Source organism: Bombina bombina, chromosome 3 (genome assembly GCF_027579735.1).
Source record: "Bombina bombina isolate aBomBom1 chromosome 3, aBomBom1.pri, whole genome shotgun sequence".
Taxonomy (NCBI): Eukaryota; Metazoa; Chordata; class Amphibia; order Anura; family Bombinatoridae; genus Bombina; species Bombina bombina.
Genome location: NC_069501.1, coordinates 64,356,309 through 64,428,397, shown reverse-complemented (window position 1 = coordinate 64,428,397; position 72,089 = coordinate 64,356,309).

The following is a 72,089-nucleotide window of genomic DNA, read 5'->3' as shown; positions in this document are numbered from 1 at the left end:
CTCGGCTTGTCTGACTACCAGCTCTGGTTTTGATTCCTGGCTTTTTTGACTTGTGGACTTTTTTTTATTATTTTTTGCTATTAATACAGGTGTGATTATTTTTGCACTTCTCATCTCAGTCTGATTCCTGGTACCCTGACATTACGCAAGGGCCATGAATCCTGATGGTGCTAATAATCCACCTTTACCGGCCATAATTTCCAGGATGGATGAACAGGATCACCACTTGGATCAATTTGCACTAGCCCTGCAAACCCTGTTGACTCGCACTGTACATTTGGACCAAAGTCTCCCGCAAGTTATAGCTGCTCCTGTTTCCGCTGCTGCACCTAGTCCTGCCAGGAGCATGTCCGGTTCTGCACCTCTACCTCAGCATTATGGAGGCGATCCTAATCAGTGCAGAGGGTTTTTGAACCAGGTGGGCATTTACTTTGAGATGTTACCTCAGGCGTTTCCCTCTGACAGAGCTAAGGTGGGATTTCTCATCTCGTTACTCTCTGACACAGCTCTTGCCTGGGCTAATCCCTTGTGGGAGACTAATGAACCTGTGATTTCAAATTACCCTGAATTTGTGGCCTCCTTTCAAAGGGTATTTGATGTTCCGGCTCTCTCCTCCTCTGCTGCTAAACGACTCATGTCCATTCAGCAAGGTACAAGATCTGTTGCTCAGTATGCCATTGAGTTCCGTACGCTTGCTGCAGAGGTAGGTTGGAACAATGAAGCCCTTGTTGCCGCCTTCTTTCATGGGCTCTCTGATGTGATTAAAGATGAAGTTGCTGCCAGAGATTTACCAGAAGATCTCGAGGCATTGGTGTCTTTTTTTATCCTAATTGACATCAGACTAAATGAAGGCCCTCTTTCAAGGAGCGCTTGCGGAAGCCTCCTGTTCCATTGTCTCTACGTGTTTTTCCCACCATGCCTCCCTCTCCTCCCATGCCTCCTAGTCCCGAGTCACCAGGTACTGCTGAGCCGTTGGGATTCACGTGTCTCTCCACGGCAGAGAGGGCCTTTAGGAGGAGGGAGGGGCTCTGCCTCTATTGTGGGTTACAGGGCCACCTTTTGAAGTCTTGTCCTACATGGCCGGGAAACGCTCACACCTAAGGTCCTGTTGGGGGCAGACCTTGGGTGGTTTATCCTTGTCCCCAGAACCGCTAAAGGAGAAACCTTTGGTCACGGTTATGCTTTCCTGGGTGGACTCCTCCATAGTCACCTAGGCTCTTGTTGACTCCGGTGCTGCGGGCTATTTCATTGACAGTGCTTTTGTTTCAAAGCACTCCATTCCTGTTTTGCCTTGGTCCGTTCTGCTTGCTATTGAGGCCATTGATGGCAGGCCCCTTCAGCCCACTCGTTACTCACGAAACTGCTCCGTTTCCATGGCTGTTGGGCTCTCCATTTTGAAACCCTCCTCCAGTTCCAGGTGATAACTCTCCGCATTTTCTGGTTGTTCTGGGTTATCCTGGTCCAAAAGACAATCCCAGTCTCGACTGGCGCAGGTCCGAAATTTTGTTGTGGTCTCCACAATGTATTTCCACTTGTCTTCGGAAACCAGTTAAAGTCTTGCACTTCTTCGGTATCTCAATTGCCAGAGGAGTACCGAGAGTTCCTAGACGTTTTTGACAAGGTGCGTGCCGGTACGTTGCCTCCTCACCGGTCTTACGATTGTGCCATAGACCTGCAACCCGGAGCCATTCCTCCTCGGGGCCAGGTTTACCCTTTGTCTGTTGCGGAGAATTGTGCTATGGAGGAGTACATTGCCGATGCTCTGTCGCGGGGGATCATCCGCAAATCCTGCTCTCCTGCAGGGGCTGGCTTCTTCTTTGTGAAGAAAAAGGGTGGCGAGTTAAGACCATGCATCGATTATAGGGGCCTTAATCATCTTACCATTAAGAATGCTTACCCTATTCCGCTCATTACGCAACTCTTTGACTGCCTCAAGGGAGCTACGGTCTTTACTAAACTTGATTTGAGAGGAGCGTACAATCTCGTTAGGATCAAGGAGGGCCACGAGTGGAAAACAGCATTTAACACCAGGAGAGGGCATTATCTTGTAATGCCCTTTGGCCTATGTAATGCTCCTGCTGTTTTCCAGGAATTTATTAATGATGTCCTACGAGATATGTTGCAATAGTGTGTTGTGGTGTACTTGGACGACATCCTCATACACTCACCCACACTTGAGGCTCATCGTTCTGATGTTACACGGGTTCTTCAGAGACTATGTGAGAACGGCCTGTTTTGTAAACTCGAGAAAGGTGAGTTCCATCAGACTCAAGTAACCTTCCTAGGTTATGTTATCTCCATTGCAGGGTTCTCCATGGATCCTGACAAGTTATCTGCAGTTCTGCAGTGGCCTCGCCCAGTTGGTCTTCGGTCTATTCAACATTTTTTGGGGTTTGCCAATTACTATAGAAAGTTTATTAAAAACGTTTCTTCCTTGGTCAAACCTATCACAGACATGACCCGTAAAGAGAATGATCCACTCCATTGGTCACCTACTGCCATTAAGGCCTTTGATATTCTTAAGACTGCCTTTGCTGCCGCTCCAGTTCTGGCTCATCCTAACCCTGTCCTGCCTTTCGTTCTTGAGGTCAATGCGTCTGAGACTGGAGTAGGCCCTCTTGTCTCAACGTCCTATGCCTGACGGTTCCTTGCATCCGTGTGGTTTCTTCTCTAAGAAATTGTCTCCAGCGGAGTGCAATTATGAAATTGGCGACAGGGAATTACTGGCCATAATTTTGGCACTCAAGGAGGCATCTTCTCGAGGGTACTAGCGTGCCAGTGCTCATTCTTACTGACCACAAAATTTAACTTATCTATCTGAAGCAAGGTTTTTTTTTTTTTTTTTTTTTTTTTTTTTTTTTTTTTTTTTTATCGTTTGTCGCCCCGAAGGCCAGATGGGCGCTATTTTTGTCTCGGTTTAATTATGTGGTCTCCTACCTGCCTGGTAGTAAGAATGTTAGGGCTGATGCCCTCTCTTGACAATTTTCCCCTCTGTCCAAGGAGGAGTCTGTACCTACTCCAGTTATACCTCCTGATCATATTTTGGCTACCATACGTACTAATTTGACCTCTCCCTTGGGGGTGGAGATCCTGGCTGCACAAACCAATGCACCTCCTGAGAAACCTAGTGGTAAGAGTTTTTTTTCCTGAGAATCTTCAAACTAAACTTTTGCACATTTACCACTATCCTAAAGCCACAGGTCACCCAGGCAAGAACCAAATGATTTGGTCTGTCACTCGACAATTCTAGTGGCCAGGTCTTTGTTCTGATGTTGCTGCATATGTTGCCTCCTGCTCAGTTTGTGCACAGAATAAGACTCCTCGACATCTTCCTGTGGGTCTTCTTCAACCTATTGCTAATGGTGAGTGTCCTTGGACACATTTTTCCATGGACTTCATTGTCGAGCTCCCTGTTTCCAATGTCAATACTGTTATCCTTATGGTGGTTGACTCAGGAGTTTGCTTCAATTTTTGCCCGGGAGGTCTTCCATTTACATGGGTTACCCAAGGAGATAGTCTCGGACTGGGGTAGCCAGTTTGTCTCCAGATTTTGGCGTTCCTTTTGTGCTCAAATGGGGATCCAGCTTTCCTTCTCCTCTGCATATCACCCTCAATCCAATGGGGCTGCGGAATGGTCTAATCAAGCTCTGGAACAGTTCCTCCATTGCTATGTCTCAGATCACCACAATAATTGGTCTGAACTGTTACCTTGGGCAGAGTTTGCTCGTAATAGTGCTATTAATGCCTCCTCCAAGTTATCCCCGTTTATGGCGAATTATGGGTTTCAACCATCCTTGTTGCCCAATTCATTCATGTCTTAGGGTATTCCAGCTTTGGAGGAGCATCTCCGGCAACTCCGTTCCACGTGGATTCAGGATTGCCTTCATCGTTCTATGCAGCGCCAAAAGTTCCAGGCTGATCGTAGGCGTCTGCCAGCGCCTTCCTACCAGGTTGGTGAGAGAGTTTGGCTGTCGTCCCACAACTTGAATCTTCATGTGCCTTCCAATAAACTGGCTCCCAGTTATGTTGGTCCTTTTCGAATACTCCGACGGGTCAATCCTGTGGCCTACGCTCTTGACCCTTCTCCTGCAATGCGCATCTCCAATGTTTTTCATGTCTTCCTCTTGAAACCAATGTTTTGTAATCTGTTTACCACTGTGTTGCCTCGTCCCCGTCCTATCTTTGTTGACAACCATGAGGAGTATGAGGTCAGCGGCATTATTGGCTCCCGTATGTCTAGGGGCCGCGTACAGTATTTGCTTCACTGGAGGGGCTACGGTCCTGAGGAGAGTTCATGGGTTCCCTCCTCGGATGTTCATGCTCCCGCCCTCCTCCGTGCCTTCCATGCCGTTTCCCCAATAAGCCTTTTGTCCTCCCGTGGGGGAGGGGTTGTTGAGGGGAGGGTAGTGTCAGGGTTTTTCCCTGTTTTGCTTGCCATGTGCTGCTGGCAGCCATTTTACTCACCTCTCTTGCTGATTCTGGTGCATACTGTGTGATGCTGCTCATTTCCTGCACTTCCTTTTATGACCAGACTGGTGTAAATCATCCGTGTGAGACAGGATGCAGTCTCAGAATTGTGATGTCATCACTTATTATTTAAAGGGCCTCTGTTCAGTATGCTTTGCCCTTGCGTTTTCTCAGACCTGTTTGTAAGAGCTCCTGTGTATTACCTGGCTGTCTGACGTCCCTCCTGGTTCCTGATCCCTGGATTGTTCCTGACTCTGATGTTCTCCTTGTTCCTGATTCCGGCTCGTCTGACTACTTGCTTTGGCTCCTGACTCGGCTCGTCTGACTACCAGCTCTGGTTTTGATTACTGGCTTGTAATTTGACTTGTGGACTTTTTATTATTTTTTGCTATTAATATAGGTGTGATTATTTTTGCACTTCTCATCTCAGTCTGATTCATGGCACCCTGACACTCATATTGCATGGCAGCAATCTCAGATACTCTGTGCTCAGAAGCGATAGCCAGTAGAAAAAGAACCTTCCAGGACAAAAATGTAATGTCAACTTCATACATAGGCTCAAACGGAGCACGTTGTAAAACCTTAAAAACAAGATTTAGACTCCAAGGAGGAGCCTTAGCTCTAAACACAGGTCTGATCCTAGTCAGAGCCTTAACAAAGGACTGTATATCTGGAATCTCCATGAGCCTCTGTTCAGTAAAACAGACAGGGCCGAAATCTGTCCCCTCAGGAAACTGGCAGAAAGGCCCTTCTCCAGTCCATCCTGGAGAAACGATAGGATCCTAGCAACCTTAACTTTATGCCAGGAAAATCCACACTCTTTACACCAGAATAAATAGATTCTCCACACCTTATGATAGAAGCAATGAGTAACCGGTTTACGAGCTTGAATGAGAGTATCAATAGCTCTCTCAGAAAAACCTCTCTTGACTAGGACTAAGCGTTCAATCTCCACACAGTCAGCCTCAGAGAATCTAGATTTTGATGAGCAAAAGATCCTTGTTCCAGCAGATCCCTGCAACAAGGTAACTTCTACGGAGGAGATGATGACATCCCCACCAGATCCGCAAACCACATCCTTCATGACCACGATGGAGCAATCAGTATCACTGAGTGGTAACGCGGGAAAAGGTAAATTAGACTGAACCTCCAAGGCACTGCTAATGCATCTATTAGTTCCGCATGAGGATCCCTGGACCTTGACCCATATCTGGGTAGCTTGGTATTGAGATGGGATGCCATGAGATCTATCTCCGGCATCCCCCACCTGTTGCATATCTCTGCAAACACTTCGGGAAGGATTGTCTGCTGAGAAAATCCACTTCCCAGTTGTCTCTGCCCACTCCAAAATCTGAGATACTACCCTCATTGCTAGGGAGCTTCTCATTCCACCACCGAGGTTATATTGTCTGACTGGAATCTGATAAACTGGGACGAATGTTGTTCAGGAGGGAGCATTCCTCCTAAGTCCACAGACCTTGCACCTTCTTGGCACTTGTGAGATACAGCTAGGATTTAGACTACCAAAGGTCAGTGTGATATTACCTAGAACCTATCTAGGTTGTGAAGTGGAGCTAAGTGGCCATGCTAAGTTTAAATAAACAAAAAGGAAAACGTGGAGTGAATGGTCTTCTAAGAGTTAAAACAAATTAATATATAAGGATAAATATAAAATAAAATGGTGTTAAAAAAAACTTGGTGTAAATAAATAAATAAAGTGGTGTTAAAAAATTGGTGTAAATAAATGATGTGAATAATGGATGATTGCAAAAAACGAATTGTTTAAACAAAAATTTAATTTAATAAATACAGAGCCTGATTTAGGTAGGTATAAGGACAAGAAATAAATATGTGAAAATTGATAAAATATTGAATCCATATATATAAATAACATCCTATAAAAACAACAATCATATATATATATATATATATATATATATATATATATATAAAAAAAATATTGATTAAAAATAGGGACGTCTCCCTCACTGAGATCTGCTAATAATATGTTTAGCCAGCTTAGGTATACTTATCAATATCAGTTCGATGTAGGTGATGAGAACGGCGCTCCCAAAGCAACAAAGTTAACAGTCAAGGGTAAATTGTAAGGTACCTTACTAGTATCTGTCTGGATATGGGGGCCTCCAGGCTGATCTGTAGCTCCTTAAAATTTAGGCGTCTGTCTGTATGTATCGGGGTCGTCCGTAACTTAATGCACACCGCACACCTCTGATTCTATTGACAGTCAGATGGCACACCCCTCTTCCTTCCTTCTTGGCACCCAAACAGCTCCCCATCCTGATAGACTTGCGTCCATAGTCACAATCTCCCAGGATGGTCTTAAGAAGGATGTCCCTCGAGACAGAGGATCTGGACAGAGCCACCAAGAGAGTGATTCTCTCGACCGGTTGTCCAGAGAAATCTGTTGAGACAGATCCGAATGATCACCATTCCACTGCCTCAGCATGCACAGTTGCACCGGTCTGAGATGGAACCTGGTAAAGGGAATGACGTTTATGCTGGACACCATGAGACCAATCACCTCCATACACTGAGCCACAGAGGGCATTAAGGAGGTCCGGAGGGCAAGACATGCCGAAGCTAGCTTGCAATGTTTCTGGTCTGTTAGAAATATCCTCATGTATATGGAGTCTATTATAGTACCCAGGAATTCCACCCTGGTGCTTGGTATAAGAGAATTCTTTTCTAGGTTTATCTTCCATCCATGAGATCGAAGAAGAGAGAGGAGAGATTCCAAATGGTCTTCCGCCAGATAAAAAGATGGTGCTTGTACCAGAATATTGTCTGACAATGGCTAGAAGAGCCCCTAGAACCTTCGTAAAAATTATTGGAGCAGTAGCTAGACAAAATAGAAATGCAATGAACTGGAAGTGGTGGTCCAGGAATGCAAACCTTAGGAACTGGAAGTGGTCCTTGCGGATTGGAACGTGAAGGTAAGCATCCTTCAGATCTATAGTGATCATGAACTGTCCTTCCTGAACTAAGGGAAGGATGGAACTTATCGTCTCCATCTTGAACGAGGGGACATTTAGAAATTTGTTTAAGCATTTTAGGTCTATAATCGAGCGGAAAGATCCCTTCTTCTTTGGGACCACAAAGGCTCTTTCTGCGATAGGCACCGGGACAATGACTCCTAAGGAGGACAGATCCCGCACGCACCCCAGAAAGGCTTCCCTCTTTTCTGGTCTGGAAGACAGGATTGAAAGGAGAAATTTGCCCTTGGGTGGATGAGACTTGAAACCAATCTTGCATCCCTGAGCTATGACCTCCAGGACTCATGGATCCTGCACGTCTCTGAACCAAGCATCTGAAAAGAGCGACAGTCTGCCCCCTACACAATCCAGAGCCGGATCAGGGGCCGCCCCTTCATGCTGATTTAGTCTAGTTTAGTGAGCTTCTTGCTCTGCTTGGACTTATTCCAGTACTGAGCCGGCATGCAAGTACTCCTTGGTTTGCTCGGGTCTTAGCGGAGGACTGCTGTCGTTTGGATTTCATCAGAACGATAGGAACGAAAATTAGAAACTTGTCCCTTAGACTTGCTCTTTTTATCTTGCGGTAGGAAGGCACCCTTGCCCCCTGTAACCATGAAATAAATGGAGTCCAGGCCTGGACCAAATCACAACTTTCCCTTAAAGGGGAGACAAAAGAAGTCTGGACTTAGAAGTCATATCCCGCAGACCAAGACTTCAGCCAGAGCGCTTGACGGACCTGAACCGAAAAGCCAGAAGCCTTACCATTTAGGCGAATAATCTGCATGTTTGCATCACAGATAAAAGAATTAGCAATTCTCAAGGCCTTAATTCTTTCCTGGATAACGTTGAGGGGACTCTCCACCTCAATTAAATCCAATAAGGAGTTGCACCAGTAGTAATGTCAGGATGCCAGGACTCAGACTGAGACGAGAAGTGCAAAAATATAACACCTTTATTAATAGCAAAAAATAATAAAAAGTCCAACAAGTCAAATAACACGCCAGAAATCAAAACCAGAGCTGGGTAGTTAGATGAGTCCGAGTCAGGAGCCAAAGCGAGTAGTCAGATGAGCCGGAATCAGGAACAAGGAGAACAACAGAATCAGGACATAGCCAGAGATAGGAACCAGGAGGGACATCAGACAGTCAGGTTAAACACAGGAGCTCTCACAAACAAGGTCTGAGACAACGCAAGGGCAACATGATACTGAACAGAGGGCCCTTTAATAATAAGTGATGACATCAAAATTCTGAGACTGCATCCTGTCTCACACGGATGATGTACACCAGTCTGGCCATAAAGGAATTGCAGGAAATGAGCAGCATCACACAGTACTGCACCAGAGTCAGCAAGAGAGGTGAGTAAAATGGCTGCCAGCCGCACATGGCAAACAAAACAGGGTAAAACCCCTGACAGGTAGCTACTCCAGCAACCACGGCACACTGCTGCTGCCGGTTGAAACAAATATCCCATAATGTTTGAAACATTTTCTTAGAATTGTTTCACTCTTTTTATCATCGGCTCTCTGGATGACAAGCTATCCTCATAGCGGAGATAGTAGTGCATTTGGCCATGCATGGAGATAGTGCCATCCACCAATTCCAATTGAGAGTCCTGGGACCGGGAATCATTTTTTAAAGGAAGACCAAGTGGAAAAGGAAGATCCAATTCTGTCCCATTCATCTCCTTAATAATGTTTCACCATCTTTACAGGCACAGGAAAAGTTGAAGGCACTACCCTGTCCCTCGTTACACTCTGTCTAATTTAGGAATCAAAGGTTCATCAGGCAGCTTGGCCTATGGAACCTCTATGTAGACAGAACTACCTTTAGAAAGAAAATGTAAGTGTTCAAATTGTTTCAATCTTAAATCTAAAGGCTGGTTCCTCCACAGCAGGAGGCTTAAAGGCAGCAGACTCCGTCCCAGGGAAGTTCATCCTCTGACACCTCAGAGTGCAACTCATCCTCAAGATGAACTGAGACAGAGCAGTGAAATCCAATAAATTACATGAGGACCCGGGGCCATGAAAACTATGTTTAAACCTTTTGCATGCGTTTAAGCAGGGCGAGGTAAAGCTCTGAGGGCCACAAGACACTGCTGTTTGTAAACTGCGCGGTAAAATCTGGTGGTAAAAGGCCCCTTCCAGATGGAGGATTAAGAGTGCTATGGGGAAGATGCGTGTGTAGAAGAGGAGATGGACCTGATTGGCAATCACACAGATCACACTGAGATCAGCTGGAGAAACAAGCTGGAGAAACGAACAGGCTTCCAGGACAAATCTCTTTGTATCGGAAGAAGCCGCTTTTAACAATCACTTGGGAAAAGACTCGTCTGGACAAGTGGAGGTAACCCTTATATACCACAAAAGATTTTCATGAACTTCTATAGGATACAGAGAAACCGGCAACTGGTGTCGGAATACATATTATCAATCGAAAACAGTAAGTTTTAAGCAGTCTTCCTAACGCTCAACAACAACGACCATAAAGGTAAAAAGCACTTTTCATCATCACCACAGACTAGTCTGTCCTCACAAAGTCACGATTAAGACTGTTTAGAAGCACTCCAAAAAACAACTTACACAATAAATATTGCAGCACAGCACAAATCAGATATGTGTTGAAATCTAAGGAGTAATTTAAGGAGCAACTGAGACTTAAAGTGACAATTGGGAGTTAATAATCACTTGGAAGCACCAAGAAAGAAACACTTTATCACATTTTTTCTTATATTTTTTCGAACATTATCTCATATTTTTCATCCCCCTTTTTGTATTTTACATTTTTTATTTATTTTTTTAATACAAATTTTATATTTATCATTTTTATTTTTATTTTTATATGGCATTTTGATATATTTTTACCACTTGGTCCCATAGGAATAGCGATCTATATGCGATCAACCGCATTATATTATATTATGACATAAAATATGAGCTATTGAAAGTTTGTATATATTATCACGAGTATTATCTTCAGTATTTACTACTTTTATAGGATCCTTATTTTATTAATATTTTATTATTATCTAATATTTTTTTATTATATATTGAATACTCAGCAATAAATTATATATATTAGCTTTTACTGTATCTGTGTATTTACTGATATTGGTGCTATTAAGATAACCGGAAATCTATATATTCTGAGCTACAGCATATTTTTAATTTAAGATAGAAGAAATATCATCACTCTTTAATAACACAATTTGATACACACGCCACATATTCCTTAGTGGGTCCTTCAATAGCTTATCAGCGCTATCCCTACCCCTAGCTTATTTTAGAAGGAAATTAATGTAGGGTATGCACCTCACTGGACGGAGAGTCCTCAGAGGTGGATGGCTCAGTGGTACTAAAAGGGTTAACCTGTGGAACATAACTGAGAGGGCGGGCATACCAAAAGCCTCCTCACAATATAAACAGGTATTACAATTTGAAATTATTATTATTCTTTATTTATAAAGTGCCAACAGATTCCGCAGCATTGTCCATGGGAAATAGAGGGAGTACCCTCGAATATATCAGAATCCTCAATAGCTTAAGCTAATGACAGCAGGACACAGAAAATAAACAGTCTTTTGCCTAGATTATGAGTTCTGTGTTAGCCTTAAAAAGCAGAGTTAAGGGGTCCTAACTCTGCTTTTTAACGCCAGCTGGTATTACGAGTATGGCAGGTACAGGTGTACTGCTCACTTTTCTTCCGTGACTTTTCCATACCGCAAATCCCCTTACGTCAATTGCGTATCCTATCTTTTTAATGGAATTTGCCTAATGCTGGTATTACGAGTCTTGGAAGAAGTGAGCGGTACAGCCTCTACCTCCAAGACTCCTACCGCATAAAAAAGTCAGTAGTTAAGAGTTTTATGGGCTAACGCCGGAACATAAAGCTCTTAACTACAGTGCTACAAAGTACACTAAAACCCATAAACTACCTATGAACCCCTAAACCGAGGCCCTCCCACATCGCAAACACTATAATAAAATTATTTAACCCCTAATCTGCCGACCGGACATCGCCTCCACCTACATTATCCCTATGAACCCTAATCTGCTGTCCCTAACATCGCCGACACCTATATTATATTTATTAACCCCTTATCTGCCCCCCCCAACGTCGCTGCCACCTACCTACACTTATTAACCCCTAATCTGCCGACCGTACATCGCCGCCACTATAATAAATGTATTAACCCCTAAAGCCCTAAAGCTATTTTAGGATTTATATTTATTTTACAGGCAACTTTGTATTTATTTTAACTAGGTACAATAGCACCCCCCTAAGTTAAATCTATTTTTAATAAATCTAAATAAAATTTCTAAAATTAAATAAATTAATCCTATTTAAAACTAAATACTTACCTATAAAATAAACCCTAATATAGCTACAATATAACTAATAGTTACATGGTAGCTATTTTAGAATTTATATTTATTTTGCAGGCAACTTTATATTTATTTTAACTAGGTACAATAGCTATTAAATAGTTAATAACTATTTAATAGCTACCTAGTTAAAATAATCACAAAATTACCTGTAAAATAAATCCTAAACTAAGTTACAAATACACCTAACACTACACTATCAATAAATTAATTAAATAAATTAATTAAAATTATCTAACATAAAATACAATTAAATAAACTAAACTATATTACAAAAACAAACAAACATTAAATTACAAAAAAATAAAAAAATATTACAACAATTTTAAACTAATTACACCTAATCTAAGCCCCATAATAAAATAAAAAAGCCCACCAAAATAATAAAATTCCCTATCCTAAACTAAATTACAAAGTAATCAGCTCTTTTACCAGCCGTGTTCACCCAGCCGGGCACCGATGGGCCAGAAGAGGACATCCAGACCGGCAGAAGTCTTCATCCTATCCGGGCAGAAGAGGACATCCGGACCGGCAGACATCTTCATCCAGGCGGCATCTTCTATCTTCATCCTTCCGGAGCGGAGCCATCTTCTATCCAGCCGACGCGGAGCCATCCTCTTCTTCCGATGTCCAAAAACCGCTGAATGAAGGTTCCTTTAAATGACGTCATCCAAGATGGTGTTCCTCGAATTCCAATTGGCTGATAGGATTCTATCAGCCAATCGGAATTAAGGTAGGAAAAATCAGATTGGTTGATTTAATCAGCCAATCGGATTGAAGTTCAATCCGATTGGCTGATTGGATGAGCCAATAGAATGCAAGGTCAATTCTATTGGCTCATCCAATCAGCCAATCGGATTAAACTTCAATCCGATTGGCTGATTAAATCAATCAATCAATCAGATTTTTCCTACCTTAATTCCGATTGGCTGATAGAATCCTATCAGCCAATCGGAATTCGAGGGACGCCATCTTGGATGACGTCATTTAAAGGAACCTTCATTCTGCTTTAGGACATCGGAAGAAGAGGATGGCTCCGCGTCGGCTGGATAGAAGATGGCTCCACTCCGCTTCGGAAGGATGAAGATAGAAGATGCCGCCTGGATGAATATGTCTGCCGGTCCGGATGTCCTCTTCTGCCCGGATAGGATGAAGACTTCTCCCGGTCCGGATGTCCTCTTCTGGCCCATCGGTGCCCGGCTGGGTGAACATGGCTCAAGATAGGGTGATCTTCAGGGGGGGAGTGTTAGGTTTTTTAAAGGTAGGATCGGGTGGGTTTTAGAGTAGGGGTGTGTGGGTGGTGGGTTTTAATGTTGGGGGGGCCTTTTTTTTTTACAGGTAAAAGAGCTGATTACTTTGGGGCAATGCCCTGCAAAAAGCCTGGTAAAAGAGCTGATTACTTTTGTAATTTAGTATAGGGTAGGGAATTTTATTATTTTGGGGGGCTTCTTTATTTTATTAGGGGGCTTAGATTAGGTATAATTAGATTAAAATTCTTGTAATTTTTTTTATTTTTTGTAATTTAGTGTTTGTTTTTGTACTATAGTTTATTTTATTTTATTTTTTTTGAGTTTAGATAATTGTTAATTTATTTAATTAATTTATTGAAAGTGTAGTGTTAGGTGTATTTGTAACTTAGGTTAGGATTTATTTTACAGGTAATTTTGTAATTATTTTAACTAGGTAGCTATTAAATAGTTATTAACTATTTAATAGCTATTGTACCTAGTTAAAATAAATACAAAGTTGCCGGCAAAATAAATATAAATTCTAAAATAGCTACCATGTAACTATTAGTTATATTGTAGCTATATTAGGGTTTATTTTATAGGTAAGTATTTAGTTTTAAATAGGATTAATTTATTTAATTTTAGAAATTTTATTTAGATTTATTAAAAATAGATTTAACTTAGGGGGGTGTAAGGGTTAGACTTAGGTTTAGTGGTTAATAACTTTATTATAGTAGCGGCGACGTTAAGGGCGGGAGATTAGGGGTTAATAATTGTAGGTAAGTGGCAGCGACATTGGGGGGGGCAGATTAGGGGTTAATACAATTTATTTAGTGTTTGCGAGGTGGGAGTGTGGCGGTTTAGGGGTTAATACATTTATTATAGTGGTGGCAGTGTCCGGTCGGCAGATTAGGGGTTAATAAGTGTAGGTAGGTGGCGGCGATGTTGGGGGGGCAGATTAGGAGTTAATAAATATAATATAGGTGTCGGCGATGTTAGGGGCAGCAGATTAGGGGTTAATAATTGTAGGTAAGTGGCGGCGACATTGGGGGGGGCAGATTAGGGGTTATTTAGTGTTTGCGAGGTGGGAGTGTGGCGGTTTAGGGGTTAATACATTTATTATAGTGGTGGCAGTGTCCGGTCGGCAGATTAGGGGTTAATAAGTGTAGGTAGGTGGCGGCGATGTTGGGGGGGCAGATTAGGAGTTAATAAATATAATATAGGTGTCGGCGATGTTAGGGGCAGCAGATTAGGGGTTCATAGGGATAATGTAGGTGGCGGCGTTGTCCGGAGCGGCAGATTAGGAGTTAATAATATTATGCAGGTGTCTGCGATGTCGGGGGAGGCAGATTAGGGGTTAATAAGTGTAGGGTTAGGGGTGTTTAGACTCGGGGTTCATGTTAGGGTGTTAGGTGTAGACTTAGAAAGCGTTTTCCCATAGGAAACAATGGGGCTGCGTTAGGAGCTGAACGCTGGTTTTTTGCAGGTGTTAGGTTTTTTTTCAGCCAGATCAGCCCCATTGTATCCTATGGGGAAATCGTGCACGAGCACGTTTTTCCAGCTTACCGCTACCGTAAGCAACGCTGGTATTGAGGTGAGAAGTGGAGCAAAATTTTGCTCAACGCTCACTTTTCTGAGGCTAAAGCAGCCATTCAGAAAACTCGTAATACCAGCGTTGTTTAAAGGGGGCGCTGGAAAAAAAGGAGCGTTAGCCCGGCAAGTTTTTACCGACAAAACTCGTAATCTAGGTGTTTATTTCTCAAAAATGGCACCTTTATACTCCCAATGACTGGGACACTCACCACCTCCTAGACCCAGACAATACAGAGAAATAGTGTCTTCTCCGACAGCCAGCTCGGTCAGGAAAGAGGAAATGAAAGTGAGACCACTCCCGGTCACATGGTGCGCAAGGCAGGACCGCCCCTGGTATGAGAAAAAGCGTGCCAAGCTACAAGCTGCACAGCGTTCAAAGTGAAAGTAAAAACCTGTGCGTTCCAGCCACATAACAAACAGCCGATGAGCACAATAAAATCTCACACATAAAGCAGCATTAAATCAAAGCATCACATTTGATTAATCCCCACTGTTCAATAATCCCCTCAGGAAATATTAACCCATGATTCTATTAAGAAAAAAGGAGCCACACTTGTTGCGTTTTCAACATATGTAAAAATTGAAACGATCTTACCAGAATCCATGCTGTGGAACAGAAACACAGCCTCTCAAGTGTGACAGTCTTGTCACAGTGCATCGCTCCTGAAATGGACTTGAGTGAGAAAATAAGCAGGCAGTGAAACTCGTCAACACTGATTGCTGAGGAGCTGTTAGCAGGCAGTCTGGATGGGTTCGCAGAAAGACTCTCCCTGCATCTCCAGACTCTAACTTTCATCAATGCTCTCACTGAGAGGCTGACAAGACTACTTAAAACACCAGTCCCATATCGAAGGGCAGATACCCTTCCTAAGAAACTACTCAGAAATCTTCTTCTGACACTTCTCTCCCATACTCCTGTTATGAAAGGCAAAGAATGACTGGGGGATGGGGGAAGTGGGAGAGGTATTTAAACCTTTGGCTGGGGTGTCTTTGCCTCCTCCTGGTGGCCAGGTTCAGTATTTCCCAACAGTAAGGAATGATGCCATGAACTCTCCTTATATTAAGAAGGAAATGTTTTTTTTTTTGCATAATTATTTAATGAATTAATCTGAATTGAAAACCTGCAAGACAATAAAATAAAACAACCACACTTTTATTGAAAGTAACACACTAAAATTGGACAAAAATATCTTAAAACAATAATATGCTACACAATAATTTTACCAAGAAAAAAAAAAACAGGCAAAAAATGATAATGCCATTTTCGGCAAAAATGTTTCTTCAACCAAGATTTTGGTGCATCCTTACTTAAAACAACATTAAATATCAATATACTGTATTATTCTTTATTTAGTGCTGTGTAACAGAATCAGATGTAACAGTTTTTTTTTTGTTTTTTTTTACCAGTTATCGAATTAAAGTATAGTCCTAGAAAACTATTTTTATATGCAAAACAGTAAGTCAAGAAATGACTAGGCCAGCATCAAATTTGAAATATGCTACACTATAATTTTACCGAAAATAACAGGCAAAAATAACGAAAAACCGAAATAACTAAAATTGCCATTTTCGGCCGCAATGTTTCTGTGGCCGAAATTTTGGTGCATCCCTACAGTGTTAATGCTCAAGCTTTAAATAGCGCTCCACTTGTAATTTGGCCCTTTATGAGCAATCAATGCAAAAATCCAGGTAATTCCAAATGATTCCGAATTTTTTTCTTACAACTGTAAATCCAGACATACAAAACAATTTGGGGAAAGGTAGGACATTTTGTTTATATAACTACAACTTTAAAGGCACAGTCTACACTTTAGTAATCTTAAAGTATCACCTTAGATTAAGTTGCAAATATCCCCCCTGCACCCATTCTATATCATGCAGAGGAACAGTAAAATAAGTTATTTTAAAATTGTTTTTGGCCACTTTAAAAATGGCTGCCAAGCACTGCCCACTGATGACATCACGATCTGGGCTGCATATGGCGTCCAATTACAAATGGACTCACTAGTTGGATTCAACTGACTGGTCAATGTTATTTAGGAGAGTGCCTAGATGCAGCCCCAGATCGTGATGACTCAGTAGGTGGAGCTTGGCAGCCAGTTCAAAGTGGCTAGAAACAGTATTCATTTTAAAATAACTTTTTACCGTCTTCCTGCTGCATGATATAAAAAGGGGCGTGGGAGGCTCTTTTGCAGCTTAATCATAAGTAAGACTTTAAGATTACTAAGATATAGACCTGTCCCTTTAAACTGACAAACATATGCACAGACATACCTCGTACTTTTATTGCGCTTCGCTTTATTGCGCTTCACAGATATTGCTCTTTTTACAAATGAAAGGTTTGTGACAATCCTGTTTTGAGCCAGTCCTATAGGCACAATTTTTCTAACATATATAACACAGCATAAACACATAAGATACACATATATACAAACCTATATATACACACCACTAGCAAAAAAGATATGATTCGCTGAAGGCTTAGATGATAGCATTTTTCAGCAATAAAAGTATTTTTAAATTAGGTATTTAAATAGTTCTTTGAACATAATGCTTATGAAATCTTAAATAGACTGCATTACAGTGTAACTATAAATTTAGTATGCACTGGAAGCAAAACAATGAGTGTGACTCACTTATTTATTATATCAACAAAATAACTTGGCATAATTTAAAGGGATAGGAAAGTTGCATGATTCAGATAGACCCGTGTCGTTTTAAGACACTTACTATTTTCAAAATGTGCTTCATTGTCTTAGTATCCCTTGTTAAAGAAATGAGTCGCACATATCATACACTAGTAGTGGGAGCTGCTGCTAATTGGTTTTGCCTGCTAATTGGTTCTTACAAGAGAAACTGCAGTCAGGATTTATCAAGCAGCAGTCATCAGACCACTGCTACTTACCCCTTTTCTCCAAGGGTAGAGATTGTCATCCTCCTGCTCATGCTTGATTGGCTGTGCGTAGACAGGGAGCGGAATTGCACGTGGCGCAAAATAGGGGCTCTTCTGCAATGTTACATTCGAGCAGCAGATTGCTGCCGCACCAGAGGAGACTGAGCGGACAGAGGTACTATGTACGCCCCTGTCCCGCACTTGATTGATAAATCGAACCTGAATTTGATTTATACATTAACATGTTTGACATCCACATACAGATCATTTAAATCTTTATCAAAATATATTCATGAAATAATATTTTATAAATTTTTATATCAAGGCCACTAATTGAATACACAAAGAAAGACCAAAAATGTTCGTCAGTAAAATAGTTTATATACATTTGCAAAATTTAAATATGTGTTCCATAAACATACTTATGAATCGAATGCTTTTTTTGACTATATTGAATGCAAAAGTATTTTTCCTTGTTAAAACTAAAAGAAGACTGTTTTAAAAAAAAGTTTAAAAGAACAGTTAAGTCAAAATTAAACTTTCATGATTCAGATAGAACATGCAATTTTAAACAACTTTCCAATTTACTTGTTATTATCTAATTTTTCTCAATTCTCTTGATATTCTTTGTTGAAAAGCAATACCTAGGTAGGGGTCAGGAGCATGAATGCACAACTGGGAGCTAGCTGCTGATTGGTGGCTGCACATATATACCTCTTGTTATTGGCTTACCAGATGTGTACAGCTAGCTACCATTAGAGTGTTGCTGCTCCTTCAACAAATTACACCAGGAGAATAAAGCAAATTTTCAAATTTTTCATACGCAACGCCTTTCCAGGCTCAAAGAGCTGTAGTGAACAGTTTTGCACAACATAAAAGTTTCACGAAACACTTCAAAAATGCATTACAAAGTACAGTTACACTCATATTAACACTGTCTAATAACAATTATTTTAAAAAATATGTTGCACACAAAAGTTATAAGGGTTTAAAATAGGAGATCTCGGGTGTTAGAAAAAAAAAAGCGCCGCAGGGATTTTACATTGACAGACATACACATACATAGAGAAACAAGGATTTATATGTATAGAGATATGTTTAACTAATTATTTAATGAATTAATCTGAATTGAAAACCTGCAAGACAATAAAATAAAATAACCACACTTTTATTGAAAGTAACACACTAAAATTGGACAAAAATATCTTAAAACAATAATATGCTACACAATAATTTTACCAAGAAAAAAAAAAACAGGCAAAAAATGATAATGCCATTTTCGGCAAAAATGTTTCTTCAACCAAGATTTTGGTGCATCCTTACTTAAAACAACATTAAATATCAATATACTGTATTATTCTTTATTTAGTGCTGTGTAACAGAATCAGATGTAACAGTTTTTTTTTTTGTTTTTTTTTTACCAGTTATCGAATTAAAGTATAGTCCTAGAAAACTATTTTTATATGCAAAACAGTAAGTCAAGAAATGACTAGGCCAGCATCAAATTTGAAATATGCTACACTATAATTTTACCGAAAATAACAGGCAAAAATAACGAAAAAACCGAAATAACCTAAAATTGCCATTTTCGGGCCGCAATGTTTCTGTGGCCGAAATTTTGGTGCATCCTACAGTGTTAATGCTCAAGCTTTAAATAGCGCTCCACTTGTAATTTGGCCCTTTATGAGCAATCAATGTCAAAAATCCAGGTAATTCCAAATGATTCCGAATTTTTTTCTTACAACTGTAAATCCAGACATACAAAACAATTTGGGGAAAGGTAGGACATTTTGTTTATATAACTACAACTTTAAAGGCACAGTCTACACTTTAGTAATCTTAAAGTATCACCTTAGATTAAGTTGCAAATATCCCCCTGCACCCATTCTATATCATGCAGGAGGAACAGTAAAATAAGTTATTTTAAAATTGTTTTTGGCCACTTTAAAATGGCTGCCAAGCACTGCCCACTGATGACATCACGATCTGGGCTGCATATGGCGTCCAATTACAAATGGCTCACTAGTTGGATTCAACAGACTGTCAATGTTATTTAGGAGAGTGCCTAGATGCAGCCCAGATCGTGATGACATCAGTAGGTGGAGCTTGGCAGCCAGTTCAAAGTGGCTAGAAACAGTATTCATTTTAAAATAACTATTTTACCGTTCCTGCTGCATGATATAAAAAGGGGCGTGGGAGGCTATTTGCAGCTTAATCTAAGTAAGACTTTAAGATTACTAAAATATAGACTGTCCCTTTAACTGACAAACATATGCACAGACATACCTCGTTTTATTGCGCTTCGCTTTATTGCGCTTCACAGATATTGCTCTTTTTACAAATGAAAGGTTTGTGACAATCCTGTTTTGAGCAAGTCTATAGGCACAATTTTTCTAACATATATAAACACATAAACACATAAATACACATATATACAAACCTATATATACACACCACTAGCAAAAAAGATTATGATTCGCTGAAGGCTTAGATGATAGCATTTTTCAGCAATAAAGTATTTTTAAATTAGGGTATTTAAATAGTTTTTTGAACATAATGCTTATGAAATCTTAAATAGACTGCATTACAGTGTAACTATAAATTTAGTATGCACTGGGAAGCAAAACAATGAGTGTGACTCACTTATTATTATATCCACAAAATAACTTGGCATAATTTAAAGGGATAGGAAAGTTGCATGATTCAGATAGACCGTGTCGTTTTAAGACACTTCTATTTTCAAATGTGCTTCATTGTCTTAGTATCCCTTGTTAAGAAATGAGTACGCACATATCATACACTAGTAGTGGGAGCTGCTGCTAATTGGTGCCTGCTAATTGGTTCTTACAAGAGAAACTGCAGTCAGGATTTATCAAGCAGCAGTCATCAGACCACTGCTACTTACCCTTTTCTCCAAGGGTAGAGATTGTCATCTCCTGCTCATGCTTGATTGGCTGTGCGTAGACAGGGAGCGGAATTGCACGTGGGCGCAAAATAGGGCTCTTCTGCAATGTTACATTCGAGCAGCAGATTGCTGCCAGCCAGAGGAGAGCTGAGCGGACAGAGGTACATATGTACGCCCCTGTCCGCACTTGATTGATAAATCGAACCTGAATTTGATTTATACATTAACATGTTTGACATCCACATAACAGATCATTTAAATCTTTATCAAAATATATTCATGAAATAATATTTTATAAATTTTTATATCAAGGCCACTAATTGAATACACAAAGAAAGACCAAAAATGTCGTCAGTAAAATAGTTTTATACATTTGCAAAATTTAAATATGTGTTCCATAAACATACTTATGAATCGAATGCTTTTTTTGACTATATTGAATGCAAAAGTATTTTTTCCTTGTTAAAACTAAAAGAAGACTTTTTTAAAAAAAAGTTTAAAAGAACAGTTAAGTCAAAATTAAACTTTCATGATTCAGATAGAACATGCAATTTTAAACAACTTTCCAATTTACTTGTATTATCTAATTTTCTCAATTCTCTTGATATTCTTTGTTGAAAAGCATACCTAGGTAGGGTCAGGAGCATGAATGCACAACTGGGAGCTAGCTGCTGATTGGTGGCTGCACATATATACCTCTTGTTATTGGCTTACCTAGATGTGTACAGCTAGCTACCATTAGAGTGTTGCTGCTCCTTCAAACAAATTACACCAGGAGAATAAAGCAAATTTTCAAATTTTTCATACGCAACGCCTTTCCAGGCTCAAGAGCTGTAGTGAACAGTTTTGCACAACATAAAAGTTTCACGAAAACACTTCAAAAATGCATTACAAAGTACAGTTACACTCATATTAACACTGTCTAATAACAATTATTTTAAAAATATGTTGCACACAAAAGTTATAAGGGTTTTAAAATAGGAGATCTCGGGTGTTAGAAAAAAATAAAAAAGCGCTCGCAGGGATTTTACATTGACAGACATACACATACATAGAGAAACAAGGATTTATATGTATAGAGATATGTTTAACTAGAAAGATAATGAAAAGATTTTACATTACAATCTTATGCTCATTAAACAATATTCAGATGGATTTTCAAAGAGATATTCGCATATATATCTTGAGATATCTAGGACATATATATATATATACATATATATATATATATATATATATATATATATATATATATATATATATATATATATATATCGCTATAAATAGACATATCAGTCCAAATATCATCAAATTATTATTATTATTATATTATTAGTATTATTATTATACTTTATTTATAAAGCGCCAACATATTCTGCAGCGCTGTCCATGAGTACAATTAATTTAAATAAATAATGATATAAAACTTGTAAGAGACAAGACAAAATTTTACAAACACATACAGGAGGAATCAAGGGCCTTATTCCTGTGGGAACTTACAACCTAGAAGGGTAGGATGTTGAGAAACAGGAGGTGAGGACTGCAAGATTGAGAAGGATGTTAATACAGAGTTAGATGAGGGAAATGTTAGGTAAGTGAAATTAATTTATTATTGAGTTGGGTGGTAGGCTTCCCTGAACAAAAAAGTCTTCAGGGAGCATTTAAAAGAAGAAAGATTAGGGGAAAGCCTGACAGCACGACGGAGAGTGTTCCAAAGGGTAGGTGCTGCACGACACAAATCCTGCAGTCTAGCATGGGAAGAGGTGATAGTCGCATATGCAAGGAGCAGGTCATTGTTAGATTTTAGTGGGCGGTCTGGAGTATACTTGTTGATTAGAGAGGATAGGTAGTGGGGAGCGGTGTTGGTGAGAGCTTTGTATGTAAGGGTGAGAATTTTTAATTTAATTCTGTTGTGAATGGGGAGCCAATGAAGGTACTCGCAGAGAGGCAGCAGATACAGAGCAACGGGAAAGGTGGATTAGCCTGGCAGAGGCATTTAGGATGGATTGAAGGGGGGAGAGGTGGGAAAGAGGGTGGCCAGTAAGTAGGTTATTGCAGTCGTCAAGTCGGGAAATAACAAGGGAGTAGATTATTTGCTTTGGCGTGTTAGTGCTCAGAAAAGGGCGAATTTTGGAAATATTGCGAAGGTGGTTGCGGCAGGATGAAGAAAGCGATTGGATGTGGGGGATGAAGAATAGAATTGAGTCAAGTGTAACTCTGAGGCAGTGGACTTGGGGCGATAGGGAGATGGTGATGCCGTCGACCGGGATAGAAAAGTCAGAAGTCAGCGTAGAGCTTGAGGGGGGATTAGAAGGAGCTCAGTCTTGGACATGTTAATCTTTAAGTGGTGAGAGTCCATCCAGGAAGAAATGCCAGATAAGCAGTCGCTGACATGAGAAAGGACAGAGGGAGAGAGAGCAGGGGTGGAGAGGTAGATCTGGGTGTCATCAGCATAGAGGTGATATTTGAAGCCATAACTGTTAATACGTTTACCCAGTGAAGAAGTATAAATGGAGAAGAGTAGAGGACCCAGAACAGATCCTTGAGGTACTCCAACAGACAGAGGCATTGGAGAGGAGGAGTCACCAGCAAATTACACAGAAAAAGACCTGTGAAAAAGATAAGAGTGAAACCAAGAAAGAGCAGTGTCACAGAGGCCAAAAGAGCTAAGGGTCTGTAGGAGGGGGGGGGGTGGTCAACTGTGTTGAAGGCAGCTGAGAGGTCAAATAAGATAAGTATGGAGTAGTGTCCATTACTAAAAGCAGAAAAAAAATATAGAGAGAAATATTTATTTAGAATTAAATAGAACATAATCTGTTGCGAAAACATTTTCGCAATATGAAATATTCGCATTTTCATGTTAATTTTATAAGGAGAATACGTCATGGGCTTTACACAACATTTTAGGGTTTTTGTGTTTTTTTTCTATTTGTCTTCTCCATTGACTTCTATGAGGAATACGTGAATGTGCACACAATTTGTCTGTTTTCATTACGCGGCTTAATGTGCGCAAAATAAGTTCTTTTGTAACTTGTAATAGCTGCGCAACCCCAAATATGAAAAAGACACAACATGCGCTGTGTTTTCGCAACTGATTTGCCGCAGGACTTGTAACCTTGCCTTTTGACTTTCATATTCCTTTAAGTAAAAGCTGTTTGAATTTGAGGTAAAATTAAAAGGAAGTACATTAGTATATACAATGGAGGCCTGGAACTCTGCTGCTCATTGGCCGACAGTGACAACTCCCACCCCCAAAAATTGTTTATTCAGCAAAGGAACACATCCATTAAAAGAAAAAAAAAAGTAATAGATTTTGAAACATTTTGCTTTAAGAGAGAACGGAGACTATGTTGAGTACCATGTCCATACAAAAATATTTTAACATTTTTAAAGGGACACAAAACAGAAACATTTTATTTTGTGATTCAGATAGAGAATACAATTTTAAACATCATTGCAATTTAGTGAATCAACAAAGTACTTCTGGGCATCAACTGATGCGGAGGAAAAGCAAGCATACATATAATATTCTGTAGATTTGATTACAAATGCTTTTTTACCCTTTTTTTTATCTTCTTCTTCTTTCCCCCTTTTTCTGTTATCCGGGGCATTAGGCTGGAGTTTTCTTCTTTTTTTTTTTCTTCTCTCTCTCTCTACCTCCAGATATAAATTTATGGCTAATAACTTGAAATGACCAAGTTAAAAATCTTTTCTTGGAACGTAGGGGGCATTATGAACCCAATGAAACGGAAACAGATTTGAGGTCATCTTAAGAAAAGTAGGGTGGGTAAAGCTCTTTTGCAGGAGACCCATCTTTCAGAAGTTGAGAATAAAAAACTTAAAACAAATTGGGTAGGGGAAGTTATCGCTACTCCCTGTTCTTCGCGTAAAACGTGGAGTGGCAATTCTTTTTAAGCGGGGATTAGAATAACAAATTACACTTCAGGAATTAGACCCCAGGGATTATTATTTTAAAATAAACATTGGAAAACGGTCAATTACTTTGTGTAATGTATATGGACCTAATAATGTTGATGAGAACTTCTGGGGACAATTGAAAAAGAAACAGTTTGATTTTGCAAATTCTACCTTTATGGAACAGTAAAGTAAATAAAAAACTTTAATGATTTAAATAGGGCATGTAATTTTAAACAGCTTTCCAATTTACTTTTATTACCAATTTTTCTTTGTTCTCTTGGTATTCTTAGTTGAAAGCTAAATCTAGGAGTTTAAAATGCAAATGTCTTAGGCCTTGAAGACTGCCTCTAATCTGAAAGCATTTTGACAATTTTTCACCACTAGAGGGCATTAGTTCATGTGTTTCATATAGATAAAATTGAGCTCAAGCAGGTGAAGCTCTTAGGAGTCAGCACTGATTGGCTAAAAATGCAAGTCAATAAAAAAAACTGAAATAAGGGGGCAGTTTGCAGAGGCTTAGATACAAGGTAATCACAGAGGTAAAATGTGTATTATTATAACAGTGTTGGTTATGCAAAACTGGGGAATGGGTAATAAAGGAATTATCTACCTTTTTAAACAAAAAAAAAATCTGGTGTTTACTGTCCCTTTTAATTGTTGCGGTGACTTCAACATGGTGTTCAATAATATGGATAGATTCCAAACAACGAACAGTCATGGGGTAAGAGCAAGTAAAAAAAACACTAGACACTTAAGATTAAGTATATATGGCGATTTAATAATCCAAATAGCCGTGTTTTTTCATGTGAATCCAAACAGTAGAAATCTTTTTCTCGTATTGACTTTTTTCTAGCTTCAGATAAAGTTTTTGGACTTAAGCCCAAAGCGCAGAATGGGGATTTTACTATATCAGATCATGCACCCATCTTATTGGATCTGATGTGGGGGGATATGAATTACGAACCTTCTAGTAGCTATAGTTTTCCCCGTTTCCTATTTAACAATGTTGACTTTAAGAAATGGCTTATTGGTATATGACATGAATATGTTACACAAAATAATTCATACTGTCATAAAAAGAGATCTTTTGGGAAACGGCTAAGGCTGTCAGAGGGGAAATTAAAAAATATACTGTTAGACTGAGGAAAAAATATCATGCTAAGGAATCTGAACTCTCAAACTATCTTAAAAATAAATATAATACAGGTGGCCCTCGTTTTACAACGGTTCAATTTACACCGTTTCAGAATAACAACCTTTTTTTCCAGTCATGTGACTGCTATTGAAAAGCATTGAGAAGCAGTGCCTTTATTAAAATAGCCAGTAGGTTGAGCTGTCCGCTTGTGTTGCAGCAAAGCCAAGCAAGCTGAAATTAATCAATTTAACCAGACCTGAGCTATCGAGCAGATTTCAAAGGAACAAGATCTTCCTGTCTATAAATCAGTCCAGATTGGAATGCATAGAAAGAACTGTTTGCAGAAAAATGCAAGTGAAGTCTGTGTTGTGTGATTGTTTTATTAGGTTTATAATGCTGTTTAGCATTTAAAGCATTTAAATGTTTATGTTCATTTAACTTAGTTTAATTATATATTCCGTGTTGTGTGATTATTTTATTAGGTTTATAATGATGTTTAGCATTTAAAGTCTTCATTTCAAAGCTTTATAAATAAAGTATTAGGTGTTACTTATGACAATTTTGAGAGGGGCCTGGAACCTATCTCCCTCACTTCCCATTGACTTACATTATAAACTGGGTTTCAATTTACAACGGTTTCGATTTACAACCATTCCTTCTGGAACCTAACCCCGGCGTAAACTGAGGGCTACCTGTACTTACTTAACCTCTCCCAACCAACTAAATTGGAATCAATATATTAAGGCTAAGCAGGAATGGGAAATTATTAATGCTCAGAAATCCACAATTCAGGAGCTTAGATCCAGAGCTAAATTCTATTATGTACGGTAATCAGATTGGGAAATTTCTGGCTAAATGCGTTAAACTACAAGATTCCCATAAGTATATTAAGGAAATCAACAGAGACAGAGTCAGAATAGCTAATACTGAATAAATTCATTTGGAATTCTATAAATACTTTAAGTAATTGTATTCTGCCCCAGACATAAACAATTATAATAAAAGTAAATTTTGAAAGAAATTTCCCTGCCTACGTTGGCTCCTGAAGCGTTAGACATATTAAAAGTGCCCATTTCAGAACAAGAAATTCACCAGGCAATAGACTTAAACTAGCTAAACCCTGAGGTCCTGACCTACTGCCTGGTGAGTTATATAAAATTCTCAAATCTGAAATAACTCCTACTTTGTTAACTCTCTTTAATGATGGTAAGACCGTATCCCCTTACTTTTCTGCTTCTACAATTACGCTAATACCTAAAAAGGGCAAAGATCCAGAGTTAATGGATTGTATGATCCAATCTCCTTACTAAACTCGGATTACAAATTATTGACAGCCATTTTAGCACATACTGTAGACTTAAAAAGACTTTTGGCCCTCTAATACATATGGACCAAGTCGGCTTTATGACACACAGAAACCCCTCTGCCAATATCCGTAAAATTCTTTTATTACTAGATTTTTACTCAACTTCTAACAAGTGGAATAAGACTAAATCTGTACAGGCTCTTGCTATACTCTCTGTTGACGCTCAAAAAGCATTTAATTCAATTACATGGGATCACTTATTTTTTACTATGAGTCAATTTGGGTTTACAGATCAATTTTTAAATTGTATTAAGTAATTGAGGCCTACTTATCAGGCCTACTTATCAAGCCGTCAACGTTCTTGCATTCGACGGCACCAATACGCTCTCCTGACATCGCCTAACATCGCGACCGCGGACCTGAATATGCTCTCCATATTTATATAAAAAGCTGTCAAAAAGCCGCGCACCAAGTACGGGGCGATGAGCAGCGGACTGTTGTTAACTAACAGTCATCGATCTCGCTGCTATTCGGCTTTTTTCCAGCTTTAACACAGCCACAATACTAAACTGTTTAACCCCTATGCCGCAGCTCCCCGACCTGCCGTAACTAAATAAACCTATTAACCCCTAAACCTAACAACCCGCTAACTTTATATTAAATATTAACTCATCCCTATCTTATAATAAATAAAAACTTACCTTTAGATTTAAATTAAACTATATTAAACTAATAATTAACCTACCCTAACTATTATACTAAAATTACATTAAACTATATTAAACTATTAATTAACCTACCCTGTTATATTAAAATTACAATAAACTACACATTAAATTAACTATATTATATATTTAAAAACCTAACCATACTCAAATAATTTAAATCTACTATTAAAAATTACAAAGTTACAAAAAACTAACAACGAAAGTTAAACAAAATAACAAACACTAAGTTACACAAAATAACAAACACTAAGTTACAAAAAAAATTAAACACTAAGTTACACAAAATAAAAAATAAATGATCAAATATTTAAACTAATTACACCTAATCTAAGAGCCCTATAGAAATAAAAAAAACCTAGCCTACAATAAACTACCAATGGCCCTTAAAAGGGCCTTTTGCGGGGCATTGCCCCAAATAAATCAACTCTTTTACCTGTAAAAAAATACAAACACCCCCCAACAGTAAAACCCATCACCCACACAACCAACCCCCCCAAATTAAAACCTAATCCAAAAAACCTAAGCTCCCCATTGCCCTGAAAAGGGCATTTGGATGGGCATTGCTCTTAAAAGGGCATTTAGCTCTTTTTCCTTGCCCAAACCCTAAGCTAAAAATAGAACCCACCCAATAAACCCTTAAAAACCTAACACTAACCCCCAAAGATCCACTTTTTGAAGACCGGACATCCATCCTCAACGAAGTGGCAGAAGTCCTCAGCGAAGATGGCAGAAGTCTTCAACCAAGCGGGCCGAAGTCTTCATCCAAGCCAGCACGAGTCTTCATCCAGACGGCATCTTCTATCTTCATGCATCCGGCGCGGAGCGGCTCCATCTTCAAGACATCCGGCGCAGAGCATCCTCTTATTTCAACGTCTTCTTCAACAATGTAGGTTCCTTTAAATGACGTCATCCAAGATGGCGTCCCTTAGATTCCGATTGGCTGATAGAATTCTATCAGCCAATTGGAATTAAGGTTGAAGAAATCCTATTGGCTGTTGCAATCAGCCAATAGGATTGAGCTTTCATCCTATTGGCTGATCCAATCAGCCAATAGGATTGAGCTCGCATTCTATTGGCTATTAGAATTAGAATTCTATCAGCCAATCGGAATCTAAGGGATGCCATCTTGGATGACGTCATTTAAAGGAACCTTCATTCGGAAGAAGACATCGAAAGAAGAGGATGCTCCGCGCCGTATGTCTTGAAGATGGAGCCGCTCCGCGCCGAATGGATGAAGATAGAAGATGCCGTCTGGATGAAGACTTCTGCCGGCTTGGATGAAGACTTTGGCCCGCTTGGATGAAGACTTCTGCCGGCTTCGCTAAGGACTTCTGCCGCTTCGTTGAGGATGGATGTCGGGTCTTCAGAAACTGTAAGTGGATCTTCAAGGGTTAGTGTTAGGTTTTTTTTAAGGGTTTATTGGGTGGGTTTTATTTTTAGCTAAGGGTTTGGGCAAGGAAAAAGAGCTAAATTAAATTTTAAGGGCAATGCCCATCCAAATGCCCTTTTCAGGACAATGGGGAGCTTAGGTTTTTAAGATTAGGTGTCAGGATTCCTGCTCTGACGTCACTAAACCCCTCCCAACTTCCCTTCTGAACACCTGTGCACCTTTCACCTGGTGCTTAGTATTTCATCTAGGAGAGTGTATACTACTAGATCCTAAGCTCCTTCTCTACAAATTCGAATCCCTGTTCCAGAGTTGTTTATCCAGATAATAGCTGAGACCAAGTGAAAAGATTACTCTGTCCGGATTGGAATATTTCTACAGCCTATACCCCATTCAATCTACTAAACAGCTTAGTTGTACATAGAGATCGCAACTAGAAAAAACGAACAGGCAGCTACTATCGGTTTCAGCAAAAACGCTGCGTCTCATACCTGCTACTCCAGCATTAACACTCACATCTCCTGAGGAACTGGAACAAAGGTAAACTAGCTACCAACATCCAGCTTGCTACTAAAGACCATTCACCTCGAATCCACGGACCCCTTTGAATGCGCTATATGCTACACGCCCCCAGTGACGTCATCCATCAATCAAAACGCTGTTACACTAATACAGCTCAACATCGGATACAGAGTTGCCGAATAATTTCACACTCATACCTCAGATTGTTTCATATGTCGAGCACCTTAGGCTAAATTATCAAGGAGCATAACACCTGTGCATTATACTTCAGCCAGATATACAGACTAATTTCTGTTGCTCAATTAAATTTCAGTTAATTGCAATAACTAAGCTGCTTGTATTAATACCACAAGCATCATATCATCTCATTTCAAGTAATACACTGTCACACTCCACAACTCTCTAAAATCCATAGGAGTTGTAAAAACTGACAGTGTTACAAACAAATGATTTAAAGGTACAGTACACATTTTGTCTGTAGCTGAGATCCATTTGAAACCTAAGTTTCACTATTTTTCTAAGGTGACTGAACCGTCACAAACATACCCTAACATTAGGTTTTTATTTGGGGGGTTGGTTGTGTGGGTGGTGGGTTTTACTGTTGGGGGGGGGTGTTTGTATTTTGTTTACAGGTAAAAGAGCTGATTTCTTTGGAGCAATGCTTCGCAAAAGGCCCTTTTAAGGGCCATTGGTAGTTTATTGTAGGCTAGGTTTTTTTTTATTTTGGGGTGGCTTTTTTATTTTCATAGGGTTCTTAGATTAGGTGTAATTAGTTTAAATATTTGATCATTTATTTTTTATTTTGTGCAACTTAGTGTTTATTTTTTTTGTAACTTAGTGTTTGTTATTTTGTGTAACTTAGTTGTTAGTTTTTTGTAACTTTGTAATTTTTAATAGTAGATTTAAATTATTTGAGTAGGGTTAGGTTTTTAAGTATGTAATATAGTTAATTTAATTTGTAGTTTATTGTAATTTTAGTATAACAGTTAGGGTAGATTAATTATTAGTTTAATATAGTTTAATGTAATTTTAGTATAATAGTTAGGGTAGGTTAATTAATAATTGAGCAAAGAAAGACAGCGCCTCATAGTGCAAGTAGGTTCCAGAAAAATGGAATCACAATAAAGAACAACGAATGTAGATATACTCACAAGAGCATTGGCACCCTTATACAAAGAGGTGCGAATGAGCATGCTGACGTTTTTCAGCAGTCAGTACGCTGTAAACAGGTAGTATCCGGACCTCCAAAGGTGCAGCTGTAGGCTCTCCTCCGCAAATTGAAACGGGATCCTCTGGAGTCGTGCTGTGTGAGAAAACAACAGGCAGCTTTTCCCTGTATGCAACAAACACTTAGACCTAGTGTTTGGAATAAACAGTCCTCGGTGAAGTAAAATAAAACTGTCTGTCAGTGACAGAGTAACTTGGCAAGGAAATAAAAAGCCAGAGAAAGTCAGGCTGAGGTATAAAAGATATAAAACAATTTATTACATGAGCTTTAGAAGCGTTTCTCGGCCACAAGCTCCTGGCCGTTTCATCAAGTAAAATGTATACATTTTACTTGATGAAACGGCCAGGAGCTTGTGGCCGAGAAACGCGTCTAAAGCTCATGTAATAAATTGTTTTATATCTTTTATACCTCAGCCTGACTTTCTCTGGCTTTTTATTTCCTTGCCAAGTTACTCTGTCACTGACAGAGTACTGACTGCTGAAAAACGTCAGCCTGCTCATTCGCACCTCTTTGTATAAGGGTGCCAATGCTCTTGTGAGTATATCTACATTTGTTGTTCTTTATTGTGATTACATTTTTCTGGAACCTACTTGCACTATGAGGCGCTATCTTTCTTTGCTCAATTTCTAGATATGTTTTGATCAGACATCTCCAAGACGAGCTGCCGGTTGTACTTTGAACATTTCCATCGTGACAAGAATCTTCATTTTTATCCTCAGAGACACTGACGGTTCAAGCCATCACTTTTTCAGCACCCATTTGGGACTTTTCACGATAAGCAATTTTTCACTAATTGTTTTGTTATTTTGCTGTCCGATTGTGTGTACACATATTAATGATATTGCAACCATTTATTATAACTTTATAAGTATTGCTATTACATATATCTGCCACATCACTCCCTTTGCAGCATGAGAACATAATTTATTGCTACATCTTACACGTTTTTGCACTCTCTAATATAGAGCGAGGATCAATTAGTTGGATCCTAGTACAAATTTCTATTGGAATTGTTTAGGCGCACTCTATCACCATTTTGCTTTATGTTTTTTTCTACTAGGTTAATTAATAGTTTAATATAGTTTAATTTAAATCTAAAGGTAAGTTTAAATGTATTATAAGATAGGGATGAGTTAATATTTAATGTAAAGTTAAGTGGTTGTTAGGTTTAGGGGTTAATAGGTTAATTTAGTTTATGGCGATGTGGGTGGCTGGCAGTTTAGGGGTTAATAGGTTTAGTAAGTGGTACTGATGTGGGAGGCCAGGGGTTAATAACTTTATTTAGTTGCGGTGGGCTCCGGGAGTGGCGGGATAGGGGTTAATACTTTTATGTAGGTTGTGGCGGTGTTGGGGAGGCAGATTAGGGGTTAAGAAGTATAATGTAGGGGGCAGTGGTGTAGGGGCGGCAGATTAGGGGTTAATAAGTATAATGTAGGTTGCGGCGGTGTCGGGGCGGCAGATTAGGGGTTAATAAGTATAATGTAGGTGGCGGCGGTGTCGGGGGCGGCAGATTAGGGGTTAATAAGTATAATGTAGGTGGTGGTGGTGTCGGGGGCAGCAGATTAGGGGTGTTTAGACTCGGGGTACATGTTAGGGTGTTAGGTGTAAACATAACTTTTATTCTCCCATAGGAATCAATGGGATATCGGGCAGCAGCGAACATAAGCTTTCGCTGCTTTCAGACTCCCATTGATTCCTATGGCATCCGCCGCCTCCAGGGCGGCGGATTGAAAAGCAGGTACGCTGGGCCGGAATAGTGGCGAGCGTACCTGGTAGATATTTGATAACTAGCAAGAGTAGTCAGTGCCGAATTTGCACTCGGAACATCTGTAATGACGTAAGCATCGATCTGTGTCGGACTGAGACCGGCGAATCGTATGTTACGTCACAGATTTCAACTTTTGCCGGTCTGTAGGCTTTGATAAATGAGGCGAATCAAGCTCGCCACAATTACGCTGTGGAATTATAGCGTATTTGCAGTTGACGGCTTGATAAATAGGCCTCTATATATGCAGAAGCTTCTTCCACTATATTTATAAATGAATCTCTTACAGACACTTTTCCTATGGTTAAGGGGACGCATCAGGGTTGCCCGATTGCCCCACTACTCTTTAATCTAGCTATTGAACCTTTGGCTGTAATTCTTAGGAAGGAATTAATGGGGATACCTCTTGGTGGTAAACAACTTAAATTGTTGCTATATGCAGACGACCTGTTGTTATTTCTTAACAATACACAAATAGAGATACCGTTGATTCTAGATTTAGTTTCAGAATTTGGCTCCTTTTCTGGCTATAAAGTCAACGCCTCTAAATCAGATTTGTTTTGGATCAAGAGACCAATACATTATAGCTTCCTTCTCCCTTTCAAAAGTGCTGCAGAACATATTACGTATCTTGGGATAAAAATTGGTATAAAACCTTGTAGCTGGTACAAACTAAACTATCCCCCCTTATTTGTGAAAATTACACAAGATCTGATGAACTGGACTAATTTACCTCTCTCAATTACTGCAACAGTCAACTTAATCAAGATGATTATCCTACCCAAGATTTTATATATAATGCAGAACATTCCTATTCTTTTATTTTAACATTTTTAAAGGGACACAAAAACGGAAACATTTTATTTTGTGATTCAGATAGAAAATACAATTTTAAACATCATTGCAATTTAGTGAATCAACAAAGTACTTCCGGGCATCACCTGATTAGGAGGAAAAGCAAGTATACGGGGTCAAGTTGATGCATATAAAGGTTACTTTATTAGAGTTACAGCATTAAAAACAAGAGAGCAACAGATCAAAACGGCAGACCAGGAGACCAGGGTCACAGCATGGCAAATGCAGACATGTTTCGTGTGAGTCTACCACACTTGATCACTGTTAGTTACTGTCGCTGCTGGGACCTCTATTTAAAGAGAAATACACATATTAATTAAAAACAATTAGTTAAAGGGTCTCTGTACCCAAATATTTTCTTTTGTGATTTAGATAGAGCATGCAATTTTAAGCAACTCTCTAAGTTTTTCCTACTATCACATTTTCTTCATTCTCTTGGTATCTTCACTTGAAAAGCAAGTATGTAAGATTAGATGTCGGCCCATTTTTGGTGAACAACCTGGGTTGTCCTTGCTGAATGGACAGCCCCAATAAACATGTGCTCTCCAGGGTTCTGAAACAACAATTGGCTGGCTCCTTAGCTTAGATGCCTTCTTTTTTAAATAAAGATAGCAAGAGAACGAAGAAAAAATGATAATAGGAGTAAATTAGAAATTTGCTTAAAATTGCATGCTCTATATGAATCAAGAAAGAAAAAAATTGGGTTCAGTGTCCCTTTAACCCCTTCCTGCCTATCTTAACATTTTATTTCTAACACAGACCTCTATAGACGGTTGTCTGATACTAACCTATGTGGTCATTTGATTACTCATGTTAAAAGTCTTAATTTCAGAGTCACATCTTTTATATAGGCACATGCTGACTATTTATGGTGTTCATTATGTCTTTGTTTTACTTTTTGAACTTTTTAAACTTTTTAGGAATTTTGGTGGATATTATATGTAGTGAACCGTATTAGATCAAAAGCATTTAGACGAATACATTTACATCGCATTCCATATTTATCCCCAGGGGATGTCTAGTATTTAAGTAAAAGATCCACTGTGCCTCCTTATAAATATGTTTGTACTCCCTGTCCCCTCCTCTCCTGTGTTGGTGGACATGGTCTATAGCTTGGATTGACAAAAGTGATGCATCCCCTGCATGCATGGATCTAAAGTGTTTGGCCACCAGGGTGAATATTTCAGGGTTTTCTATGTTCCTTACATGTTCTAGAGCCCTGTTCTTGAGGAGGCATTTCGTTTTGCCCACATATTGAATTTGGCACCCCCTACAGGTAAGGAGATAGATAACAGTTGCAGCACAATTTGAATCTAATATCATATGTTTTATTAGTGACAGTGAAGGTAAAATTTGTTCCCTCCGTCACATAATTACAGGTTTTACAACATTGAGCCTTATACTTATAGAAACCTAATCTGTTTGGTAACCATGTTCTGGTACTTTTTGTAGGGAGATCTGAAGGGGCTAAGATATTACCAATGGTCTTGCTTTTTTTCGCCACAAAATTGCAGCCCCCTATTGCCAGCCTTCCAAACTGGGATTTACTGCAAGAATGGGTAAACATTGTTTTACAATGTTCCTTTTTTTATTGTACTCCAGATTGTAAGGGATGCTGAATACTACTTTTTCATTTGTATTCAATTGTTGTTGGACCTTTTGTTTTTTTATATTTTAAGATATCTTCTCCTGGTATTTGATCTACTTCACTCTTAGTGGTTTTAAGAAGTGTACCTGGGTATCCTCTATTTAATAGTCTTTTCTCTAGTACTTTGCATTGTTCCTCATTTATCCTTTCCTGTGAGCAAATTCGTCTAGTTCTTATATATTGCCCCTTCGGGATAGCTTACTTAACATGCCCTAGATGACAAGATTTGTAGTTAAGAATTGTGTTCCCCCAAGTGTGTTCCCTCCATATGGTCGTGCTCACAGTATCTATGTGTTTGTCAGCAATTAGCTCCAAATCTAAGAATTTAATGTTAGTTTTGTGTTGTTCCCCAATAAACTTTAAATTCATACTCTTAGTGTTAAGGGATAAAATGAATGTTTTTGTTGTTTCTTAATCACCATCCTACATCACCAGCAGGTCATCAATGTACCTTCTATAATAAACAATATGTAGTTTGAAGGGGTTGTCATCTTCATAGACATGGGCGACTTCTCACCAACCCATAACGAGGTTGGCGTAGGAGGGGGCAAACTTGGCCCCCATAGCCGTCCCATGTCTCTGGAGATAGCAACACCCCTCAAACAGAAAAAAAATGTGCGTTAAAAGAAATTCCATAGCTGTCAATAGGAAATACTTAATATCCTCTGCATAATTAGAGAAATTATTCAAAAAATAGGTCACAGCTGCCAACCCCTGGTGATGTGGGATGGATGTATACAAGGAAGTTACATCAATTGTCATAAATTGCAATTTACTTCTATTATCTAATTTCATTCATTCATTCTTTAGGTGTCCTTTGTTGAAGAAATAACAATGCACATGGATGAGCCAATCACACAAGGCATCTATGAGCAGCCTCCAATCAGCAGCTACTGAGCCTATTTAGAAATGCTTTTTAACAAAGGATCTCAAGAGAATTAAGCAAATTAGATCATTGAAGTAAATTGGAAAGTTGTTTAAGATTGCATGTTCTTTCTAAATCATAAAAGAAAAAAATTGGGTTTCATGTCCCTTTAAATAGCGCTCTTTCATATACATGACAGATATTTTTTTTTAGAACGTACTGTAATTTAAACTATTAAGTTATTCAACATCTCTTGGTGAATTCAGCTTAGCAAATAAATTCACTGTTTGATGAGAAATCCTTTGTAACAATCTCAGGAAGTCGGTAAACATCATATGATCTACATTTTTAATTCACCCTCCTGCCAAACAGAGGCTATAAAAATGTAAATTGCTCTAACCATTCCTATATATTTTTTAAATTATTGGACTGAAGCTGTAAAAGTAATTGCTATAATTAAGTTTTATTGGATGTGGATCTTCAGTGCATATATTGCAAAAGCCTGATAAATAATAATTAAAGAGTGCACTGTTACTTGCTTTAACCATGTAATTTCTAAGCTTTTGAAAATGTGGAACTAATGATGCTTAAAGAGACTTTACAGGAACTTGAAAGTCAGATTTAAACTTTTAGGGTTTAGAGAGAGCATGCGCATTTAAGAGAATTTTTGAATTTACTACTATTGTCAAATTGACTTAAAGGGACAGTCTACCATAGAATTGTTATTGTTTAAAAGATAGATAATCCCTTTATTACCCATTCCCCGGTTTTGCACAACCAACACAGTTATATTAATATACTTTTTACCTCTGTGATTACCTTGTATCTAGGAACCTTCTTCCAGCCCCCTGATCACATGACTGTGACTGTTTATTATCTATTGTCTTAAATTTAGCATTGTATTGTGCTAAATCTTAAATAACCCCCTGTGCCTGAACACAGTGTTATCTATATGGCCCACGTGTATTTTCTGTCTCTTTGTGTTGAAAAGAGATTTAAAAAGCATGTGATAAGAGGCAGCCCTCAAAGGCTTAGAAATTAGCATATGAGCCTACCTATGTTTAGTTTAAACTAAGAATACCAAGAGAAAAAAGCTAATTTGATGATAAAAGTAAATTGGAAAGTTGATTAAAATTCAAAGTCCTATCTGAATAATGAAAGTTTAATTTATACTAGACTGTCCCTTTAACCCCTTGGCGACCGAGGATGTGTCAGGCACGTCCTACAAAGGGTGTCAGTTAAGGACCAAGGACTGTTTGAAACTCAAACAGTATTGAAGCGATGCCTCCATGTTGATACATCCTGCAATACTGTTGCCGTTTCACTCCACGTAGAGCCCAGCAGTCAGGCAGAGCATCGGAAGTCATCGGGAAGGCTAAGTGTGCTAGGTGCCTCGGTGGGTTGAGGCACTTAGTAAAATAACATATTATATTAAAATATATATGTGTATTTTTTTATACAATAGCCCCATATAGCCCCCCTCCCCATGTGACTTCAAAGATGGTGATGCCCAGTGCATCATGGGGCTTCTGGGGGTGTCCCTAGCCTGCCTCATTATAGGGGCAGGCTAGGGTCATCCAATCTGAGCTTGCCTCCTAAAGATCTGTCTTTAGGAGACAGAGATTTAGCTGATATATTTGTTACAAATTGTGAGACCCAAAGGTTCTTTTCAGAGCCATTAACCCCTAGCTTGTCACTATACATCACTGGCAGTAGCACAGCAGCACTTTTTTGCTCTCTGCATTTTTTTAGGGGTTCATTTTTTTAGTAATTTTTTTGTGAGACCCAAAGGCTCTTTTCAGAGCCATTTAGCTAGTTTAAATTAATTTTTGTCAAAAATTGTGAGACCCAAAGGCACTTTTCAGAGCCATTAACCCCTAGCTTGCCAGTGATCACTATAAATCACTGACAGTAGTTTTTTGCTCTCTGTGAATTTTTTTAGGGGTTCATTTTTTTGAGACCCAAAGGCTCTTTTCAGGCCCATTTAGTTAATTTAATTTATATTTTGTGTTGATTTTTTTTTAGTATTTTTTTTTCTCTGTGACAGATAACATATAGTGCTGAGGAGGCTTATTCCATCCTTGCGTCAGAGTCAGATGCCTCTATGTCTGACTCAGACCCCAATTTTGACACTGCCATATGCTCAGTTACATCATTAGATACAATCTCAACTGATAGTGATGTATCTGTGGCTGCTAGCGCCCCTGCCAGAAGGAAACGTGTTGCTCCAGCTGCCATTGCTGCTGAAGACTGGGTAACGCCCCATCTCCAGAGGCCAGATATCCCACCCTTCATGGCAAATCCTGGCATCAATGTGGATGTGGCAGGATTTAGCCCCCAACAGTTTATGGAGGTGTTTCTGGGCGATGATGTATTGGGAAACATTGTAGCCCAAACTAATTTATATGCCCATCAGTTCCGTGCTGCAAAGTCTGACACTTTTTTGGCAAAGCAGCAAAGGGCCCCCATCGATGTGCCAGAATTAAAAAAAATCTCTGAGCATTGACTATGCTAATGGACATCATAAAGAAACCCTCCATCTGCTCTTACAGGAGCAGTAGCCCTATTTGCTCTACCCCCATTTTCTCCCAGAGTATGTCGAGGAAGAGGTATGAAATGATTCTACATTTTATGCACTTCAGCAACAACAGCCTGTGCCCCCCTAGGGAGCATCCCCAATTTGACAGGCTGTATAAAATCTGCCCCCTGATTACCTACTTTACTGCCAGGTTTGCAGAGGCTTATACCCCTGGGAGGAATATATACTTGGATGAATCCCTGATAAAGTATAATGGAAGGCTGGGATTCAAGCAGTATATTCCTTCCAAGCACTCCAGGTATAAAGTTAAGGTGTATAAGGTCTGTGAGTGTGAGACTGGCTATACTCAGGCCTTCTGGGTGTACAAGGGAAAGGATATCCACCTTGACCCTCCAGGCTGCCCAGAACATATGGGAACCACTGGCAAGATTGTCTGGGACCTGATTTTACCCCTGATGAACAAAGGGTACCACTTGTATGTAGACAATTTTAATACAAGTGTCCTTTTGTTCAAGCTACTGTATTGTTTTGATACAGTAGCTTGCGGTACAATTCGAAAGAACTGCACAGGTTTTCCAGGACAACTTGAACACACATAAAACAAAAAGAAAAGAGTGGACAATGTACCTGAGCACTCTGAGAGAAGAATCTATTATTAAGTATCAGCAGATCAATATTGTATCAAGGCAGTGGAAAGAAACCAACTGAAATAAAAAATAACTTTTATTAATTATATTAAAATTGTATGATAAAAGAATAAGAGTAAGAAATATGTGGTGTATTTAAAACTTAGATTAATATAAGTTGGGCTGGCAACCTACTGAATATAATATATCCAAACACCGTTTATATCATAAAGATGGTAAATATATTAGAACAGTACAATCTAAATAGATAAATAAATCGATATGTATCAAATCACCCCTTAACATAACCACTAAGGAGCTGCAAACAGGAACAATACTAGGAAGGGCCTGACAGTAAATATATCTATATATAACGCAGAAATGTATTGGTAAGATCGAATTCGTAATACATTTAATAGCTACCAAAGATGGATGCAGGACAAAAAGGCGCACCTAAAATAATAAATAATAGTGGGCTCAACCACAAGAACAATATAAGCACCAGATAAACAATATAACAAAATTAGAAAAGCAATCTGATTGAGATAAAGCTCCTGTGTAAAAAACTTAATATAAAGAGCTATATCGGGTGCAGGTGAGGAGTCCGGTCATATATGATTGCCAATACAATTATATATTGCACTGCAATAAATGGCAGCAAATATAACAATTTTAAGACCCAATCTAATGAAAGTCAAATTCATATGTATAAAGCAATTATATAAGGTGCTGCATTGGGAACTAGCCGCTACACATAAGCACTGTATATTTGCAGCTCACAAACAGTGGTAATTTTATCAATTAGTGAAGCGCCAAACTAATTATAAATGGCAAGAAAAATTCAAGCCACAGAAAATTGATTATAGTTAAGTACAGGCCCTATTATGTATGTTGTTAAAGGAATCAATTATCATTGAGGTGATATGGATAAGTCTGACCAATTAATAGCAGCTTCTAATATTTCTATATACAATTCTTAATTTAAACAACTAATATAGAGGTTGCCAGCTCAGGAAAAACGCCTGATGCGCATTTCGCCAGCTATGGCTTTATCAAAGGCTAACCTGAGCTAGGTCAGACCTCTGCCTTATGTCGGAATCATTGACCAATCAAAAGAGGGGGGGTGTGAGCACACCTCCCTCAGTTCCAGCCTATCGCAGATTGCCCTTACAGGATTGGTTATTACGTAGTGGTATGTTATGGTCTATAACCAGAGAGAAAAGACGCATAATAAACAAAGAGGGAGCGGGTACCCGGAGGTAAATAATATGTGACTACCTCGTTGTAATAATAAGTATTGCTAGTCTGCCGCCAACACAATAATGGAAATGATGATAGAAAAGGGGGAACAGATAGCGACAATATATAGCGATAAGCTATTAGTCTTGAATCATTTTATTAACACACATGTAATTTTATTGATTCACTCCCATTGATATCACGTACATATATTTCCATTATGTGTGGATTAAAAACCAGTAGGTACCACTGTAGATATTAAATACATAGATAAAGCTTAACAAAACAAATATTGTCAGAGATCAAGAAATTCATTATTCTTCTATAGTTAATACTTAAAGTAATACACTCAAGTGCAAATATGATATGTATATATTATTCACATAGTAATTGAAAGATAAATAGAAAACCAAAAGTAGGAGTCCATAAATAACTCCAGATGTCATAATAAAAGGATCTCCTAGTGTTGGTATAAACAAGGGAGGAAAGTCAATCCTGAAACATATTATAAATATATATTTAATTACATTTATTATATTGTTTTTTATTTAATTTTTTATTTATTTATTATTATTATTAAAGTAAGGGCAATATCAATTAAAGGATCATAGAAAGGCACCAAATCCGTCCTGTTCATTAATGACAAATGGTGCCAGTGTATTTAACCAAAAGATCCATCTGCATTCAGCTTGTAGCAGCATAGATTCCACATTGCCACCTCTTATTCCTGGTCTAATGACCTGTAGGATACATATTGTAAGTGTAGGTTTTATACCATGAAATCTCAAATAGTGTCTTGCTACTGGGGTCAAGTTTTTATTGTTCTTTTTATCCTCCTGGCAATTATTAATACTATTAAGATGTTCTCCCAGTCTAATCCGTAGTTTTCGTGTAGTTATGCCAATATAATTTTTGCCACACGTATAGGCAAGACAATAAACAACATTTTTTTGCTTTGCAGTTGGCAAATCCGAACATCCTCTTTATTGAGCCAGTATGAGTCTTGAATTCTCTAGTATTAGTCATATATTTACAAAAGCTACATGACCCACAGGCATATGTACCACACGGTCATTCCTGTTTGGTATATTTATAAATTAATTAAATTGGATTTCATTTCCTGTCCAAATAATGAACAAATCATCAATATATCTGAACCAAAGGTGGATGTATTGAGTATACTGATATAAATCATCATGGAACACACATTCTCTTTCCCACCAACCTAAGTAAATATTTGCATAGGTTGGGGCACATGATGAGCCCATGGCCGTGCCCTGATGTTGCAAATAGAAACGGTCATTAAACACAAAATAATTGTGGCTAAAACAGTTGCATTAAAGGCATCAAAGCACTCCATATAAAATATCTTGGGTCAACATTTTAAATATATACACTTTCATGGCAAAAAAGAAAACTGGGGTATGAGACAGGCCCCAAACTAAAGATAGGCCTATCAGAAGAAATACTCTCACTTTCAATCAAATTACAAGTCATACAATTGTAACTGAACATTCCCAAAATCATGGCAAACCTATGCATGGGGGGCATGGGTGTAATCAGGAGGTCTTGCAGAAAACAACCTGGAGTGTTTTCTTGCAATAACTTACAACAATCTCTCCTAAATCATAGTCAAAAAGCAATGTGTGTGTAAAAATGAAAACGTCAGAAGTTTGGCATTGCACCCCCGAAACAAGCCAACAAACCTGTGCATAGGTGGTATCACTGTACTCAGGAGATGTTTTTAAACACATATTGGGGTCATCTTTGGCAGTAACACATAACAGGAGCTGAGAATCCATGCCTAAACTACAATGTGTCTGAAAAATAACACAAAAAAAAGACTACCCAAAAATTTGACAAAGACTGGTGGTTGAATTAGTGCACGGAAAGTGTTAAAATACAAGCTTTTGAAATACCCTAGGGTGTCTACTTTTCAAAAAATATATGGTTTTATGGGGGGGTAGATTACATTGGCCGGCTTCAGAAATGTCCCAAATAGGACATGGGTGCATGATGACAGATGTGAAAATTCCAAGTTGGAAAACTGGAATGTGCCCCCTAAAAATAAGACCTTTTAGCCCCCTGAGAACCCGACAAACCTATTCATGGGTGGTATCACTGTACTTAAGAGATGTTGTTGAATACATATTGAGGAGTTTTTTGTCAGTAACACATAACAGGAACTGATAATCCATGCCTAAATTACAATGTGTGTGAAAAATAACACAAAAAATGACTACCCAAAAGTTTGACTAAGACTGGTGGTTGAATTAGTGCATGGAAAGTGTTAAAAACCAGCTTTTCAAATACCTTAGGGTGTCTACTTTTTAAAACTATATGATTTGAGAGGGGTAAATTACATTGGCCAACTTCAGAAATGTCGCAAATAGGACATGGGTGCATGATGACAGATGTGAAAATTCCAAGTTGGAAAACTGGAATGCGCAGCCTAAAATTTTTTAGGCATTTTAGCCCCCAGAGAACCCGACAAGCCTATTCATGGGTGGTATCACTGTACTCCGGAGATGTTGTTGAACACATATTGAGGTGTTTTTGTCAGTAACACATAACAGGGACTAAGAATCCATGGCTAAAGGACAATGTGTGTGAAAAATAACACAAAAAATGACTGCTCAAAAGATTGATAAAGACTGGTGGTTGAATTAGTGTATGGAAAGTGATAAAATACCAGCATTTCAAATACCCTAGGGTGTCTACTGGGGGTAGATTACATTGTCCGGCTTCAGAAATGTCCCAAATAGGACATGGGTGAATGGTGATAGATGTGAAAATTCCAAGTTGGAAAACTGGAATGTGCCACCTAAAAATAAGGCCTTTTAGCCCCCTGAGAACCCGACAAACCTATTAATGGGTGGTATCACTGTACTCAGAAGATGTTGTTGAACACATATTTAGGTGTTTTTGTCAGTAACACATAACAGGGACTAAGAATCCATGCCTAAAGTACAATGTGTGTGAAAAATAACACAAAAAAATGACTGCTCAAAAGATTGACAAAGACTGGTGGTTGAATTAGTGCATGGAAAGTGTTAAAATACCATATTTTGAAATACCCTAGGGTGTCTACTTTTCAAAACTATATGGTTTGATGGCGGTAAATTACATTGGCCGGCTTCAGAAATGCTGCAAATAGGACATGGGTGCATGATGACAGATGTGAAAATTCCAACTTGGAAAATAGGAATGCGCCCCCAAAAAATAAGGCATTTTAGCCCCCAGAGAACCCGACACACCTATACATGGGTTGTATCATTGTACTCAGGAGATGTTGCTGAACACATATTTGGGTGTTATTTGGCAGGGTAATATTAGCTGCCGCGTGGTAAGCCCGCATGAGGCACGTGCTGTGACGTGAGGCGGGACTGGAAGACTTCCTCCAAATTTGAGTTGAAAGAGCCAGTCGCCGGTCAGTCAGGGACTTCACTGAGAGGCGCGCGATGACTCAAAATTAAGATCGAACACAGTAATAAAAGTAAATAATATACACAAATTAAAACAATTTAAAAATAAATAATCTCACATTGATACTACTCCTGACTCTCATCCCAGTTCCTCCTGGTCCTCCAGAAGAATTATAAAAGTGCCAGGGCTTGTAGTTGCGGGGGGGGGGGGAGGCAGGCAGGGGGGCAACACATTTTTTGCTCCCCTGTAGCAACGCCACTGTTTGTCAGTAACCCTTAACATTCTCAGTAAATGTATTCTTAAATTGCTATTTTGTCAAAAAAATCATCACTTTTTTTTTCAAACTTTGGAATAGATTGGTGGTAAATGGTTGAATGAAAAGAGTCAAAATACCCCAAGTTTAATACCTTAGGGTGTCTTATTTAAAAAAAAAAATATACATGTGAAGGGTTATTCAGGGATTCCTGACAGATATCAGTGTTCCAATGTAACTATTGCTAATTTTGAAAAAAAAAAATGGTTTGGAAATAGCAAAGTGCTACTTGTACTTATCGCCCTATAACTTGCAAAAAAATCAAAGAACATGTAAACATTGGGTATTTCTAAACTCAGGACAAAATTTAGGAGCTATTTAGCAATTAATTATTAACCTCTATTCCACCCCCTCCTCAACATCGTCACCACTATCATAAAGTTATTCACCCATAAACAGCCACCCTCCCGCATTGCAAACACTATTTAAATATTATTAACCCCTAATCTGTCGTCCGCCCCTCACTATACTTAAGTTATTAAGCCCTACACTGCCGCCACTATAATAAACCTATTAACCCCTAAACCACAAGCCCCCCACAACTAAATATATTAAAATAAACTATTAACCCCTAAACCAAAAGCACCCCACATCGCAATAAACTAAATTAGACTAGTAACCCCTAAACCTAATGCCCCCCCTAACTTTAGATTAAAATTACAATTTCCCTATCTTAAATTAAAATAAAATTTACCTGTCAAATTAAAAAAGCTAAGTTTAAACTAACAATTAAACTAATATAATTATTAAACTAAAATAAAACTAACTAACAATTTAAGAAAACTAAACTACACATCAAAAAATTATCTAATTACAAAAAATAAAAAAAGACTAAATTACAAAAAATAACAAACGAACGGCCAGATTACGAGTTTTGCGTTAGAGGTTATGTGGTGCTAACAAGCAGTTTTCTCTCACCGCTCTCTTACATACAGCGCTGGTATTACAGGTTTTTACAAACCCGGCGTTAAAAGGCAAGAAGTGAGCGTAGAGCAAAATTGTGCTCCTTACCACACTCCAATACCAGCGCTGCTTAAGTCAGCGGTGAGCTGGTCGTACGTGCTCGTGCACGATTTCCCCATAGGAATCAACGGGGAGAGCCGGCTGAGAAAAAGTCTAAACCTGCAAAAAAGCAGCGTAACACTCAGTAACGCAGCCCCATTGATTCCTATGGGGAATTTAAATTTATGTTTACACCTAACACCCTAACATGAACCCTGAGTCTAAATACCCCTAATTTTACACTTATTAACCCCTAATCTGCCGCCCCCGACATCGCCGACACCTACATTATACTTATTAACCCCTAATCTGCCGCTCCGGACACCGCCACCACCTACATTATATGTATTAACCCCTAATCTGCCGCCCCCAATGTCGCCGCCACTATACTAAATGTATTAACCCCTAAACCTAAGTCTAAACCTAACCCTAAATATTATTAACCCCGACACCTACATTATACTTATTAACCCGCCGCCACCTTCATTATATGTATTAACCCCTAATCTGCTGCCCCCGACATCGCCGACACCTACATTATACTTATTAACCCCTAATCTGCCGCTCCGGACACCGCCACCACCTACATTATATGTATTAACCCCTAATCTGCTGCCCCCGACATCACCAACACCTACATTATACTTATTAACCCCTAATCTGCCGCCCCCAATGTCGCCGCCACTATAATAAACATATTAACCCCTAAACCGCCGCACTCCTGCCTCGCAAACATTAGTTAAATATTATTAACCCCTAAATATGCCGTCCCTAACATCGCCCCCACCTACCTACATTTATTAACCCCTAATCTGCCGCCCCCAATGTTGCCGCCACTATACTAAATGTATTAACCCCTAAACCTAAGTCTAAACCTAAACCTAACACCCCCTAACTTAAATATAATTACAATAAATCTAAATAAAAATTAATATTATTACCTAAATAATTCCTATTTAAAACTAAATACTTACCTATAAAATAAACCCTAAGCTAGCTACAATATAACTAATAGTTACATTGTAGCTATCTTAGGGTTTATTTTTATTTTACAGGCAAGTTTGTATTTATTTTAACTAGGTACAATAGTTATTAAATAGGTATTAACTATTTAATAACTATCTAGCTAAAATAAATACAAAAGTACCTGTAAAATAAAACCTAACCTAAGTTACAATAACAATATCAAAATAAAAAAGCCCCCCCAAAATAAAAAAAACCCAAGCCTAAACTAAACTATCAATAGCCCTTAAAAGGGCCTTTTGCGGGGCATTGCACCAAAGTAATCAGCTCGTTTACCTGTAAAAAAAATACAAACAACCCCCCCAACAGTAAAACCCACCACCCACACAACCAACCCCCCAAATAAAATACTAACTAAAAAAACCTAAGCTCCCCATTGCCCTGAAAAGGGCATTTGGATGGGCATTGCCCTTAAAAAGGCAGTTAGCTTTTTTGCGGCCCAAACCCCTAATCTAAAAATAAAACCCACCCAATTCACCCTTAAAAAAAACCTAACACTAACCCCCTGAAGATCGACTTACAGTTCTGAAGACCGGACATCCATCCTCAAGGAAGCGGCAGAAGTCTTCATCCAACCGGGCCGAAGTCCTCAACGAAGCCGGGAGAAGTCTTAATCCAAGCCGGGCGAAGTGGTCCTCCAGACGGGCAGAAGTCTTCATCCAGACAGCATCTTCTATCTTCATCCATCCAACACGGAGCGGCTCCATCTTCAAGACATCCGACGCGGAGAATCCTCTTCTTCTGACGACTACCCGACGAATGAAGGTTCCTTTAAGTAACGTCATCCAAGATGGCATCCCTTAGATTCCGATTGGCTGCTATAATTCTATCAGCCAATTGGAATTAGAGGGACAGTCTAGGCCAGGGGTCAGCAACCTTCGAATCCCAGATGTTTTGGAACTACATTTCCCACGATGCTGAGACACTCTTTAGGCTATCTGAGCATCATGGGAAATGTAGTTACAAAACATCTGGGAGCCGAAGGTTGCTGACCCCTGGTCTAGGCCAAAATAAACTTTCATGATTCAGATAGAGCATGTCATTTTAAACAATTTTCCAATTTACTTTTATCACCAATTTTGCTTTGTTCTCTTGGTATTCTTAGTTGAAAGCTTAACCTAGGAGGTTCATATGCTAATTTCTTAGACCTTGAAGTCCACCTCTTTTCAGAATGCATTTAACAGTTTTTCACCACTAGAGGGTGTTAGTTCACGTATTTCATATAGATAACACTGTGCTTGTGCACGTGAAGTTATCTGGGAGCAGGCACTGATTGGCTAGACTGTAAGTCTGTCAAAAGAACTGAAATAAGGGGCAGTTTGCAGAGGCTTAGATACAAGATAATCACAGAGGTTAAAAGTATATTATTATAACTGTGTTGGTTATGCAAAACTGGGGAATGGGTAATAAAGGGATTATCTATCTTTTAAAACAATAACAATTCTGGTGTAGACTGAACCTTTAAGGTAGAAAAAAATCCTATTGGCTGATGCAATAGGGGTGATACAATATATGTGTGCTGTCCTGGGCTGCAATGCATGTTACCATATGCACACCCCAAACATGGGTTACTCAGAACACTGCTAGTGAAACTAGTACACTCAGCAAAGTCCTGTTGGAGACTACTACATAAACGTGTGCGCAATATGATTACGTGTTAAATATTTCGGATGCATTATAGTTCGAAAACAAACAACTGTTTAGACAGATACGTGAGCAATACTTTAGAATAATTTGATTACATTGCGGATGCGAATATTACAAAAATTAACATCAATAAAATGCAGAAATAGCTTCATGCACACATGAAAAAAACAACACATTTATAGAGATTTATTTTAAGCGCATAAACAAATGTCCCAAACATATTCACATTGTGCGCGCACAAATACATTTATGTAATCAACAAGCTAATCTTGAATGTAGCTTTTACTCTCACATTTGCTATATAGCACAAAGAAGTCACCTCTATGTAAATACATACGCCACTAATGCAGATGGATGTGTTTGAAGGGACAGTGTACTAGAATAATTACACACATCCTGATATATATATATATACAGTATATATACTGTATATATATAAATGAACATTTATATGAAAACGTATTGAATACATTGAAACCTAATTATTTAACCAGAGGTCAGAGCTGTGGTTAAAAATAACGTTTTTTGTGGCCCATTGAAAAAAAAGGATGCACGATTTTTCAAAAGTTTGCGAAGCTTAGTTTGCAGTTATCTGAACTTGTAATACAGGTGAATACTAAAACCATGGCCATGAGCTCACAATCAAATGCGTAAACCTTGTGCAGTCGATATCATGTTGCTTTTAATGTAGCCAAAAATGTTTAATGAATAGGATGTGAAATCCAAAAATGTTCGTTTATGATACAGAAAGAGTGCATTTTTTTCAAAATCTCTACAATTTACTTCTGTTTTCAAATTTGTTTTTTTTTTATATTTCTGATCTTCTCATGGTATACCTTGTTGAAGAGCTAAAATACCGTGCACTATATGGCAGCAGCTTTGCAAGAATGTTTTGAATAATGTTATACACTTTTGAGCACTATATGACAGCAGTGTTTGCACAATGTAAAAAATTGCTAAAAACTTTTTTGCAAATAATGAATGAATAAAAACAATATAAATATATTAAAATACTGCACTTTCATATGAACCGTAGAATGATATAATGTATCCAGTTAGTCACCCACCCCCGCAGAGCATAAAAGGTAAAGTGGACATCATTACATATGGTGTTGACTATCCACTACACCAGTATGTGACTTTAATGACCATAATCTTTATGGTAACCTACCTAGTGGCAGGTAAACTAAGGGAAAGGACATTTATATATTGCTTACAGCTCTGCTAAATGATTGAGCTAGTATAACAATCACTTTTTTATGCTTTAAATTTGGGATATTCAATAACTGAGAACTAGCCTAATCCAAAATTTGTTTTATTTATTGTGACGTAAACATTTATCGCCTGCTGGTTTGCATGATAAAATATATTTTGAAGGGGTCAAAGGTGTATATGTCTGTGAATATACATATATGAATGTGTGTGTCTATAAATATAAATATATATATATATATGTGTGTGTTAGCAACATGCTACCTCAGATCAGATACCTGGCCCTGCAGTCTCTCTCTTAGCCACATGCTTACATCAGACCTCAGATCAGACATCTGGTACTATAGTCTCTCTGTTAGCCACATGCTTACATCAGACCTCAGATCAGACATCTGGTACTATAGTCTCTCTGTTAGCCACATGCTTACATCAAACCTCAGATCAGGCATCTGGTACTGTAGTCTCTCTGTTAGCCACATGTTTACATCACACCTCAGATCAGGCATCTGGTACTGTAGTCTCACTGTTAGCCACATGCTACATCAGACCTCAGATCAGACCCCTGGCCATGCAGCCTCTCTGTTAGCTACATGCTTACATCAGTCCTCAGATCAGACACTTTACCTTGTTGTTTATCTGCTAGCCACATGCTACACCAGAACTCAGATCAGACACCTGGCCGTGTAGTCTCTCTGTTAGTCACATGCTATATCTGACCTCAGTCAGACACCTTGCCCTGTAGTCTCTCTTTTAGTCACATGCTAAATTAGACCTCAGATCAGGCAACTGGCCCTGTAGTCTCTCTGTTAGCCACATGCTACCTCAGATCAGACACCTGGTCCTGCAGCACCTCTATTAGCCACATGCTATATCTGACCTTAGATCAGACACCTTGCCCTGTAGTCTCTCTTTTAACCACATGAAACATCACATCAGAACTCAGATCAGACACCTAGCCCTGTAGTCTCTCTGTTAGACAAATACTACATTAGACCTTAGATCAAATATCTGGCCCTGTAGTCTCTCTGTTAGTCACATGCTACATCAGACACCTGACCCTGCAGTCTCTCTGTTAGCCACATGCTACCTTCAGTCCTCAGATCAGACACCTGGCCCTGTAGTCTCTCTGTTAGCCACATGCTTATATCAGTCCTCAGATCAGATACCTGGCCCTGCAGTCTCTCTGTTAGCCACATGCTTAAATCAGACCTCAGATCAGACATCTGGTACTGTAGTCTCTCTGTTAGCCACATGCTACATCCGACCTCAGATCAGACCCCTGGCCATGCAGCCTCTCTGTTAGCTACATGCTTACATCAGTCCTCAGATCAGACACTTTACCTTGTTGTTTATCTGTTAGCCACATGCTACATCAGAACTCAGATCAGACACCTGGCCGTGTAGTCTCTCTGTTAGTCACATGCTATATCAGACCTCAGATCAGGCACCTTGCCCTGTAGTCTCTCTTTTAGCCACATGCTATATTAGACCTCAGATCAGACACCTGGTCCTGCAGCACCTCTATTAGTAACATGCTATATCTGACCTCAGATCAGACACCTTGCCCTGCAGTCTCTCTTTTAGCCACATGCTACATCAGAACTCAGATCAGACACCTGGCCGTGTAGTCTCTCTGTTAGTCACATGCTATATCAGACCTCCGATCAGGCACCTGGCCCTGTAGACTCTCTGTTAGCCACATGCTATATTAGACCTCAGATCAGACACCTGGTCCTGCAGCACCTCTATTAGTAACATGCTATATCTGACCTCAGTCAGACACCTTGCCCTGTAGTCTCTCTTTTAGTCACATGCTAAATTAGACCTCAGATCAGGCAACTGGCCCTGTAGTCTCTCTGTTAGCTACATGCTTACATCAGTCCTCAGATCAGTCACTTTACCTTGTTGTTTATCTGCTAGCCACATGCTACACCAGAACTCAGATCAGACACCTGGCCGTGTAGTCTCTCTGTTAGTCACATGCTATATCTGACCTCAGTCAGACACCTTGCCCTGTAGTCTCTCTTTTAGTCACATGCTAAATTAGACCTCAGATCAGACAACTGGCCCTGTAGTCTCTCTGTTAGCCACATGCTACCTCAGATCAGACACCTGGTCCTGCAGCACCTCTATTAGCCACATGCTATATCTGACCTTAGATCGGACACCTTGCCCTGTAGTCTCTCTTTTAACCACATGCAACATCACATCAGAACTCAGATCAGACACCTAGCCCTGTAGTCTCTCTGTTAGACAAATACTACATTAGACCTTAGATCAAATATCTGGCCCTGTAGTCTCTCTGTTAGTCACATGCTACATCAGACACCTGACCCTGCAGTCTCTCTGTTAGCCACATGCTACCTTCAGTCCTCAGATCAGACACCTGGCCCTATAGTCTCTCTGTTAGCCACATGCTTATATCAGTCCTCAGATCAGATACCTGGCCCTGCAGTCTCTCTGTTAGCCACATACTTACATCAGACCTCAGATCAGACATCTGGTACTGTAGTCTCTCTGTTAGCCACATGCTACATCAGACCTCAGATCAGACATCTGGTACTGTAGTCTCTCTGTTAGCCACATGCTACATCAGACCTCAGATCAGACCCCTGGCCATGCAGCCTCTCTGTTAGCCACATGCTATATTAGACCTCAGATCAGACACCTGGTCCTGCAGCACCTCTATTAGTAACATGCTATATCTGACCTCAGATCAGACACCTTGCCCTGCAGTCTCTCTTTTAGCCACATGCTACATCAGAACTCAGATCAGACACCTGGCCGTGTAGTCTCTCTGTTAGTCACATGCTATATCAGACCTCAGATCAGGCACCTGGCCCTGTAGACTCTCTGTTAGCCACATGCTATATTAGACCTCAGATCAGACACCTGGTCCTGCAGCACCTCTATTAGTAACATGCTATATCTGACCTCAGTCAGACACCTTGCCCTGTAGTCTCTCTTTTAGTCACATGCTAAATTAGACCTCAGATCAGGCAACTGGCCCTGTAGTCTCTCTGTTAGCCACATGCTACCTCAGATCAGACACCTGGGCCTGCAGCACCTCTATTAGCCACATGCTATATCTGACCTTAGATCAGACATCTTGCCCTGTAGTCTCTCTTTTAACCACATGCAACATCACATCAGAACTCAGATCAGACACCTAGCCCTGTAGTCTCTCTGTTAGACAAATACTACATTAGACCTTAGATCAAATATCTGGCCCTGTAGTCTCTCTGTTAGTCACATGCTACATCAGACACCTGACCCTGCAGTCTCTCTGTTAGCCACATGCTACCTTCAGTCCTCAGATCAGACACCTGGCCCTGTAGTCTCTCTGTTAGCCACATGCTTATATCAGTCCTCAGATCAGATACCTGGCCCTGCAGTCTCTCTGTTAGCTACATGCTTACATCAGTCCTCAGATCAGACATCTGGTACTGTAGTCTCTCTGTTAGTCACATGCTACATCAGACCTCAGATCAGACCCCTGAACACGCAGCCTCTCTGTTAGCTACATGCTTACATCAGTCCTCAGATCAGACACTTTACCTTGTTGTTTATCTGTTAGCCACATGCTACATCAGAACTCAGATCAGACACCTGGCCGTGTAGTCTCTCTGTTAGTCACATGCTATATCAGACCTCAGATCAGGCACCTTGCCCTGTAGTCTCTCTTTTAGCCACATGCTATATTAGACCTCAGATCAGACACCTGGTCCTGCAGCACCTCTATTAGTAACATATTATATCTGACCTCAGATCAGACACCTTGCCCTGCAGTCTCTCTTTTAGCCACATGCTACATCAGAACTCAGATACCTTAGATCAAATATCTGGCCCTGTAGTCTCTCTGTTAGTCACATGCTACATCAGACACCTGACCCTGCAGTCTCTCTGTTAGCCACATGCTACCTTCAGTCCTCAGATCAGACACCTGGCCCTGCAGTCTCTCTGTTAGCCACATGCTTATATCAGTCCTCAGATCAGATACCTGGCCCTGCAGTCTCTCTGTTAGCCACATGCTTACATCAGACCTCAGATCAGACATCTGGTACTGTAGTCTCTCTGTTAGCCACATGCTACATCAGACCTCAGATCAGACATCTGGCCGTGTAGTCTCTCTGTTAGCCACATGCTACATCAGACCTCAGAGCAGACCCCTGGCCATGCAGCCTCTCTGTTAGCTACATGCTTACATCAGTCCTCAGATCAGACACTTTACCTTGTTGTTTATCTGTTAGCCACATGCTACATCAGAACTCAGATCAGACACCTGGCCGTGTAGTCTCTCTGTTAGTCACATGCTATATCAGACCTCCGATCAGGCACCTGGCCCTGTAGACTCTCTGTTAGCCACATGCTATATTAGACCTCAGATCAGACACCTGGTCCTGCAGCACCTCTATTAGTAACATGCTATATCTGACCTCAGTCAGACACCTTGCCCTGTAGTCTCTCTTTTAGTCACATGCTAAATTAGACCTCAGATCAGGCAACTGGCCCTGTAGTCTCTCTGTTAGCTACATGCTTACATCAGTCCTCAGATCAGTCACTTTACCTTGTTGTTTATCTGCTAGCCACATGCTACACCAGAACTCAGATCAGACACCTGGCCGTGTAGTCTCTCTGTTAGTCACATGCTATATCTGACCTCAGTCAGACACCTTGCCCTGTAGTCTCTCTTTTAGTCACATGCTAAATTAGACCTCAGATCAGACAACTGGCCCTGTAGTCTCTCTGTTAGCCACATGCTACATCAGACCTCAGATCAGACATCTGGTACTGTAGTCTCTCTGTTAGCCACATGCTACATCAGACCTCAGATCAGACCCCTGGCCATGCAGCCTCTCTGTTAGCTACATGCTTACATTAGTCCTCAGATCAGACACTTTACCTTGTTGTTTATCTGTTAGCCACATGCTACATCAGAACTCAGATCAGACACCTGGCCGTGTAGTCTCTCTGTTAGTCACATGCTATATCAGACCTCAGATCAGGCACCTTGCCCTGTAGTCTCTCTTTTAGCCACATGCTATATTAGACCTCAGATCAGACACCTGGTCCTGCAGCACCTCTATTAGTAACATGCTATATCTGACCTCAGATCAGACACCTTGCCCTGCAGTCTCTCTTTTAGCCACATGCTACATCAGAACTCAGATCAGACGCCTGGCCGTGTAGTCTCTCTGTTAGTCACATGCTATATCAGACCTCAGATCAGGCACCTGGCCCTGTAGACTCTCTGTTAGCCACATGCTATATTAGACCTCAGATCAGACACCTGGTCCTGCAGCACCTCTATTAGTAACATGCTATATCTGAAATCAGTCAGACACCTTGCCCTGTAGTCTCTCTTTTAGTCACATGCTAAATTAGACCTCAGATCAGGCAACTGGCCCTGTAGTCTCTCTGTTAGCCACATGCTTATATCAGTCCTCAGATCAGATACCTGGCCCTGCAGTCTCTCTGTTAGCTACATGCTTACATCAGTCCTCAGATCAGACATCTGGTACTGTAGTCTCTCTGTTAGTCACATGCTACATCAGACCTCAGATCAGACCCCTGAACACGCAGCCTCTCTGTTAGCTACATGCTTACATCAGTCCTCAGATCAGACACTTTACCTTGTTGTTTATCTGCTAGCCACATGCTACACCAGAACTCAGATCAGACACCTGGCCGTGTAGTCTCTCTGTTAGTCACATGCTATATCTGACCTCAGTCAGACACCTTGCCCTGTAGTCTCTTTTTTAGTCACATGCTAAATTAGACCTCAGATCAGGCAACTGGCCCTGTAGTCTCTCTGTTAGCCACATGCTACCTCAGATCAGACACCTGGTCCTGCAGCACCTCTATTAGCCACATGCTATATCTGACCTTAGATCAGACACCTTGCCCTGTAGTCTCTCTTTTAACCACATGAAACATCACATCAGAACTCAGATCAGACACCTAGCCCTGTAGTCTCTCTGTTAGACAAATACTACATTAGACCTTAGATCAAATATCTGGCCCTGTAGTCTCTCTGTTAGTCACATGCTACATCAGACACCTGACCCTGCAGTCTCTCTGTTAGCCACATGCTACCTTCAGTCCTCAGATCAGACACCTGGCCCTGTAGTCTCTCTGTTAGCCACATGCTTATATCAGTCCTCAGATCAGATACCTGGCCCTGCAGTCTCTCTGTTAGCCACATGCTTACATCAGACCTCAGATCAGACATCTGGTACTGTAGTCTCTCTGTTAGCCACATGCTACATCCGACCTCAGATCAGACCCCTGGCCATGCAGCCTCTCTGTTAGCTACATGCTTACATCAGTCCTCAGATCAGACACTTTACCTTGTTGTTTATCTGTTAGCCACATGCTACATCAGAACTCAGATCAGACACCTGGTGGCCGTGTAGTCTCTCTGTTAGTCACATGCTATATCAGACCTCAGATCAGGCACCTTGCCCTGTAGTCTCTCTTTTAGCCACATGCTATATTAGACCTCAGATCAGACACCTGGTCCTGCAGCACCTCTATTAGTAACATGCAATATCTGACCTCAGATCAGACACCTTGCCCTGCAGTCTCTCTTTTAGCCACATGCTACATCAGAACTCAGATCAGACACCTGGCCGTGTAGTCTCTCTGTTAGTCACATGCTATATCAGACCTCCGATCAGGCACCTGGCCCTGTAGACTCTCTGTTAGCCACATGCTATATTAGACATTAGATCAGACACCTGGTCCTGCAGCACCTCTATTAGTAACATGCTATATCTGACCTCAGTCAGACACCTTGCCCTGTAGTCTCTCTTTTAGTCACATGCTAAATTAGACCTCAGATCAGGCAACTGGCCCTGTAGTCTCTCTGTTAGCCACATGCTACCTCAGATCAGACACCTGGTCCTGCAGCACCTCTATTAGCCACATGCTATATCTGACCTTAGATCGGACACCTTGCCCTGTAGTCTCTCTTTTAACCACATGCAACATCACATCAGAACTCAGATCAGACACCTAGCCCTGTAGTCTCTCTGTTAGACAAATACTACATTAGACCTTAGATCAAATATCTGGCCCTGTAGTCTCTCTGTTAGTCACATGCTACATCAGACACCTGACCCTGCAGTCTCTCTGTTAGCCACATGCTACCTTCAGTCCTCAGATCAGACACCTGGCCCTATAGTCTCTCTGTTAGCCACATGCTTATATCAGTCCTCAGATCAGATACCTGGCCCTGCAGTCTCTCTGTTAGCCACATACTTACATCAGACCTCAGATCAGACATCTGGTACTGTAGTCTCTCTGTTAGCCACATGCTACATCAGACCTCAGATCAGACATCTGGTACTGTAGTCTCTCTGTTAGCCACATGCTACATCAGACCTCAGATCAGACCCCTGGCCATGCAGCCTCTCTGTTAGCTACATGCTTACATCAGTCCTCAGATCAGACACTTTACCTTGTTGTTTATCTGTTAGCCACATGCTACATCAGAACTCAGATCAGATACCTGGCCGTGTAGTCTCTCTGTTAGTCACATGCTATATCAGACCTCAGATCAGGCACCTTGCCCTGTAGTCTCTCTTTTAGCCACATGCTATATTAGACCTCAGATCAGACACCTGGTCCTGCAGCACCTCTATTAGTAACATGCTATATCTGACCTCAGATCAGACACCTTGCCCTGCAGTCTCTCTTTTAGCCACATGCTACATCAGAACTCAGATCAGACACCTGGCCGTGTAGTCTCTCTGTTAGTCACATGCTATATCAGACCTCAGATCAGGCACCTGGCCCTGTAGACTCTCTGTTAGCCACATGCTATATTAGACCTCAGATCAGACACCTTGCCCTGCAGTCTCTCTTTTAGCCACATGCTACATCAGAACTCAGATCAGACACCTGGCCGTGTAGTCTCTCTGTTAGTCACATGCTATATCAGACCTCCGATCAGGCACCTGGCCCTGTAGACTCTCTGTTAGCCACATGCTATATTAGACCTCAGATCAGACACCTGGTCCTGCAGCACCTCTATTAGTAACATGCTATATCTGACCTCAGTCAGACACCTTGCCCTGTAGTCTCTCTTTTAGTCACATGCTAAATTAGACCTCAGATCAGGCAACTGGCCCTGTAGTCTCTCTGTTAGCTACATGCTTACATCAGTCCTCAGATCAGTCACTTTACCTTGTTGTTTATCTGCTAGCCACATGCTACACCAGAACTCAGATCAGACACCTGGCCGTGTAGTCTCTCTGTTAGTCACATGCTATATCTGACCTCAGTCAAACACCTTGCCCTGTAGTCTCTCTTTTAGTCACATGCTAAATTAGACCTCAGATCAGACAACTGGCCCTGTAGTCTCTCTGTTAGCCACATGCTACCTCAGATCAGACACCTGGTCCTGCAGCACCTCTATTAGCCACATGCTATATCTGACCTTAGATCGGACACCTTGCCCTGTAGTCTCTCTTTTAACCACATGCAACATCACATCAGAACTCAGATCAGACACCTAGCCCTGTAGTCTCTCTGTTAGACAAATACTACATTAGACCTTAGATCAAATATCTGGCCCTGTAGTCTCTCTGTTAGTCACATGCTACATCAGACACCTGACCCTGCAGTCTCTCTGTTAGCCACATGCTACCTTCAGTCCTCAGATCAGACACCTGGCCCTATAGTCTCTCTGTTAGCCACATGCTTATATCAGTCCTCAGATCAGATACCTGGCCCTGCAGTCTCTCTGTTAGCCACATACTTACATCAGACCTCAGATCAGACATCTGGTACTGTAGTCTCTCTGTTAGCCACATGCTACATCAGACCTCAGATCAGACATCTGGTCCTGTAGTCTCTCTGTTAGCCACATGCTACATCAGACCTCAGATCAGACCCCTGGCCATGCAGCCTCTCTGTTAGCCACATGCTATATTAGACCTCAGATCAGACACCTGGTCCTGCAGCACCTCTATTAGTAACATGCTATATCTGACCTCAGATCAGACACCTTGCCCTGCAGTCTCTCTTTTAGCCACATGCTACATCAGAACTCAGATCAGACACCTGGCCGTGTAGTCTCTCTGTTAGTCACATGCTATATCAGACCTCAGATCAGGCACCTGGCCCTGTAGACTCTCTGTTAGCCACATGCTATATTAGACCTCAGATCAGACACCTGGTCCTGCAGCACCTCTATTAGTAACATGCTATATCTGACCTCAGTCAGACACCTTGCCCTGTAGTCTCTCTTTTAGTCACATGCTAAATTAGACCTCAGATCAGGCAACTGGCCCTGTAGTCTCTCTGTTAGCCACATGCTACCTCAGATCAGACACCTGGGCCTGCAGCACCTCTATTAGCCACATGCTATATCTGACCTTAGATCAGACACCTTGCCCTGTAGTCTCTCTTTTAACCACATGCAACATCACATCAGAACTCAGATCAGACACCTAGCCCTGTAGTCTCTCTGTTAGACAAATACTACATTAGACCTTAGATCAAATATCTGGCCCTGTAGTCTCTCTGTTAGTCACATGCTACATCAGACACCTGACCCTGCAGTCTCTCTGTTAGCCACATGCTACCTTCAGTCCTCAGATCAGACACCTGGCCCTGTAGTCTCTCTGTTAGCCACATGCTTATATCAGTCCTCAGATCAGATACCTGGCCCTGCAGTCTCTCTGTTAGCTACATGCTTACATCAGTCCTCAGATCAGACATCTGGTACTGTAGTCTCTCTGTTAGTCACATGCTACATCAGACCTCAGATCAGACCCCTGAACACGCAGCCTCTCTGTGAGCTACATGCTTACATCAGTCCTCAGATCAGACACTTTACCTTGTTGTTTATCTGTTAGCCACATGCTACATCAGAACTCAGATCAGACACCTGGCCGTGTAGTCTCTCTGTTAGTCACATGCTATATCAGACCTCAGATCAGGCACCTTGCCCTGTAGTCTCTCTTTTAGCCACATGCTATATTAGACCTCAGATCAGACACCTGGTCCTGCAGCACCTCTATTAGTAACATATTATATCTGACCTCAGATCAGACACCTTGCCCTGCAGTCTCTCTTTTAGCCACATGCTACATCAGAACTCAGATACCTTAGATCAAATATCTGGCCCTGTAGTCTCTCTGTTAGTCACATGCTACATCAGACACCTGACCCTGCAGTCTCTCTGTTAGCCACATGCTACCTTCAGTCCTCAGATCAGACACCTGGCCCTGCAGTCTCTCTGTTAGCCACATGCTTATATCAGTCCTCAGATCAGATACCTGGCCCTGCAGTCTCTCTGTTAGCCACATGCTTACATCAGACCTCAGATCAGACATCTGGTACTGTAGTCTCTCTGTTAGCCACATGCTACATCAGACCTCAGATCAGACATCTGGTACTGTAGTCTCTCTGTTAGCCACATGCTACATAAGACCTCAGAGCAGACCCCTGGCCATGCAGCCTCTCTGTTAGCTACATGCTTACATCAGTCCTCAGATCAGACACTTTACCTTGTTGTTTATCTGTTAGCCACATGCTACATCAGAACTCAGATCAGACACCTGGCCGTGTAGTCTCTCTGTTAGTCACATGCTATATCAGACCTCCGATCAGGCACCTGGCCCTGTAGACTCTCTGTTAGCCACATGCTATATTAGACCTCAGATCAGACACCTGGTCCTGCAGCACCTCTATTAGTAACATGCTATATCTGACCTCAGTCAGACACCTTGCCCTGTAGTCTCTCTTTTAGTCACATGCTAAATTAGACCTCAGATCAGGCAACTGGCCCTGTAGTCTCTCTGTTAGCTACATGCTTACATCAGTCCTCAGATCAGTCACTTTACCTTGTTGTTTATCTGCTAGCCACATGCTACACCAGAACTCAGATCAGACACCTGGCCGTGTAGTCTCTCTGTTAGTCACATGCTATATCTGACCTCAGTCAGACACCTTGCCCTGTAGTCTCTCTTTTAGTCACATGCTAAATTAGACCTCAGATCAGACAACTGGCCCTGTAGTCTCTCTGTTAGCCACATGCTACATCAGATCAGACACCTGGTCCTGCAGCACCTCTATTAGCCACATGCTATATCTGACCTTAGATCGGACACCTTGCCCTGTAGTCTCTCTTTTAACCACATGCAACATCACATCAGAACTCAGATCAGACACCTAGCCCTGTAGTCTCTCTGTTAGACAAATACTACATTAGACCTTAGATCAAATATCTGGCCCTGTAGTCTCTCTGTTAGTCACATGCTACATCAGACACCTGACCCTGCAGTCTCTCTGTTAGCCACATGCTACCTTCAGTCCTCAGATCAGACACCTGGCCCTATAGTCTCTCTGTTAGCCACATGCTTATATCAGTCCTCAGATCAGATACCTGGCCCTGCAGTCTCTCTGTTAGCCACATACTTACATCAGACCTCAGATCAGACATCTGGTACTGTAGTCTCTCTGTTAGCCACATGCTACATCAGACCTCAGATCAGACATCTGGTACTGTAGTCTCTCTGTTAGCCACATGCTACATCAGACCTCAGATCAGACCCCTGGCCATGCAGCCTCTCTGTTAGCCACATGCTATATTAGACCTCAGATCAGACACCTGGTCCTGCAGCACCTCTATTAGTAACATGCTATATCTGACCTCAGATCAGACACCTTGCCCTGCAGTCTCTCTTTTAGCCACATGCTACATCAGAACTCAGATCAGACACCTGGCCGTGTAGTCTCTCTGTTAGTCACATGCTATATCAGACCTCAGATCAGGCACCTGGCCCTGTAGACTCTCTGTTAGCCACATGCTATATTAGACCTCAGATCAGACACCTGGTCCTGCAGCACCTCTATTAGTAACATGCTATATCTGACCTCAGTCAGACACCTTGCCCTGTAGTCTCTCTTTTAGTCACATGCTAAATTAGACCTCAGATCAGGCAACTGGCCCTGTAGTCTCTCTGTTAGCCACATGCTACCTCAGATCAGACACCTGGGCCTGCAGCACCTCTATTAGCCACATGCTATATCTGACCTTAGATCAGACACCTTGCCCTGTAGTCTCTCTTTTAACCACATGCAACATCACATCAGAACTCAGATCAGACACCTAGCCCTGTAGTCTCTCTGTTAGACAAATACTACATTAGACCTTAGATCAAATATCTGGCCCTGTAGTCTCTCTGTTAGTCACATGCTACATCAGACACCTGACCCTGCAGTCTCTCTGTTAGCCACATGCTACCTTCAGTCCTCAGATCAGACACCTGGCCCTGTAGTCTCTCTGTTAGCCACATGCTTATATCAGTCCTCAGATCAGATACCTGGCCCTGCAGTCTCTCTGTTAGCTACATGCTTACATCAGTCCTCAGATCAGACATCTGGTACTGTAGTCTCTCTGTTAGTCACATGCTACATCAGACCTCAGATCAGACCCCTGAACACGCAGCCTCTCTGTTAGCTACATGCTTACATCAGTCCTCAGATCAGACACTTTACCTTGTTGTTTATCTGTTAGCCACATGCTACATCAGAACTCAGATCAGACACCTGGCCGTGTAGTCTCTCTGTTAGTCACATGCTATATCAGACCTCAGATCAGGCACCTTGCCCTGTAGTCTCTCTTTTAGCCACATGCTATATTAGACCTCAGATCAGACACCTGGTCCTGCAGCACCTCTATTAGTAACATATTATATCTGACCTCAGATCAGACACCTTGCCCTGCAGTCTCTCTTTTAGCCACATGCTACATCAGAACTCAGATACCTTAGATCAAATATCTGGCCCTGTAGTCTCTCTGTTAGTCACATGCTACATCAGACACCTGACCCTGCAGTCTCTCTGTTAGCCACATGCTACCTTCAGTCCTCAGATCAGACACCTGGCCCTGCAGTCTCTCTGTTAGCCACATGCTTATATCAGTCCTCAGATCAGATACCTGGCCCTGCAGTCTCTCTGTTAGCCACATGCTTACATCAGACCTCAGATCAGACATCTGGTACTGTAGTCTCTCTGTTAGCCACATGCTACATCAGACCTCAGATCAGACATCTGGTACTGTAGTCTCTCTGTTAGCCACATGCTACATCAGACCTCAGAGCAGACCCCTGGCCATGCAGCCTCTCTGTTAGCTACATGCTTACATCAGTCCTCAGATCAGACACTTTACCTTGTTGTTTATCTGTTAGCCACATGCTACATCAGAACTCAGATCAGACACCTGGCCGTGTAGTCTCTCTGTTAGTCACATGCTATATCAGACCTCCGATCAGGCACCTGGCCCTGTAGACTCTCTGTTAGCCACATGCTATATTAGACCTCAGATCAGACACCTGGTCCTGCAGCACCTCTATTAGTAACATGCTATATCTGACCTCAGTCAGACACCTTGCCCTGTAGTCTCTCTTTTAGTCACATGCTAAATTAGACCTCAGATCAGGCAACTGGCCCTGTAGTCTCTCTGTTAGCTACATGCTTACATCAGTCCTCAGATCAGTCACTTTACCTTGTTGTTTATCTGCTAGCCACATGCTACACCAGAACTCAGATCAGACACCTGGCCGTGTAGTCTCTCTGTTAGTCACATGCTATATCTGACCTCAGTCAGACACCTTGCCCTGTAGTCTCTCTTTTAGTCACATGCTAAATTAGACCTCAGATCAGACAACTGGCCCTGTAGTCTCTCTGTTAGCCACATGCTACATCAGACCTCAGATCAGACATCTGGTACTGTAGTCTCTCTGTTAGCCACATGCTACATCAGACCTCAGATCAGACCCCTGGCCATGCAGCCTCTCTGTTAGCTACATGCTTACATTAGTCCTCAGATCAGACACTTTACCTTGTTGTTTATCTGTTAGCCACATGCTACATCAGAACTCAGATCAGACACCTGGCCGTGTAGTCTCTCTGTTAGTCACATGCTATATCAGACCTCAGATCAGGCACCTTGCCCTGTAGTCTCTCTTTTAGCCACATGCTATATTAGACCTCAGATCAGACACCTGGTCCTGCAGCACCTCTATTAGTAACATGCTATATCTGACCTCAGATCAGACACCTTGCCCTGCAGTCTCTCTTTTAGCCACATGCTACATCAGAACTCAGATCAGACGCCTGGCCGTGTAGTCTCTCTGTTAGTCACATGCTATATCAGACCTCAGATCAGGCACCTGGCCCTGTAGACTCTCTGTTAGCCACATGCTATATTAGACCTCAGATCAGACACCTGGTCCTGCAGCACCTCTATTAGTAACATGCTATATCTGAAATCAGTCAGACACCTTGCCCTGTAGTCTCTCTTTTAGTCACATGCTAAATTAGACCTCAGATCAGGCAACTGGCCCTGTAGTCTCTCTGTTAGCCACATGCTTATATCAGTCCTCAGATCAGATACCTGGCCCTGCAGTCTCTCTGTTAGCTACATGCTTACATCAGTCCTCAGATCAGACATCTGGTACTGTAGTCTCTCTGTTAGTCACATGCTACATCAGACCTCAGATCAGACCCCTGAACACGCAGCCTCTCTGTTAGCTACATGCTTACATCAGTCCTCAGATCAGACACTTTACCTTGTTGTTTATCTGCTAGCCACATGCTACACCAGAACTCAGATCAGACACCTGGCCGTGTAGTCTCTCTGTTAGTCACATGCTATATCTGACCTCAGTCAGACACCTTGCCCTGTAGTCTCTTTTTTAGTCACATGCTAAATTAGACCTCAGATCAGGCAACTGGCCCTGTAGTCTCTCTGTTAGCCACATGCTACCTCAGATCAGACACCTGGTCCTGCAGCACCTCTATTAGCCACATGCTATATCTGACCTTAGATCAGACACCTTGCCCTGTAGTCTCTCTTTTAACCACATGAAACATCACATCAGAACTCAGATCAGACACCTAGCCCTGTAGTCTCTCTGTTAGACAAATACTACATTAGACCTTAGATCAAATATCTGGCCCTGTAGTCTCTCTGTTAGTCACATGCTACATCAGACACCTGACCCTGCAGTCTCTCTGTTAGCCACATGCTACCTTCAGTCCTCAGATCAGACACCTGGCCCTGTAGTCTCTCTGTTAGCCACATGCTTATATCAGTCCTCAGATCAGATACCTGGCCCTGCAGTCTCTCTGTTAGCCACATGCTTACATCAGACCTCAGATCAGACATCTGGTACTGTAGTCTCTCTGTTAGCCACATGCTACATCCGACCTCAGATCAGACCCCTGGCCATGCAGCCTCTCTGTTAGCTACATGCTTACATCAGTCCTCAGATCAGACACTTTACCTTGTTGTTTATCTGTTAGCCACATGCTACATCAGAACTCAGATCAGACACCTGGTGGCCGTGTAGTCTCTCTGTTAGTCACATGCTATATCAGACCTCAGATCAGGCACCTTGCCCTGTAGTCTCTCTTTTAGCCACATGCTATATTAGACCTCAGATCAGACACCTGGTCCTGCAGCACCTCTATTAGTAACATGCTATATCTGACCTCAGATCAGACACCTTGCCCTGCAGTCTCTCTTTTAGCCACATGCTACATCAGAACTCAGATACCTTAGATCAAATATCTGGCCCTGTAGTCTCTCTGTTAGTCACATGCTACATCAGACACCTGACCCTGCAGTCTCTCTGTTAGCCACATGCTACCTTCAGTCCTCAGATCAGACACCTGGCCCTGTAGTCTCTCTGTTAGCCACATGCTTATATCAGTCCTCAGATCAGATACCTGGCCCTGCAGTCTCTCTGTTAGCCACATGCTTACATCAGACCTCAGATCAGACATCTGGTACTGTAGTCTCTCTGTTAGCCACATGCTACATCCGACCTCAGATCAGACCCCTGGCCATGCAGCCTCTCTGTTAGCTACATGCTTACATCAGTCCTCAGATCAGACACTTTACCTTGTTGTTTATCTGTTAGCCACATGCTACATCAGAACTCAGATCAGACACCTGGTGGCCGTGTAGTCTCTCTGTTAGTCACATGCTATATCAGACCTCAGATCAGGCACCTTGCCCTGTAGTCTCTCTTTTAGCCACATGCTATATTAGACCTCAGATCAGACACCTGGTCCTGCAGCACCTCTATTAGTAACATGCTATATCTGACCTCAGATCAGACACCTTGCCCTGCAGTCTCTCTTTTAGCCACATGCTACATCAGAACTCAGATCAGACACCTGGCCGTGTAGTCTCTCTGTTAGTCACATGCTATATCAGACCTCCGATCAGGCACCTGGCCCTGTAGACTCTCTGTTAGCCACATGCTATATTAGACATTAGATCAGACACCTGGTCCTGCAGCACCTCTATTAGTAACATGCTATATCTGACCTCAGTCAGACACCTTGCCCTGTAGTCTCTCTTTTAGTCACATGCTAAATTAGACCTCAGATCAGGCAACTGGCCCTGTAGTCTCTCTGTTAGCCACATGCTACCTCAGATCAGACACCTGGTCCTGCAGCACCTCTATTAGCCACATGCTATATCTGACCTTAGATCGGACACCTTGCCCTGTAGTCTCTCTTTTAACCACATGCAACATCACATCAGAACTCAGATCAGACACCTAGCCCTGTAGTCTCTCTGTTAGACAAATACTACATTAGACCTTAGATCAAATATCTGGCCCTGTAGTCTCTCTGTTAGTCACATGCTACATCAGACACCTGACCCTGCAGTCTCTCTGTTAGCCACATGCTACCTTCAGTCCTCAGATCAGACACCTGGCCCTATAGTCTCTCTGTTAGCCACATGCTTATATCAGTCCTCAGATCAGATACCTGGCCCTGCAGTCTCTCTGTTAGCCACATACTTACATCAGACCTCAGATCAGACATCTGGTACTGTAGTCTCTCTGTTAGCCACATGCTACATCAGACCTCAGATCAGACATCTGGTACTGTAGTCTCTCTGTTAGCCACATGCTACATCAGACCTCAGATCAGACCCCTGGCCATGCAGCCTCTCTGTTAGCTACATGCTTACATCAGTCCTCAGATCAGACACTTTACCTTGTTGTTTATCTGTTAGCCACATGCTACATCAGAACTCAGATCAGATACCTGGCCGTGTAGTCTCTCTGTTAGTCACATGCTATATCAGACCTCAGATCAGGCACCTTGCCCTGTAGTCTCTCTTTTAGCCACATGCTATATTAGACCTCAGATCAGACACCTGGTCCTGCAGCACCTCTATTAGTAACATGCTATATCTGACCTCAGATCAGACACCTTGCCCTGCAGTCTCTCTTTTAGCCACATGCTACATCAGAACTCAGATCAGACACCTGGCCGTGTAGTCTCTCTGTTAGTCACATGCTATATCAGACCTCAGATCAGGCACCTGGCCCTGTAGACTCTCTGTTAGCCACATGCTATATTAGACCTCAGATCAGACACCTGGTCCTGCAGCACCTCTATTAGTAACATGCTATATCTGACCTCAGTCAGACACCTTGCCCTGTAGTCTCTCTTTTAGTCACATGCTAAATTAGACCTCAGATCAGGCAACTGGCCCTGTAGTCTCTCTGTTAGCCACATGCTACCTCAGATCAGACACCTGGGCCTGCAGCACCTCTATTAGCCACATGCTATATCTGACCTTAGATCAGACACCTTGCCCTGTAGTCTCTCTTTTAACCACATGCAACATCACATCAGAACTCAGATCAGACACCTAGCCCTGTAGTCTCTCTGTTAGACAAATACTACATTAGACCTTAGATCAAATATCTGGCCCTGTAGTCTCTCTGTTAGTCACATGCTACATCAGACACCTGACCCTGCAGTCTCTCTGTTAGCCACATGCTACCTTCAGTCCTCAGATCAGACACCTGGCCCTGTAGTCTCTCTGTTAGCCACATGCTTATATCAGTCCTCAGATCAGATACCTGGCCCTGCAGTCTCTCTGTTAGCTACATGCTTACATCAGTCCTCAGATCAGACATCTGGTACTGTAGTCTCTCTGTTAGTCACATGCTACATCAGACCTCAGATCAGACCCCTGAACACGCAGCCTCTCTGTTAGCTACATGCTTACATCAGTCCTCAGATCAGACACTTTACCTTGTTGTTTATCTGTTAGCCACATGCTACATCAGAACTCAGATCAGACACCTGGCCGTGTAGTCTCTCTGTTAGTCACATGCTATATCAGACCTCAGATCAGGCACCTTGCCCTGTAGTCTCTCTTTTAGCCACATGCTATATTAGACCTCAGATCAGACACCTGGTCCTGCAGCACCTCTATTAGTAACATATTATATCTGACCTCAGATCAGACACCTTGCCCTGCAGTCTCTCTTTTAGCCACATGCTACATCAGAATTCAGATACCTTAGATCAAATATCTGGCCCTGTAGTCTCTCTGTTAGTCACATGCTACATCAGACACCTGACCCTGCAGTCTCTCTGTTAGCCACATGCTACCTTCAGTCCTCAGATCAGACACCTGGCCCTGCAGTCTCTCTGTTAGCCACATGCTTATATCAGTCCTCAGATCAGATACCTGGCCCTGCAGTCTCTCTGTTAGCCACATGCTTACATCAGACCTCAGATCAGACATCTGGTACTGTAGTCTCTCTGTTAGCCACATGCTACATCAGACCTCAGATCAGACATCTGGTACTGTAGTCTCTCTGTTAGCCACATGCTACATCAGACCTCAGAGCAGACCCCTGGCCATGCAGCCTCTCTGTTAGCTACATGCTTACATCAGTCCTCAGATCAGACACTTTACCTTGTTGTTTATCTGTTAGCCACATGCTACATCAGAACTCAGATCAGACACCTGGTGGCCGTGTAGTCTCTCTGTTAGTCACATGCTATATCAGACCTCAGATCAGGCACCTTGCCCTGTAGTCTCTCTTTTAGCCACATGCTATATTAGACCTCAGATCAGACACCTGGTCCTGCAGCACCTCTATTAGTAACATGCTATATCTGACCTCAGATTAGACACCTTGCCCTGCAGTCTCTCTTTTAGCCACATGCTACATCAGAACTCAGATCAGACACCTGGCCTTGTAGTCTCTCTGTTAGTCACATGCTATATCAGACCTCAGATCAGGCACCTGGCCCTGTAGACTCTCTGTTAGCCACATGCTATATTAGACCTCAGATCAGACACCTGGTCCTGCAGCACCTCTATTAGTAACATGCTATATCTGACGTCAGTCAGACACCTTGCCCTGTAGTCTCTCTTTTAGCCACATGCTAAATTAGACCTCAGATCAGGCAACTGGCCCTGTAGCCTCTCTGTTAGCCACATGCTACCTCAGATCAGACACCTGGGCCTGCAGCACCTCTATTAGCCACATGCTATATCTGACCTTAGATCAGACACCTTGCCCTGTAGTCTCTCTTTTAACCACATGCAACATCACATCAGAACTCAGATCAGACACCTAGCCCTGTAGACTCTCTGTTAGACAAATACTACATTAGACCTTAGATCAAATATCTGGCCCTGTAGTCTCTCTGTTAGTCACATGCTACATCAGACACCTGACCCTGCAGTCTCTCTGTTAGCCACATGCTACCTTCAGTCCTCAGATCAGACACCTAGCCCTGTAGTCTCTCTGTTAGCCACATGCTTATATCAGTCCTCAGATCAGATACCTGGCCCTGCAGTCTCTCTGTTAGCCACATGCTTACATCAGACCTCAGATCAGACATCTGGTACTGTAGTCTCTCTGTTAGCCACATGCTACATCAGACCTCAGATCAGACATCTGGTACTGTAGTCTCTCTGTTAGCCACATGCTACATCAGACCTCAGAACAGACCCCTGGCCATGCAGCCTCTCTGTTAGCTACATGCTTACATCAGTCCTCAGATCAGACACTTTACCTTGTTGTTTATCTGTTAGTCACATGCTACATCAGAACTCAGATCAGACACCTGGCCGTGTAGTCTCTCTGTTAGTCACATGCTATATCAGACCTCAGATCAGGCACCTTGCCCTGTAGTCTCTCTTTTAGCCACATGCTATATTAGACCTCAGATCAGACACCTGGTCCTGCAGCACCTCTATTAGTAACATGCTATATCTGACCTCAGTCAGACACCTTGCCCTGTAGTCTCTCTGTTAGCCACATGCTACATCAGACCTCAGATCAGATATCTGGTACTGTAGTCTCTCTCTGTTAGCCACATGCTATATCAGACCTCAGATCAGACACCTGGCCGTGTAGTCTCCCGGTTAGTCACATGCTACATCAGACCTCAGACCAGACCCCTGGCCATGCAGCCTCTCTGTTAGCTACATGCTTACATCAGTCCTCAGATCAGACACTTTACCTTGTTGTTTATCTGTTAGCCACATGCTACATCAGAACTCAGATCAGACACCTGGACGTGTAGTCTCTCTGTTAGTCACATGCTATATCAGACCTCAGATCAGACCCCTGGCCATGCAGCCTCTCTGTTAGCTACATGCTTACATCAGTCCTCAGATCAGACACTTTACCTTGTTGTTTATCTGTTAGCCACATGCTACATCAGAACTCAGATCAGACACCTGGACGTGTAGTCTCTCTGTTAGTCACATGCTATATCAGACTTCAGATCAGGCACCTTGCCCTGTAGTCTCTCTTTTAGCCACATGCTATATTAGACCTCAGATCAGACACCTGGTCCTGCAGCACCTCTATTAGTAACATGCTATATCTGACCTCAGATCAGACACCTTGCCCTGCAGTCTCTCTTTTAACCACATGCTACATCAGAACTCAGATCAGACACCTGGCCTTGTAGTCTCTCTGTTAGTCACATGCTATATCAGACCTCAGATCAGGCACCTGGCCCTGTAGACTCTCTGTTAGCCACATGCTATATCTGACCTTAGATCAGACACCTTGCCCTGTAGTCTCTCTTTTAACCACATGCAACATCACATCAGAACTCAAATCAGACACCTAGCCCTGTAGTCTCTCTGTTAACCAAATACTACATTAGACCTTAGATCAAATATCTGGCCCTGTAGTCTCTCTGTTAGTCACATGCTACATCAGACACCTGACCCTGCAGTCTCTCTGTTAGCCACATGCTACCTTCAGTCCTCAGATCAGACACCTGGCCCTGTAGTCTCTCTGTTAGCCACATGCTTATATCAGTCCTCAGATCAGATACCTGGCCCTGCAGTCTCTCTGTTAGCCACATGCTTACATCAGACCTCAGATCAGACATCTGGTACTGTAGTCTCTCTGTTAGCCACATGCTACATCAGACCTCAGATCAGACATCTGGTACTGTAGTCTCTCTGTTAGCCACATGCTACATCAGACCTCAGAGCAGACCCCTGGCCATGCAGCCTCTCTGTTAGCTACATGCTTACATCAGTCCTCAGATCAGACACTTTACCTTGTTGTTTATCTGTTAGTCACATGCTACATCAGAACTCAGATCAGACACCTGGTGGCCGTGTAGTCTCTCTGTTAGTCACATGCTATATCAGACCTCAGATGAGGCACCTTGCCCTGTAGTCTCTCTTTTAGCCTCATGCTATATTAGACCTCAGATCAGACACCTGGTCCTGCAGCACCTCTATTAGTAACATGCTATATCTGACCTCAGTCAGACACCTTGCCCTGTAGTCTCTCTTTTAGCCACATGCTAAATTAGACCTCAGATCAGGCAACTGGCCCTGTAGTCTATGTGTTAGCCACATGCTACCTCAGATCAGACACCTGGTCCTGCAGCACCTCTATTAGCCACATGCTATATCTGACCTTAGATCAGACACCTTGCCCTGTAGCCTCTCTTTTAACCACATGCAACATCACATAAGAACTCAGATCAGACACCTAGCCCTGTAGTCTCTCTGTTAGCCAAATACTACATTAGATCTTAGATCAAATATCTGGCCCTGTAGTCTCTCTGTTAGTCACATGCTACATCAGACACCTGACCCTGTAGTCTCTCTGTTAGTCACATGCTACATCAGACACCTGGCCCTGTAGTCTCTCTGTTATCCACATGCTTACATCAGACCTCAGATCAGACACCTGGTACTGTAGTCTCTCTGTTAGCCACATGCTACATCAGACCTCAGATAAGACACCCAGGCCCTGTAGACTCTATCGGCTAGATTACGAGTTGTGCGTTAGGGTAAAAAAGCAGCGTTAGGAGTTCCTAATGCTGCTTTTTACGCCCACTGCTATTACGAGTCTTGGAGGTTTAGGGTCACCGCACACTTCTTTGGCCTTACCGCAAAACGACTTATGTAAACTTCGTAAAGTCTTTTTTCTATGGGACTTCCATAGCGCTGATATTACAAGTCTGTCCTGGGAGGCCAAAAAGTGAGTGGTACACCCTACCCTGTCAAGAGTCCTAACGCATTTAAAAGTCAGTAGTTAAGAGTTTTATGGTACAACGCTGTAACATAAAACTCATAACTAAAGTGCTAAAAAGTACACTAACACCCATAAACTACCTATTAACCCCTAAACCGAGGCCCTCCCGCATCGCAAACACTATACTAAAAAATGTAACCCCTAATCTGCTGCTCCGGACACCGCCGCCACCTACATTATATTTATGAACCCCTAATCTGCTGCCCCCAACATCGCCGACACCTACATTATATCTATTAACCCCTAATCTGCCGCCCCCAACGTCGCCGCCACTATATTAAAGTTATTAACCCCTAAATCTAACCCTAAACCTAACACCCCCTAACTTAAATATAATTTAAATAAATCTAAATAAATATTCCTATCATTAACTAAATTATTCCTATTTAAAACTAAATACTTACCTATAAAATAAACCCTAAGCTAGCTACAATATAACTAATAGTTACATTGTATCTAGCTTAGGGTTTATTTTTATTTTACAGGCAAGTTTGTATTTATTTTAACTAGGTACAATAGTTACTAAATTGTTATTAACTATTTAATAACTACCTAGCTAAAATAAATACAAAAGTACCTGTAAAATAAAACCTAACCTAAGTTACAATAACACCTAACACTACACTATAATTAAATAAATTAACTAAATTAAATACAATTAAATAAATTACATACAATTTGCTAAATTAAATTAAATTAGCTAAAGTACAAAACCCCCCACTAAATTACAGAAAATAATAAACAAATTACAGATATTTAAACTAATTACACCTAATCTAATAGCCCTATTAAAATAAAAAAGCCCCCCCAAAATAAAAAAAAAACCCTAGCCTAAACTAAACTACCAATAGCCCTTAAAAGG